Here is a 72089-nt window from a genome sequence, read left to right on the forward strand (position 1 = left end):
TGGTGGTTGCAGATGTTTTGGAATACTCAGCGTGACCCGGGACAGACCACTTGTCTGGTATTGCACATTCTGCTGGTTTGAAGAAGCAGAGTTCACGTGACTCTAGACTAGAGGTGGTACACTGGCAACCAACCTGAGAGCGGGAGGCTGAGATCTCAGGACAAGCAGGAATTGTGTGTGTGTGTGTCTGTGTGTGTGTGTGTCTGTGTGTGTGTGTGTGGTGGCTAAGTGGGTAAAAATGGGTATTAATCCACTTTTTATAACCAGGATGATGTGGGGAGTAAGGGACATCATTTCTCATCACCAGTCAATGGGATTAAATGCTGCTTGAAAGACTTCAAGATGGCTGCGCTACATCAGGGCAGGTAAATATTCATCTGTCTACCTCTTCTGTATCACTTTTGATCAGCTTCTCCTACTGTCAGTATTCAACCCATTTCTATCCTTTCTTCAGATGCTTAGGGCTCCAGGACTGTCATCCATTGTCGGTTTCATTTGGTCTCTCATGTCTTTGTTGTAGACAGTCTGTGTTGAATGTCTATCTATTCTGTCATCTTGTTAGAAATTCTGTTCCTTGGGAATGACAAACTAAAGAGAAATGGATTAGTATTCAATATCAAAAGATCATTTCTTTTTTTTCCTCTTTTATTTAAAACATTTTATTAGGGGCTCATACAACTCTTATCACAATCCATGCATATACATACATCAATTGTATAAAGCACATCTGTACATTCTTTGACAAAAGATCATTTCAATGCTTATTCTGAAGTGATCAAATAATACCCATATACTAAAAGACCAACTAATATGACTATTACTCAGTTTTATGCAGCACTTGCTCAAGATGAAGAATTTAGGATTTTTACCAATTTTTGCAGTATGAGATTGATCAAACATGCAATCAGATGCATTGTAAATTACTGCTCATTATGGGGCCAGAAAAGTAAATTACTGGTGTTTGGAAGATTCACTTCAAAAACTGAACTCATTGCCATTAAGCCAATTCCAAGCCATAGCAAAGGAATGATCAGCAGTTGGGTAATATGACCTTGATGATAGAAACAATACTAAGGATTACTTGATAGTATTTTTCAAGAGAAATGATTTCTTAATTAGAGGCCTTTTAATCAACAACATAAATGCAACTATCCATGTGGACCTCACCATATGGGTACACAGAAATCAAACTATCTACATTTGTTGAAGATAATGGGAAAGCTTAATATCAGCAGACAGAACAAGACCATTGGCTAATGAGTGATGTAACAGACTATAGTTGCTAGTAATTATTCATATGTAAGTTCCAACTGAGGCTGAAGAAATGTAAAACAAATCCATAAGATCCAAATTACAACCTTGACATATCCCACCTGTAATGTTTTGTTGTTGTTTTTTTTTTCATGTGTGCCAATGTAGCACCTGTAGGAAGATATGAGTGGAGCCCAGCCTGTCAATCAGGTCGAAACCTTACTAGGAGTGTGGCCTGGGCATGAGATGACCTTATGGAGGACTGACCGACCCTTCTTTCTTCCCTTCCTGCCTGAACCCTGCCTCGGCTCCACCTTGCATCACCACACCAAGCCACAAGGCCCTGCTATGCGTCACCAGCCTGGCCTTTTTACCCCATGCTTCTTTGGCTCTTGAACCCAGTGGCTGCAGCACATTATTTGTCCCATGAAAGTGAGTGAGACTGGGCTTTCTCTCCCTCTGTGGCTAGGTGGGTTATTTTTTGGGTTACAAATTCCTTTCTCAGTATAAATGTCTCTACTTATATGCTTTTATGTGTCCTTGATTTGCTTCTCCAGAGACCTCAACCTAATAGACCCATCTTTAGAGACCGTCTTAAGAATAGATTTGATATGATGAACATTATGACCAAAGATCAGCTGAATTGGAGGATGACATCAAGAACATCATCAATGAAGAAAGCAAAAGGTCATTACAAAGACAGGAATAAATGAAAGGACCAAAATGAATGTCAGAAGAGACTCTGAGACCTGCTCTAGAACGTCGAGAAGCTAGAGCAACTTGAAGAAACAATGGTGTAAAGGAGATAAATGGATGATTCTGAAAGGCAGCTTGAGAAGACAAAGGAAAGTGTTTGATGAAATGTGCAAAAATACCTCAAGTTAGAGAACCAAAAGGCAAGAACACATTCAGCCTTTCTCAAGCTTAAAGATCTGGAGAAAAATTCAAACTTTGAGCTGCAATATTGAAGTATTCTATGGGCAAACATTAAAGGATTCAGCAAGTATCAAAAAAGATGGAAGGAATAGACAGTCACTGTACCAAAAATAATTGGTTGATATTTAACTATTTCAGGAGTTAGTATATTATCAATAATTGATGTTACTAAAGGCATTGGTTAAAAAGAAGGATTCAGGAATTGATGGAATGCCAACCAAATGTAGAAATGATCAAACAATAACATTGATATCATGTGAAAGTAAAATTTCACTGAAGATAATTAAAAAAACTGTTACAGTAATATTGGTTTCTCCAAGGAAAGAAGATTGATGAAAATCAGGAGACACGTGAAAACTAATCCAATGGACTAGTGGACCACACGGAAAGCCATCCTGAAACCACTCCTCAGTACAACTCTGAGATCAGGATAACTGGATGGTACCAGCTTTGTGTCTTAAAATTAGGACAATTGTATGCCAGGGTTGTATCCTTTCATCATGCTTATTCAGTCTACATATTGAGAAAATAATCCAAGAAGCCAGAAAAAGAATGTGGCACCAAAACAGGATGAACTCATTACCAATCCATGACATGGACACCTTAGGCATAAATACCTTGGGGGAATGAATTGCTGCATCTGCAGTCTTAGAGCCATATTCTTGGGGGACATCAGGATCAATCGGTGTAACGAGTCACAATGACAATGTTCTGCATCCTACTTTGGTGAACAACAAAAAAGGCTTAAAATTTTGTGAGTGGTTGTGTTAGTGCGGGTTGATTAGAGAAATAAATCCAGAGATACTCATATGTGTGTAAGAGAGAACTTTATATCAAGAAGTAAGTATGTTTCAATAAAACATGCCAGCCCAGGCCAGATCAAGTTCATAAATTCGATATTAGCCCATGAAGTCCTCTTCAGACTCATGCAGCACATGCAATGATACTGAATGCAGGCAGATCCCAGACGTATGGGTGGAAAGTCCTGTGGATCCAATGGTAGTGGGCAAATCTCTAGGGCTCTGGCTGCCATCAGCATGGCTCCAGTGGCTTGAGAGAGAGAGAGAGAGAGAGAGAGAGAGAGAGAGAGAGAATCAAGAGAGAGGAAGTTCTCAGAATCTTCATGAGAAGGCCATGTCCATAAAGAGACATCATCAATCAGGCTGTAACCTGAACGACTGGTTAGACTGTACCCCTTTATTCTTTTATTAAGCTGACTTTAAATTGTTTAACTACCACAGTGGCCATCTATGGTGCAATCATTGGTCTTCCTCAACCTGAAACTGATGGCTTCTTGAAATGAAATCATGTTAGAAAGTCCTGGACGTGGAAGCAGCACACCAACATGTGTGATCATGAAGGGCCTAGGGGATCAGGTTTCAAACAACAAAGGCGGTGGGGGTGGGGGGATCATATCACTGTGAATGAGGTGAGTGCGTGATGGGGACCCAATGCCCATCTGTAGACAGCTGGACATCCCTTGCAGAGGGGTAGTGGGGAGGAGATGAGTCACTCAGGGTTCAGGGTAGCAACAATGAAACGCAAAACCTTCCTCTACTTCTTGAACGTTTCTTCCTCCGCCCCCCGCCCCCAATTATCATGATCCCAATTCTACCTTGCGGACCTGGTTAGACCAGAGGATGCACAGCGGTGTAGTAGGGATCTGGAAACACAGGGAATCTAGGACGGCTGAACCCCTCAGGACCAGCGGTGAAAGAAGTGGCACTGGGAGGGAAGGGGGTGTAGAAAGGGGGAACCGATCTCGGGGATCTACATATAACCTCCTCTCTGGGAGATGGGCAACAGGAAAGTGGGTGAGGGGAGACGCCAGGCAGTGTAAGATAGGATAGAGTAATAATTTATAAGTTATTAAGGGTTCATGAGGGAGGGGGGAGTGGGGAGGGAGGGGGAGGGAGAAAAGGAAAATGAGCTGATTGCAGGAACCCAAGTGGAAGGCGAATTTTGAGAATGATGAGGGCAACGAATGTATAAGGGTGCTTTACTCAATTGATGTATGTGTGGATTGTGATAAGAGTTGTATGAGCCCAATAAAAAGATTTATTAAAAAAATAATTTAAAAATTAATTAATTAAAAAAAGAAAGTCCTGGACAGAGTGGGAGGAAAATATGGACAAATACTCAAAATCATTAAAAGAAAAAGAACAGACTTAATGGTTTGGATAGAGACGGGGAGAACCTTGAGACTTGCTTTTCATCACCCTTCAGTCCTGGATCTGAACTCCCTCTCTAGTCTCAACTTTTAGTCAAACAAGAGATAGATGTGTAACACGAACACTAGATTAAGGACAAAGGGGGTTGTCTCCCCAATGCCTGCTAGGGCCCCAACACAGCGGTTGGAAAGAGATCAGGCACACTAGACACAGATGGGAAAGATCCAAACTGAGCATGCTCAGACACAAACCTGAGCCCAGGTGAGAGGTCTAACTGGGCTCACCGACTAGGCCCAGTCACGTGACACCACACAGGTGTGCTTAAAGGCAGCCAGTAAGAACAGCCAATGCCCTTAACCGCGCCTCCCCCAGCCAGGTGGGTGGGAGAGAAGGAGAGGAAGGCACGCGGCTCCGCACTCCCTCGTGGCCTGCAGATGGCGTCTTTTACGCTGCGCTTGCTCAGGTGCGTGCTGCAGGCAGGCAGAGGACGGGAGTCTCGTCCACGTGCACGGTGAGTCTGCTCGCCCGCTTGGCCTCCAGCGACTCCCTCGGTCCGCATGTGTAGGTTTCACGCTCCCCTTCTGGGGTTCTTTCCCCGTGGATCTTTGCCCCTCGGTGCGAACCCTGCGTGGCTTCCGTGCTGCCCAGCACGCGTTCTAGAAATAGCCTGTACCTGTTTGAGCCGGTGATACCTGAAACTTGCCCTTTCCCCCTAACAACTCACTTGGATTACAAACGTGCTTCTGCTGCGTGCACCCTTTCATCGCTGTGAAGCGAAGAACCGAGGTAACCCAATCCAGGGATTTAACACAGCTAGAACAGTTTGTACTCAGAATGATCAGCCGTTGGAGAGGAAAAGGGCAGCGTGTGCCCAGGGCAACGTTCAGAATGCAGGAAGGGCTAGGAGACAAGGAAAAGGAGCAGTGGTCACTGGGGGGATGTGGAGAAGATGTGCTACATCCTGTAGATGGCAACAAAACCGGAAACAAAAGCATATGACATTTGGAATGGTAAGCTCTGTAAACTTTCAGCAATTCCCAATAAAAAGGTAAAGGAAATATTAAGGTCCTTTGCTTGAAGGACTTATAGCACATCTGTTACTCCTCAGCCACTACAAGTTTTGCATAATTCCCAAAATTGTCCGCTTTGTCCATTTCTGTTGGTTCAGATGTCACCTTCTCATATGTCTATTCACTTGTGGAGATTGTTTCTTTTTAGTAACAAAGAGCTTGACATCATTTTTACCCTGCAGGGTAATTTTGTAGCTTTTAATGTCAAATGAACATGATCCATTTCTCTGCTGACAGGGTGTGGGATCATCGGCGAATATGCCTCTTTTACTGACACAGACTGTACTCAGCTTGGCTAAGACAAGCTGCATGCTATTTGCTCATGACAGCTCCAGCTCCCACCTCTGCCTCCAGTTCTTCAGGGTGTTTGTGTTAGGAGTCAGAAACATGTGAGCCGGAGACCTGTGTGCCTGGTTTATGACAAACGACACCGTCTGACTAGGCCTCTGCGTCCTCGTTCATTACAAGATCATTGTCATAGCCCTTCCCAGTCCCTGCATCCTTTGATTCTCTAGTCACGTTGTGGAGATGCAGCCAGGGGTTGTTGTGCATGTAAAGCCTTGGAGTTGTTTTTCCTTGTCCTGGGTTCCGGTGGGGGCCACACACCCCAGGTAGGAGGGAGAGACACGCCTCCCAGGTTGGAGACAATGCGAAGCGGCCAGGTGTTAGAAGGTAGATTAGTGCTTTCTGAAGGTTGCGTCCTGAGGTAATTGACAATCCAAACCCAAACCAGGGAAACTATCAAAGGAACACTACAAAGGGGTGGTTTGGCGGGAAAGGTGGCTGTTGTGTTTGTCCCTATTGTGTGACAGGAATAAATCTTATTTATGAATAAATGATCGTTTTTGAATGCATTGCAGCCTATTATCCCATTAAAATGATAATATTCTCCTCTAGTGGCTGGAGGAGGGTCTTTGGGGCATGTTTCAGATGGCAGTTCCCAGAGGCCTCTGAGAGTGAAAGAAACAATGTCCAGGAAAATATTTCAATACTCTTCAGTGGTGGAATGACCTCTGAAACCAAGGCACCAAGAGCAAGAATCAGTAGCAGGGAGAGAGGGTCGGTTTGACAGGGTAGAAAAGGAAGATTGACTTAACCGTCCGCCCATCTGAGGAAAGGATTGTAAAGGTGGTCTCTATGGAGCCTTGAACGGTGAAGCAGGAAGCAAGAATTTGGCACCATTTACCCGATAGTCTCTAAGAAAGATCTTGAACCTGTGGACTCAAATATGTCTGTTCTACATAAATGACCAAGTATTATAAATAAGGATAGATGATCGTACACTGCCATCAATCTCTCTTATGTCCTTTCTTTTTCCTTCTCTTTCTCCTCTTCTTAACCTTCTTCACAATCTATTCCCTACTTGCATTATTCCTGTTCAGCAAGGGTAAGCTGTGTAATCCGTTTGAAATATAGCCCTGAATTTGTGTGCATCCTTGTAAGTTATCTGACACTTTACAGAATAATATGCTTTCATGTACTAAATAATATTAAATTAGTATTAAATCATATATACTACTATATATGCCTGCATATGTATATACTCTTATGATATAGATCTTATTTTGTTTAACCTTTTCACTCAACACTAACAGATCAATCCACACTTCTGCCAATTAATCCAGATGGTCAGACAGGGCGTCCACTGTTTTTTCACTTCAATGTTTTCAAGAATGACGCTTCAATTATCTTAACTAAGTTAGTAGAATGAACAGTGTTGCCATGAACATTGAAACTCTGGACCTTTATGGACTTGTGGGGGAATAGACTTGGCCATATAACCTAGGCAGCATGCATGATTATGTTATGATGGGTATAAACACCCAATTTAATCAATCCTGTACACGTTTATAAGCCACCAGCATTGCATGAGTTTCCTGTTACACTACATTTTGGTGAAGCTCTGTATTGCCTACATTTCTAATTTTGTTGTCAATGGAGTTTAATAGATAGATTTTATTTTAATTTGTATTTCCTCTAATTATTAATACATTTGAGCATGTCTTCATATTAGATTTTTATGACTAGAGGAAAAAGTCCTCTTGATTATTAACTACTTCTAATAAGTTTCAGTGCCCACCAAATAACATTCTAATTATTTGAACAGTTTTTTGAAGTATCTGGATAACAGGATGTGGGAACCTTGCAAAGCATTTGAAAACAAACAAGCAAACAAACCCCAAACCTCAAGGCAAACCGGTTGCCATTATATTGATTTTAACTCAGTGTAATCTCATTACAAATCAGAATTTTTCAGATTCGTGCATCCGTTTTTTTTGAGCTTTGTTAACATCAATCAGCTCTTGAAATTCTAATTTTCATGGAAACCTTGTTTTCTCAGCACTGTTTTTCTTGGAATTTCCTTTTCCCCATCCATAATTTTAGCATGATTCATGCTTTTCTTTATAATGTATATATACACAGCAATATAGTGTGGTTGTATGTGTGTGTGTGTGTGTGTCCAAGAGAGAGTATGGGGGATACGAAGAGAGATAGAGAGATTCAGAGACCCGAAAGGCAAATCATTAAATCAAGTACTTGGCTTGAAATCTAACTCAAACTAGCTAAGCAAAAAGAGGAACCCTCTGGAAGGCTATTGGAAAATATTCATGAAATTCAAGGACAATGACATATTAAGTTACTCCTTGGGAAAAAGTTGAGGCTGTCTGCTCCCATAAAGAGTTGGCATGGAAATAATAGGCTAAACAGAAATATTGAAGAAAGAAAGGTGAAACCAAAAAGCCTCTTATAGCAAAATAGGAAAGTTATTTCTATCAAGTAAACTGCCTCATTGGCTCCCAACACAGTGTTCTAAAGACAGACTGCAGGCGTCATCAAGGGTCAGATGCTCGCTCACATCCCAACTCCGTTGGCTTCTTTTTTTCTTTCTCTGTGCTGGAGTCATGGCATTGTTGTCAGGCTACGCTCATAGCTCCCTTCTTCCAAGGAACTTCAAGCGACGGTAGAAAAAGGAGGGGGGCAGGTGTCAAGGAGAACAGGTGAGTGGCTGATTGACAGGATGGTATGCCGATGTGTTTCCACTCCAGCTTTTAAAGGTTATTTTAAGAAGCCATGCTGACTCTGGTAAATATTCAAAGCAACCAATCAAACTAACAAAGCCCCAAAGAACCACCACCATCTAGTTAATTCCAACTCATACTGACTCATAGGATTTCTGAAACTGTGAATCTTTACAAGAGCAGAGTACCACATCTTTCTCCCATGGAATCATTGGTGGGTTTGAACTGCTGACCTTGAGGTTAGCAGCCCAGTGCCTAATCCACAGAGCCCCCAGAACTCCTTCTGATGAACATCATACAAACAAACTCACTGCTATTGAGTTAACTCTGCCTCATTATGGCAACTGATAGCTTCACCTTTCTGATACACAGCCCCGTTTTATTCTATATCTACATACTTCTTTAGTAATAATAGGTTTTTGCTTTCTCTGATCACACCTCTGCCTTGCACTTCCATTTTGGTGCATGTCATATTTGAATATCTCTGGGTTGGTAATTGTCCATTAAAAACTCCCTTCCACGCTTACCTCAGTCCATGCACAAGAGTAAACTCAAGGTGTATCACAGACCCTGAGGTAAAACCCCAAACTCTTAGGGCCATCAGTAATGGAACTGGGACAAACTTGAGAACTTTGGTGCAGGGAATACATAGGATATCAGAAATAGGGAAGGATACAAATACAGAGGAGGCACAAATTGCCATGTGGGAAATACTGGACATAAAACCCCTGTGTACATTGAAAGAATTCACCGAGTAATAAGAGAGCCCACCATGGACTGGGAAAACATCTTTAGAAATGACACATCAGACAAAGGCCTTATTATTAAAATCTACAGTACTCTGCTAGCTTCCAAAAAGAAAAAAAACTAATTGCCCACTGAGGAGGTGGGCAAAAGACCTGAATAGAAGTTTCACAAGGGCAGAAATCCGAATGGCCAATAAACATATGAGAAAATGTTCCCGATTATTAGCCATAAGAGAAAAGCAAATTAAAATAACTATGAGATACTACCTAACACCTTCAAAGATGGTCCAATTAAAAAAATCAGAAAGTAACCAGTGTTGGAGGGATTGTGGTGAGCTAGGAACTTTAGACCACAGCTGGTGGACCTGTAGATATGTATAGCCATGATGGAAATTGATTTGGTGATATCTGAAACAGATGGAAATCGAGCTAACATACAACCGAGCAATCCCCCTACTGGGCATAAATCCAGAAGAGGCAAGAAATGAACCATGGCCAGACATCTGTGCTCCAATATTCATTGAGGAATAGTTCACAATCGCAAGGAGTTGGAAACAACCGAAATTTCCATCAACGAGAATTGTGCCCAATCTGAGCCCACCACACCGTGGCAAAACACTAAGGGCATGCAGCAGAGCAGGAAGGGGAGCAAAGCAATGAAGTCCCCAGGGAATACCAACAATAGGGCCAGTGTGTGGAACCCCATCAGACTCTACTGGAAAATACTTCCAAAGGTCAACAAACAGACCTGGAACTATTGATACGCTCTTCTTTTATTTTTGGTCAATTTTTATTGTTGTTGTTTTGTTTTGGGGGGTTTGTTGCTCTGTCTTGTTTCCTTGATTATTATTGTCTCTGCATGTCTACCTAGGTAAGATAGGTGGCATAAACAATTGAGAGGAGAAAACAATGGGACTGACTGTTCCTGGGGTACACAGGAAAGGGGAGGCTGGGGAAAGGAAGTGAATGTTAACAAACCTAGGGAGAAGGGAACAAGTGATCTAAAATCAATGTTGAGAAGGGCATAGGATGCCTGGTAGGGCTTGATTAAGGGCAATGCAGCTGAGAGGAATTACTGAAGCCCAAATGAATGCCAGGCATGGGGTCAAATATTAGGCATAAAAGATTCAGAACAAAAAATCATGCCAATGTGAATGAGAAGGAGTGCGGAGTGACATCCCAAAGCCCGTCTGTAGACAAGTGGACATCCCCTTATAGAAGGGTCACAAGGAAGGGGCGAGCCAGACAGGGTGCAGTAGAGCACTGATGAAACTTATAACTTTCCTCTAGTTCTTTTTTTTTTTAAACATTTTATTAGGGGCTCATACAATTCTTATCACAGTTCATACATATACATACATCAATTGTATAAAGCACATCTGTACATTATTTGCCCTAATCATTTTCTTTTTGTTTCTCCTCTTTTCTTTTTTTACATTCTATTTGGGGCTCATACAACTCTTATCACAATCCATACATATACATACATCAATTTTATAAAGCACATCTGCACATTCCCTGCCCCAGTCATTCTCAAAGCATTTGCTCTCCACTTAAGCCCTTTGCATCTAGTTCTTTAATGCGTCCCACCCCCACAATCATGACCCCCATTCTGCCTTACAAATCCGGCTAGACCAGAGCATGTACACTGGTACAGATAAGAGCTAGAAAGACAGGAATCCAGGACAGATAAACCCCTCAGATCAATAATGAGAGTAGCAATACCAGGATGGTAAGGGTAGGGTTGGGGACAAAATGGGGAACCGATCACAATGATCTACATATAATCCCCTCCCAGGGGGATGGAGCACAGAAAAGTGGGTGAAGGGAGACAGCTGTCAGTGTAAGACAGGGAAAAAATATATAAATTATCAAGAGTTCATGAGGGAGAGCAGGGAGGGAAAAAATGAGAAGCTGGTATGAAGGGCTTAAGTAGAAGGAAAATGTTTTGAAAGTAATGATGTCAACATATGTGAAAATGTGCTCGACACAATGGATGGATATACGGATTGTGATAAGAGCTGTACGAGCCCCCTATGAAATGATTAAAAATAAATAAAATCTCCCTTCCTCTTCTCATAGTCGAGACCTTCATAAGCACTTGTTTGTTCTAGAGCTCACCCCTGACTTCGGCCACCTGTGCCCCATTCCATTCAGCAATAATTGTTATCTGAGACACTTTCCTGCTTTATAAAAGTTTTGTTGTGAGCTTCCAAGTATGACTCTCTCTTAATCTTGAAATCTGTACTCTCCATGCTATGACCAGATGGAATCTATGACGAGGCTCTCAGGTACTACCTTTCTCCTTGGCCAGACGGTGGGTTGATCAACCCTCTCAGAGGCCAGTGTGCGCACTTCTTACCTACTCTGGAATTAGAGTTTCCATCACGGCGAGTCCTCACTCTGTGGCGTAGAGGGGAAATACGTACAGACTCACTTGAACACCTTGCACTCTCAACATCGTTCCCTGGATATCCTTCAATCCACATTCCTGCTGCAAACTAGGAGACTCTACTGTGTGCCATTTGCAGACATTTGAGCTCAGTTCTCTTTATCTCCCCAAATCTTATATCTGCCTCTTCTGAATACATGACTCCAATATTTATAGGGAGGATATCAAGGACAATGATGGAAAGTACCAGCGGCAGAGTCAGGTTGCCTCCGTTTAAATCTTGGTCTGCTGCATTGAAAAATAACTCTGATCAAAAGCCAGCTTCTTCACCTCTCTTTGTTGGCTTTACCATTTGTTATGGGAATCCTAACAGTATAATTATGATAATGAGGTGAATGATGAGGATTCCGGGACTTTGAGAAGTACCTGGTACCAAGCAAGCATTCCAGAACATTAGCCATCATGATAATTGCCATTCTACCTCACGCTGCCATTTAGTCCCTTGGTTACCAGGTGAGGGGAATCAGAATCAACAGTCCAAGAGAAAGCATGGTGTCTGACTTAGCTCAAGGCACACAGCTAACAGAAACAACAAAAGTGTATTCACATCAGCGCAATCCATCTCTCTTTGTGAAACCCAACAGCCTTTATGTCCATGTGGCATGCACTCATCCGTCCCTGCTCATATCCTTCCTCCTCATGTGTCGCGGGAGAGCAGGCACCACGTGACACACATCTCGGGCATCCCTACACTGCTCTGTTTGAGAATAGTCGTTTACACGCAGGGGCATCCGTACCCGTCTGTGAGATGAACAAACTTGTGGAGCAAATAGAAATTGTGCTTTCCCTCTGACAACCAAAGTGAGAAAACCCTGATTTCACCAGATTAGACAATAAGGGGGGTTATTATGTCACGGAAGAGAATTTCTGAAGCAGAGCAACTTGGAAGGCAGACCCGTCAAGTTGATTCCTGCTTATGACAACCTCGTGGGTGTCAAAGAACTGTGCAGGCTCCACAGGGTGTCCAATGGCTGACTTCTCAGAAGTAGACCAGCAAGCCAAGAACGAGTAACCCGAAAGTTACTGGTCAACTTGGGGGTGTTGGCAAGGATGCCGGCTCTTCCCTCTTTCTGCTCTGCAGGTCCACTTTTCTCTTGAGCTGCCGACCGACGTTCCAGGCATTTTGTGCAGACCCAACAGCATCTAGAAAAGAAGATTCTTTTCCTGTGTTTGCCTTTCTAAGGACAAGAACGTTGTCCTCTGAAGTATCTCTTTCCATGTGTCGGCTAGAGTTGCATCAGGAGGTCAGCTTTCGCGAAGTGCCAGCGATGGGAAGGCGGTGACACTGACTGGTTTCTTGAAGCGTGCAAACAAAACAGCGAATGTTTCAGGTTGCGCAAGGGTGCCCAGTGCACTTCAAAGAGATACTCCATTGCACATAGATAAATGTCCCCTGAGATAAAATAAGAGTCTGTAAAAACATTATGTTCTAGTTAATGTATGCTGTTATTAGCTGCATGGAGTTGTCCCTGATTCACGATGCCCCCGAGTGTTTCACAACAATCCTGCTCTTTCTCACTGCCATTGCATTGATTCTAACTCACAGCATCCCAGTAGGGCAGGGCGGAATTGTTCCTGTGAAGTTCTGAGACCTTCACTCTTTTCAGGAATAGACAGCCTTGCCGTGATTCCTCGGAGAGGCTGGTAGTTTCAAACTGCAGACCTTGCAGTTAGCAACTGAACTTGTAACCATTATACCACCAGGACTCCCTGATTCTCCTTAAGGTTTATTTTTTGGGTAGTGATGATTACATAAGCAGATCCCCAGTCAACCTTTAGATTAGCAACAGATTGAAAACCACTTGGTCCACTTGGACTTGGACTTGGAGTTAATGCTACACTGAAGCATTTAGGCACAAGTGCTTAGGTCTGAAATTTACTTTGAAACACATCAAAACAGAATTCAATGGATTGCTGTGTGGCTGTAGGGATAAGCCTGCGGTAAGACTAGAAAGCAAATGTTACTGGTAGAACCTACTGGGTGGGTGTTTGGGTTTCACTGTAAAAAAGCTTCCAGTCTTTCTGTGGATTGAAAACTTTCCTGATAGTCATGTGACAAAAGCGAAGCCGTATTCAGAGTAAATGCTGCTTTGTGGAATTAATTGTTCACACACCCCTGGCAGTTTTGTGTGATGATTAATTTGGTTTTGTGTTTTGTAAAGGGAAGAAGATAATTTTAGAAACATGAAATATGTACTGTGCCATCTTTGTTTTTCCATCCCAGGCCCAGCATCCTCATTTTACTGTGTGTTCTCTCGCCCCATCCAGTCTAGATAAACAGTTCCATGATGAAATATCAATGGCAGCTTTCTCTATCTTTTAATTTACTTTTTTATTTGCATAAAGCTGATGAAAGAGAAGGAAGAGGCCCGAGGGGATGAGAGAAAGACAGAAACAGTTTACAGTTTGAGTTTATGGATTCTATTGTCTTTTGTTATTTCTTACTGCGTTCTGCTTCAATTTTCTAATTATTTGGAAAGGAACACCTGTTGAACTTCGAAAGGAAGATAAATTATATTTATAAATTTTACTTATCAGGGCGGTGATATGAGGGAATTTCAAAACGTTCCTGGAAAAACTGAACAAATAGGAGTTGTACGAGGCCTCAATACAATGATTAAAAAGAAGAAGAGAATAGAAAAATTTTTCCACGAGCTTGTTTGAAGCCCCCTTCATAGAAACACGTTAGGTACGTTGACTTGATGGCGGTAAGTTTGGTTTGGGGTTTGGTTAGTCGTTATCTCTGTGTTTCCATGTCCTCAGAAGTAGACAGGTACTAATCAACAGTAGAGAGAGATTAGAGCCAGACGGCAGGTATGGCAGATAGGGTACCTGCCCTGGGTGCCCTTTGAGGGGGCCACCACTGAGCAGTTTCTTGTTTCCGTTGCTAGCGGCGAGAGATCACTCAGCAATCTGAAACTGTTTGTCATAAGGGCTATTCTTCTTAGACATGCCTCTGGGAGAGATAGAGCGTGCCTTTCACAAATTGCTGATGGTCTCTTACTTTCCCCAGAACACTGAGGTTTCCTGCCCCAGCCCCACCTGCCAGGATCAGAGAGATTTTCGGCCACAAAAGAGATTCCTATAAAAGAGAGCGAGAATGTATAAGAGAAGCAAGTTGAAAGCCCTGCATCGTCGTGTGTGTGTGACTCCTCTTGTGGGGACCGGTCAATGCCTTAACAGCTCCTGGTGCAAACAGTCTGCACTTGCCTTCAAACCCAAGTATGCTGTTCAAACACGGCCAGTGGGATCAAACTGGATTTGGGACTGAGAATGGGGTGCTGTTCTAACACATTCCTTAAATGTGGAAGGCACTGTTAAAATTCTGGAATAGATTCCGACTGGAAGACTTTTTAAAGTTCCCAACAGTAAATGCCTAGATGGCATTGAGGAGGCTCTTGGTGGAATTAGGCAAGAGGCACTTCTGGTGAGGACTCAGAGGAAACGAAGAGGTTTAACACTGCAGAAGGCACCGATGGAGGGAAGACGCTGCAGAGAAACCGCAACAACTGAAGCAGGAGATTAGTGTGAGAAGTTGGAGCTGACACCTGGGCAAGAGTCCTGAGCGCCTCCAAATTCCACCCCCAGTCCAAGTAGGAAGGCTTAGAAACCTGCTTCTGTAAAGATTAAAGCCAAGGAAAACCCAACAGAGTAGTTAGTTCTCGTTGGAAACACATGAGTTAACTGGGAGTCAGACTAGACTTGAAGCCAATGGGATTTCTTTGGTTTAGAAAGTATACACAAAAGAGAGAGGAGCCCAGAAAAATTGTAGACTTTCCTGCCTGAAAGCGTATTGAAGGGACTTCTAATGCCCACAACCTGGATGTGCAACAGGAACAAGAAGTCTTCTGTACTCAGCTCCTCGATATGTACCTTTTACCCCTTCCCCTTAAAGCTAGCCCCCGCCCCCCACCCCAAGCCCACAGCCTACTAACCTCAGAGACCAAGTGCTAATTAAATAATAGGTACAGATTTGGACAAACTGATGTGAATTATGAATAATCTGGATCAGGTGAAGAATAGATCATCCAAATTCTTCTCCATAAAAGATTGGGAATGATGGTGGGACTCCTGAAACTGATCTCATCAGAAAGACTATCATCAAGTGTGAATCCGATGGTCTGGCGTGACACGAATCAGGGAGTGTGATTATACAACTTGAATCTTCGATCAGGAGCTGGCCACTCCCAAAGATATGATCTGAAATGATGCAGTCCAAGTGGAAACTCTGGCAGGATATGTATGTTACAGTCTTGAGGCAGAATTCTTCCTTGGGAAAAACCTCAGATTCTGCTCTTGATGAAGCCTAAATATATTATGGAGAGTGAGCTGCTTTATTTATGATGAACTGATGGTGAATTGTAACCACATGTAGACACTTTTATAGCAGCATCTAAACTAATGTTCAGGGCACAGTGGTGGGTCAGTGGTACCAACTTCACCTTCCGTGTGGGATACTCATGTTCTCCAAGCCCATGCATCTCAAGTTTAGCTACCTCCCATCTGTCTTCGGAGGCTTGTGTGTTACTACGAAGTTGAACAAGTTTCACTCGAGTTTGCAAACTGAGATGAACCAGGGGAAAAGGCCTGGTGACCAAACAGCCAGTGAACACGACAGTAGTTTGATTCTGTTGAGCTTGTGATCTTCATGAGCTGAAGGCCAGCTCATCAGAAATGAACAAGAACAGACTAGGGTTTGCCATAGACTAGCCAAGTTGAGTTGAGAAGCTAGAATGAATTATCCTACCTTTTTAACGGAAAGATTTTTGAGGGTAAAGATTATAATCTGTTTATCTTTTTATCCTCCAAGATGCCCTTGACTTTGCATACCATGACCCTTTGCAATATGCTTTCCAAAAAACCTTTGCAAGATTAGTAGTGAAGGAGGTGATGAGTGTTAAGAAAAGTAAGCTCTGATTGTGTATATAGTTGTGGGGACATAGTGGTGCAGAAAAATGATGTGGGTTTCTATTCTGACTTGCAAACATTCCCCTTTTAAGAGATCCAAATTCTGAAACAATTTGCTTCCACGAGGTTTAATTACTAACCTGATGTTACATACCAAACCCAAACCAAATGCACTGCTCTCTAGTCTATGCCAACTCATAGTGACACTGTAGGACAGAGAACTGACTCTGTGAGTTTCTAAGACTGTAGCTCTTTATGGGAGTAGAAAGCCTCATCTTTATCCTGAGGAGCAGCTGGTGGTTTTGAACTGCTGACTTTTCCATTACCAGTCCAGTGCATAACCACTATACCCCATTACGTAAGTATATTTAAATTAAAAATTTTGTGTTTTTATTGTTATCATGATTTAGAACTCATTCTTTGTGTATAGTAACTCTGACTCTATAGTGGGCAGAGCTCCGCAACATTTTTCATGCTGAATGACAGTCGATAGCATCCTGTCTCAAAGTCGCTTCCACCTCTGCACCCTAGCATTAAGGGCGAGTGAATGATGCAAAGAAACTGTTAATACACACCTAGCACTATCTCCGTGTTTATCGCTATTTTTGCGTGTGTCTATGTGTCTATATTTTTCTTGGCATTTCACTTTAAAATGAGGATGCTAATTCCAAGCCAGTGGTTGGTTGGGTTATGGGGCTTGACTGAAATGATCATGATACAGAGCTTCATCTACTGCAACACATTTTCCATATTTATGTCATCCCTGTCTCACGGTGACTGCTTGTTTCTTCCCTGCCTGTCCTCAGTTGTCTATTTGAGTCTGTGTGTGTATGTAGTGTGTCTGTGTCGGGGGGGCACACAGCCTTACACTTGTTTTTCTGAGCTGGTATCCTGGCCTGCTGGCTGTCTCTCGTCCTCCATAAACTTGTGCCTTTCTTTCAATCCCATGCCTTTCTGGTTTGCATTCATCTCCCCCCCACCTTTTGAGATCTTTCAATGTGTTATCTCTTTGAATCAGCCATAGTCAAAATATGTAATTTGTGGCATCTGTTATATTTTCAGTAGAGTTTTGTGTTTCCTGTTTTCAGTGTCAAAAGACAGTAAAAAAGAAAATGAAAATAATTATGTCAAAGAGACCAAAGAGACCAAAGAGACCAAAGAGACCAAAGAGACCAAAGAGACCAAAGAGACCAAAGAGATAAGCGGTGGTGGTGGCTGCTAGGTGCCGATGTGAGATCTGTTCTGATTTATGGTTTCAACAAGTCCTTCATGTTGATTTCTATCATGTATGTTCATGATTTGCTTTTTGAGTTTGCCTTGCAGAAAAGTAAATATTTATCGGTTCTCTAATATGTGCCTTTAGTCTCATCCCTGAATACAATTCTTTTCCATCAATATTATCTTATGCCAATGGCTGTGTTTCAGTTGCCATACCTTGCAGGGCACATTATGGTGATTATAACAGGGCACATGGTGATGTTCTGTTCTTCACGTTGAGTAACCACCACCACTATCCTTTTCCAAATTATTCCACAACCACAAAGAGAACTCAGTGTCCCCAAAGCAGAGACTTCGCTTTCCTCCTCCCGTCTCATCCCATTGTTGTTGAATGAATGCTCTGGAACTGATTCCGATTCACTGAAATCGCACTGTGTCAGAGGGCACTGTCCCCTATGGCTTTCGTGGTTGTAATCAGGGCAGCAGATTGCCAGTGACTCCAACAGAGAATCCACTGTTTGGGTTCCAACTGTCAGCCTTGAGGTTAGCAGTCCTTCTCCCCTCTAGTAACCACTAATAAATATGGGTCTCTCTCTAATTTGCTGATTTCATGGAAGTGATAGCATATACTATTTTTCCTTTCGGTGTTTGACTTGTTTCACTTAGCATATTTTCATCCATAGTCTAGCATGTTTCAGCATTTCATTTTTCTTTAGGGCTGAGTAACAGTCCATTGTATGTATATATGCCCCACATTTTATTTATCCATTCATCTGTCCATGGGCATTTAGGTTGTTTCTACTTTCGAGCTATTGTGAATGGTCTGGCAATGGGCTCTGGTTTACAGTTTTCTGTTTTTCTTCCTGTTTCCAGTCCTTTGGGGGATATACTAGGTGTCTCACGAGCACCTTTTCCTTCCCCCCCCTTTTTTTTCTTTCAATTTCAGTCATTCTGATGGGCGAAAAGTAGTAGCTCAGCGTGGTTTGATTTGCCTCTCCCCAAGGGCAGTTACTACCAGTTTGTCACTGAGGGTTACATGTTGCTGTGTTGGTGAATATGTTGAGTGGAGCTTCCAGACTAAGGCTGAGGACTAGTGACTACTTCTGAAAATTATCCAGTGAGACGCCGCGGTGATAATGACCTTCCTCCATTGGGACTGGGCTAGGAGCTGATTAAAGCACCAGCAGCACTGATTGCTCTCATTGGACATATTTTCATATGCTCGTTGGCCATTTGTGTATCTTCTGTCATGAGATATTCAAGACCTTTGTCCAATATTTGAATGGATTAAACAGTCCACAACAAACTCTCTTTGTTGTTAAGTTGCAGAATTCTTGATATATTTTGGATTTTTAACCCATAGAATCTTTTTCTCTGTTGATAAAGTCCTGTGATGAGTAAAACATTTTAATTCTGATGAATTCAATTTATCTAGTCTTTTGGTGTTTGTACTTTGGGTGCATATGCAAAATATTTTCAACTCAGAGCTGATTTGGAGTAATTGTGAATTGAATTGTGTCCTTCCTTCCCAAATACTGAGATCCTGGTTCCTATACCCACGGGTGATCCTGTTTGGTAATAGAGCTTTCTTCTGTTATTTTAATGAGGTTATATTTGAGGAAGGTAGGTCATAAGCCTGATCAATTCTGTGCTATAAGAAGATCAGAGCAGACACACACAGGAGACAGACACCATGAAATTTGAAGGATTTCTGGCAGCTCATAGATGCTGAAATAGAAAAAGAGATACTGTGGACATCTAGCTTTCAGCACTGTGAGAAAAGAATTTCTGTTTATTTTTTAATAATTTTTATTGGGGGCCCTTACAGCTCTTATCACAATCCATACATCAGTTGAATCAGGCATGTTTGTACATGTGCTTCCCTCGTTCTCTTCTAGACATTTACTTTCTGTTGAGCCCTTGGGATCAGCTCTTCACCCCACACAGCCCCCTGATCAATTGACATTGTTATTATTTTCATCTCTCACACCGACCGCTGTCTCCCTTCCCCCATGTTTACTGTTGTTCTTCCCCCTGTAGAGGGTTATGTGTTGATCATTGTGATCTATTCTCCCTTCCTCTTCTGTTCCCCCTACCCTTCTGGTCTCACTATTCTCACTCCTGTGCCTGGATTCTGTGTGTCATGAGTTTCCATCCCTTTATATATCTGTGTACATGTTCCGGTCCAGTCTGAATTGAGAAGCAGCACTAGGGTCATGGTAGTGGGGGGTGAAGAAGCCTCAAGGAACCAGAGGGATATAGTGTGTTTCATCAATGCTTTACTGCACCCTGGTGACTCATCCCTTCCCTGTGGCCCCTCTGTGGGGAGATTGTTCCACTGTCTACAGATGGGCTTTGGATCCCTGCTCCAGCCCCCCTCATTATCAACAATATATTTTTGTCTGTTATGTGCATGCTGATGCCTATTACCTAATCCTTATGACTCCTCATGATCGCACCAGTGGTGTGCTTCTTCCATGCGGACTTGTTGCTTCACTGCTGAGCAGTGACTTGTGTAACTTCAAGCCTTTAAGACCCCAGACACTATATCTCTTAATAGCCGGGCACCATCCACCTTCTTCACCACATTTGCTTATGCCCCTGTGTTGTCTTCAGTGATTGTGTTGGGAGGGTGAACATCTCAGATTGCCGATTGGTTAGAACAAAGTGTTCTTATATTGAGGGAGCGTATGAGCAGAGGCCCAAAGTCCATCCCCTGCCTCAGTGTATTGCCATAGAAATATATGTACATGGGCCAATGCCTCTATTTTTGTGGATTCATGTATTTACATATGTACACTGCTATGTTTATACTTCTATCCATTGCTTTACTTCCTAGTCCTTCCTCTGGTTCCTTTTACATTCCTCCTGCCCAACTGTCACTTTCCACTTATTTCCACCTATGATACCTCCTCTTAGCTAGTATGCTGTTGCCCCTGCATGCCCGCCTCGCCTTGGATCTCTATTTCCTCCTTGTTATTGACCCCAACACCCCAGTTCTTCCCCTGTCCATGGCCCAGCCTGCTCACCACCCCCTCCCCCCACTGCCCCGACCTCCCAGGTCTCCCTGGGACCGTTGGTCCCACTGCTCTCTCCTTGGGCATGCCTCCTGTGCCTATTTTATATAGGTAGGCACACAGATTATGACATAGCCAAACTGATTTTAAAAATATACAAAAATCCCGGGTCTCTTCGCTGGCCTTCATGACTGTCTAGGAGCTGCCCCTCCCGGCCTGGAGCGCCCCTTGGGGGCTCTTCAGGGGCTTCATAGCTCTGCCTCACTCCAGCTGCTGGTCTGGTATGCTCCCTTCTTGGTTAGCTCCATTCTGGGGGGTTTAGACCACCCTGCCTCCCCACCATGTGACCCCAGAAATGTCCTCTGTCACAGTCTGCTCCAGTAAGGGGACAGTGTGACATGTGCTGCTGTGCATGTTTCCCAGTCCCCTCTGTGTCCCATTAACTCCCCGCAGGGACGGGACGTCATCCTCTGAGCCTGGTGTGCCAGCGTGGGGTCCAGTCCGGCTCTCCCTCCTGCCGCTGCCGTGTGGGTGTGGCATGCTGGCCCCTCTCCCAAACCTGTAAGGTTCAGTTCCGCTCTCTGCCACACCCACCTCCAGGGAGGAGGTTGGTGTGGCTCTGGTTGGGGACAGCCCTATAGCTCTCTCTTTTCATGCATCCTTCCATGTGGCCACGCTGTCCTCATAGTTTGGTCCGCATGCCCACTCCCGATTCTGTAGAGACCAGACCAGTGCTCTCCCCCTGGTGGATTAGTGCCCTGCTCCCTCCATCATCATTTCTGTTTTTTAAAAGTTCTCCATTTGAAAAAAGTTACCCATTTGTGGTATTTTTTTTAAATGACAGTACTGTGTAAGACAGCCATTGTAGCTGATTCTTTTGTTCCCTAAGTTCCCCCCTTTCCTCCTTTTAATTTAATCTACTTTTTGGCATTCCTATCTTCAGAGAATTCCAAGACCTTGGCTGACTCCCAAGGATTCTGATTTAGGAAGTCTGGAACGAGGCCCCTAGGAATTTGCATTTCAAAGTTGAGATCTATTGATCTACTGTAATACAAATGCTTTTCTAGGTCAAGAAACAGAGCTATAGACAACATAGCTCTGTCCCTAAGGATATCGTGTGTGTGTGTGTGTGTGTGTGTGTGTGTGTGTGTGTGTGTGTGTAGACTTTGACATCTAGGTTGAGTGTTTGATGGTCTTTAATGCTTATGGGTTTTGTGATACTGTTTAGTTTGAACTATTTTGATCAAGTAGTGTTTTTATTGCTTTAGAAATACATACTTGACCATTCTTAATAAACCTTGCTGTCAGAGGTGTTGATAGCAACTTATCTAGTATCTAGATTCATTCTTTGAGGGTAAATTAATTGTTGTGTGTGGTACTAGTATTTTCAAACTGGTAAAATGAGTATTCCTCCTACTTCTCAGTGGTTATAAATATATAAGTAAATACTCCTCCCCTCTGCATGTAGCTAGTATATATTTTAATTCTTGCAGAGGATAAAGGAATCTAGTGTTGTTTTATGCCTACTAAAGTCATGAATTGACTACCATGCGAATATAGTGAACAGACACCACCAGAACTGTTGGCCCATGAAATTAGGGGAGTCCTTGACTTCCAAGCGATGACTTTGTGTATGGCAGAGCAGGAGGCTGGAAACCCATTTACTAAAAATGTAGATGAGGAAGATGTTCGGAGTCGTTTTCTTGCCAAAGAGATAATTATAGACCGGAGCATAAATGCTGCAAGCCACCAGAGAAGCCAAACAACAAAGGGAAAAGATGATGGCAGTCGGGACGGAAGAGAAGGAAGTCTGTGAAGTGATTAGGATTCAATTTTATATGCAAGACTGACAGATGAACCTTCAGCAACTGGGAATGGTCAGCGAGGAGCAAATCACAAAAGCCTCACTTTGTCAAACTCCGAGTTATAACCAAGTCTTCTATTGTCTGTGTCTCAACACGTGCATCTCCTTCTGATGCAAAGTAAATTTGCTTTCAAGTAAATTTGCTATTAAATGCAAATTCACTAACATGGGTTCCTTTTCTAATCTAAACTCGGCAGTAGAGGTTTCCAAACTTTTTCATTTCATATCAAATATTTTGTGAGTTTGTGTACGTCCTTCACTTTTTTGCATAGAACATAATAGAAAAAATAACTTGTGTGTTTCCTGGGCATTCCAAAGGCAAAAGCAAAGTCCCTGCCGCCGATCGAGTCGATGGTGACTCACAGTGACTCCCCAGGACAGGGTAGATAGAACTGCCACGGTGCCTTTCTGAGATTGCAATTCTTCACAGGAGTAGAAAACCCTATCTTGCTCTCTTCCTGGGTACGAAGAAGGGAAAAAGACATTGCTATTAATGAAGAAACACAAGTACAGCGAGAAGAGCAAATGGAAGATCCCTTAGAACGAGGACAAGGTATGTGATCTATCTCTGATGCAAGGGCGGAAACAACATCCGTGCATCTATCATCATTATCTCAAGAATTATGAGCTACTTAGCAACCCAGCGCTTGGTGCTTTACATCCGCCACAGCGTTAGTCTCATGCTCATTGGTCTGTGGATTGGTTCCAGTTCAGGGTACATACTGGAATCTTGACTTTGGCACAGATCGAGGCTGAGGCTGCTCCAACTGTCTTTCATCCTCTTTGGCCCAGTGATCAGGGTCATGGAAATGACGGGAGTGTAAGAGAGTGAGCAGAAAGTCATATAGGTCTTGATTCAGAAATGGTAGGTTCTTTGCTCATAGCCCCTGAGGAAATAAGTCATGTGCCTAAGTTCTAATATTAAAGGGCAGAAAATATACTCTGACGCCAAAATAACATTACTTCATGTTTGGTTCTAAGAGTTTGATAGTTCTAGTTCTTATATTGAGGTTGTCCTAATTGGAGTTAATCTGTATGTGGTGTGAGGTAGTGTCCAATTTCACTTTCTGCATAGGGAGATTCAGTGACAGAAACAATTTCTTGAAGAGAATACTCTGTCTCCAATTAATGTTCTGTATCTTACTTGCTAAGATATGCTGCTGAACTCTTCCAGTGAATTATCATTTTAATTATTGTGCTTTTAAAGGCTTTAGGATTGCTCTGCTTGGTTCCTTTATATAATCTCTATCTCTTTGTTGATAGTCTCATTTTGTTGACATATTGTTTTCTGATTTCCCTTGTTACTTTTTTCCTTCTTTCCCCTTTGTTTCTGAACAAATGTAGTCCCATTGTTCTAAAGTCTTTGTCCAAGGATCCCACTTTCTAGATTTCCACAGGGATGGTTTGCGTTGCTTAGTTTGTTTTTTTCAAAGGCTTATCCTTCCCTGGGTCTTTGTAAGCCTTCCATTTTTGCTGTTGTTCTTAAAAGCAGGAGATTTGAAATTTCTAATATAGTAATTCTGATAATCTAGTATTCATTGTGTGTGTTTGATTATTGAAGGCTGCAGTTATGCATTTATTTAATGACTTCCCCTCTGTTGTTGTTGTAGAAAACTTCTTCCTGACCCTATGTGGCTAAGGAAGTCTTTCTTTCTTAGTTTGAATTCAGCTAGCATTTCAGTAGAGTTGTTTGTTTGTTTTTAGCATTCTGGAGAGAGTATATGTATGTGTGTGGGGGTGGGGGAGGGTCAGGGGAAAGGAGGAGAGGGGTGTGGCATATCTCCCAGTCTTGTGTCAGGACACTCAATCAACACTTAGCCAGGTTTGTACTGAGCCTAGAAATAATCCAAGGAGAACGTGTTGGAGAAGTGTTGTCAGCCTTAGGGGAAAAAACATTTTCGTGAGCACCTCTTCTGCCTGGATATTCACAGGACTTTCTCAATTCTACCAATATGCAACGCATATGAATGCCCTAAAGTCCTAAAGAAACGACCTTCGGGGCATTGTCTGCTGCTTTCCATCCCACATGAGCTCTGAGATGGCTAAACAGAGATGAGAACTTTGCTTCAGTTCTTCAGTTCCCTAGATTAGTTAGAACAAACACAAAGAATAATTGCCTTTAAAGTTTCCTCCGCTACCTTTGTAGTCCCAGACCAGAACACCTCCCTAAATGCGGCCCTCGCAGCTCTAAGATGAAAGGGGGTGGGCATGGGCGTGCAGAAAACCAAAGCTTTCCTATTATTTTGACATCACCTTTTTCTTGTTCACGTTCACTTGGATGTTATAGTCCTCTGACGGTTTTCTAGAGTTTTGACAAAATTGGCTTTACCAGTTCCTTTTTTGGGGGGGTGGGTGTGGGTGGTGATTCTGTGAGTGTAGAATTGCTTACACAATCAGTTTCCACTAGAATCTTCAGTAACATGCTTTTTTGTTGATTTGTAGCAAAATAATCATTGTTCAGCTTTTAGAATTTTTTCTTAAAATTCACATACACGCAAATATATTTTTAAAAGAAAAATAACCATTTTACTTCAATAACATTAAAGGGAAAGAGATTTAACTTTGATTAATAATACAGTGTAAGTCCTCTTCTTTCCTAACCCTCTTGTTTACTAAGCATGATGTCCTGGAGGGACTGGCCTTTTCCGACTACATGGCCTGAGTATGTGATGTGAGACAGTCTCACCATCCTTGCTTCTAAGGAGTGTTCTCACTGGACAGATTTCAAGACAGATTTATTTGTTCTTCTGGCCGTCCATGGAGCTTTAAATATCCTTCACCAACACTGGACTTCGAGTGCGTCACTTCTTTTCTGGTCTTCCTTATTCGTCCAGCTTTATCACACATCTGGTGCAATTGAAAATACCAGGGCTTGCGTCAGACACCTTACTTTTCTTTTTGAATCATTTCATTGGAGGCGCAAACAGCTCTTATCACAATCCATACACACATCCATTGTGTCAAGTACTTTTGTACATTTGTTGCCCTCATCATTTTCAAAACATTTTCTTTCTACTTGAGCCCTTGGTATCAGCTCCTCGTTTCCCCCCTCCCTTCTCCACTGTCCCTCTGTCACAAACTCTTGATAATTTATAAATTGTTATTAGTTTTTTCATGTCTTATACTGACCAATATCTCCTTTCACCCACTTTTCTGTAGTCTGTCCCCCATAAGGGGAGTTATATGTAGATCATTGTGATCAGTTTCCTCTTTCTATCCCCCACCTTCCCCTTATCTTCCTGGTATCACTACTCTCATTATTGGTCTGAGGGGTTTATCTGTCCTGGATTCCCTGTGTTTCCAGCTCTTATCTGTCCCCATGTACATCCTCTGAACTAGCAAGATTTGTAAGGTAGAATTGGGATCATAATAGTGGGTGGGAGGAAGCATTAAAGAACTAGAGGAAAGTTGTATGTTTCATTGGTGCCAAACTGCACCCTGACTGGCTCATTTCTATCTTCTGTAAGGGGATGTCCCATTGTCTACAGATGGGCTTTGTGTCTCCATTCTGCACTCTCCCTCATTCACATTGATATGATTTTTTTTGTTGTTCTGGGTCTTCGATGCCCGATACTTGCTCCCATTGACACATCATGATCACATAGGCTGGTGTGCTTCTTCCATGGGGACTTTGTTGCTTCTCAGCGAGAATGCTGCTTGTTTATCTTCAAGCCTTTAAGACCTCAGAAACTAAATCTTTTGATAGTTGGGCACCATCAGTTTTCTTCACCACATTTGCTTATGCACCCATTTTGTCTTCAGCGATCGTGTCAGGGAGGGTGAACATTATATAATGTTGAATTACTAGAACAAAGTGTTCTTGTATTGAGGGAGGACTTTAAGTGAGGCCCAATGTCTGTCAGCTACTTTGATACTTAATGTATAAATATAAGAACATAGATCTATTTCCCTATCTTTATATATAAATATATTTACATATGGGCATGCCTGTATTTAGACCTCTGTAAATGCCCGTTGCTTCCTAGTTCTTTCCTCTATTTCCTTTTACTTTCCTCTTGTCTCGCTATCATGTTTGGCTCATTGAGATTTCAGTAATTCCTCTCAGTTATATTGTCCCTTATCAATCCCTACCAGGCATCTTATGCCCTCCTCACCACCAATTTTTGATAATTTGTTATTTCCTTGTCCCTGGGTTTGTTAACACCCACTTCCTTTCCCTGGGTCCCCTCTCCCATGTTTCCCCCTCAATCTTTGGTCACATTGTTTTCTCCTCCAGATTGTTTATCCTGCCTATGGTATCTAGATAGATATGCAGAGACAATAAAAAGCACAAAAGCAAAACAAAGCAACCAAAGAAAACAAAAAAACAAACGACACAAAAAAGAAAAGCCAAAAATAGTTCCACGTCTGTTGACTTTTAGGAGTGTTTTCTGGTTGAGTCTGATGGGGTGCCATGTCCTGGCCCCAAAGTCAATTTTGGTGTTCCTTGGGGACTTCATTGCTCTGCTCCCCTTGCTGCTTTGTTGCACACCCTTAGCGTCTGCCCCCTCCCCCCAGGCCTTACTTTTCAAGGTGACATCTTGGCTCCTCACTACTTTAAAGAGGTCTTGTGAGGCAGATGTGCCCTGGACATTATTTGATTTCTTGACTGCTGCATCCACGCGTGTTGATTGTGGATTTTACTTGGAATGAAAAACGAAATCCTTGATAAGGTCAATCTTTTCTCTGCTTATCATGATCCTATCTATTGGTCCAATTGTGAGGACTTCCGTTTCCTTGAGTTTCATTGAGTACACTGTACTGAAGGTTTCATTCAGTATATTCTTTGGTCTCCACCAGTAAGTATTTCAAGTCCTCCTTATTTTCATCAACCAAGTATTAGGGTCCCTTTGTTTGTCTTATTATTTTGTTGATGATATTCTTTAGTTCCGGCTTTTTGTTTCTGTCTATGATACATCTAGAGTTAGTTTTATATGTATGGTGGGAGATATGGATCATGTTTCATTTTCTGGAAAGTAATGATTCTGTTTTGGCAGCACCATTTGTTAAAGAGCCAATCTCTTTCCCCGTTTAGTGCATTTCAGCCCTTTGTCAATGATCAACTGTCCACAGGGGATGGATTTACTTTTGGGTTCTCAATTCTGTTTTATGAGTCTGTTTGTCTGTTGTTGTACCAATACTAGGGTCTTTTGCGCAAGGGGCTGTATGGTAGGTTTTGAGAATGGGGACAGTGAGGCTTCCTCCTTTGTTCTTTAATTGTGTTTTGGTTATCAGAGACCTCTTTACTTTCCTTTAAAGACAGAGATCTTGCTGCCACTGTAGTGCTCAGTGTTCGCAGCACAACAGTGCAACTCAGTTCAGAGCGTACTTTGCCAGCTTGTAATGTGAGAATCAGGGCTTTGGAAACATAAGGCTTTAATATTAAAGTCTTGTCGTTTTAGGACAAATATTCTTTTTCTTTCCTTTAAAGAAAGATGCTGGGACCTGGATCCAAATTGCATTATATTTGTAGATCACTTTGAGGAGTACGGACATTTTCACAATGGAAATCTTCCTATCCGTGAGTATGGTATATTCATCCATTTATGGAGGTGTTACAAAGCCAGCTACTTGACTGCACCAGTGGCTCCGCAGGAGAAAGATGAGACTTCTCCTGAAATCCCAAGGGGGCATTTCTACCCTGTCTTACAATTTCTCTATGAGGTGGAATGGACTTCCTGTCAGTGAAAGTGAGGGTGCTTTTTGTTTGTATTTTGTAGTTTCCTTTTGACTTGTGACACTTTTCTTCAGTTTTGTGATACAGTGTCATGTAAATCGATCGTCACGTTAGATGCTGTCAAAATACTGTCTTTGATTACCTCCACTGTCCCGGGATTACCATGCCCAAGCCGAATACTTCACCAGAGGGAACATGTAGACAAGATCTCTGTTCCAAATTGCAGCAAAAGCTAACAAACAGGGATATTTAGAAAATCCACAGCAGAATCAAACAGACTGACCCGTGAGGACATACTGTCCAAGGTCAGGTCGAGCTGCGCTGGCAGTGATGGGGACAATCAATGGCAACTTTCCACTAGGGTTGGGGGGGGGGTGCTTCGTGACAAGTCTGGAAACCAGTGTGGCCACAGCTGGTGGTTCCAACATCAGAAGCCACAGAAGACCTTTAAAGACAAATCTTGCTACCACTTTAGTACTCAGTGTTCGCAGCACAACATTGCAACTCAGTTCAGAGGGTACTTTGGCATCTTGTAATGTGAGAATCAGGGCTTTGGAAACATAAGGTTTTAATATTAAAGGCTTGTCATTTTAGGGCAAAAATTTATTTATTTATTAAAATCATTTTACTGGGGGCTCTTACAGCTCTTATAACATTCCATCCATCAGTTGTATCAAGCACATTTGATCACACGTAGCCATCATCATTTCCAAATCATTTTCTACTTGAGTAGGGTAAATTTATAAAAACTTTCAGACTCAACCAAATCGAGAAATGACTGATTGGGCTGACATGGTCTTATGGAAAAACCATTCCGTAACAAACACTGGGCACGGAGTGTGAAGGCTTCACCATTTTGTTTTTGAGCAAAGTGTCCAAAGGGTGGGGGTTGGGGGGGTGGGGCGGCCGGGCGGAGTGACGACGAGGGGCACCAGCGTTAGCAACAGCAGGCATCTTCTCTTCCTGTTCTTGACGGGGTGGCCCGAGGATGGCTCTTGTCTCCTCATCCCCGGCTGGTGGCCTGGCTACGTCAGCGTGGAGCGCTCTAGCTCAGCGCAGCTCTCGGCCATCGCCAGGCCCTGGAGACAGGTGATGGGCCTGAGTCTTCCTCAGCTTCTTGATGGTGTCCTGGTCATCCCTTCGCGCCCAAGCTTGGTTCCCGTGAGGATGATGGGAGTGTTGGGACCATGGGGTCAAACCTCTGGGTACCGCTTTGCCCGGACATTTTCAAATGATGCAGGACTTGCCAGGGAAAAGCGAATTCAAATAAAGAACACATCTTAATTTGACATGGATGGGAGAGCAGAGCCTACTAGGTCGTCCTCTTCCTGACCGGCTGAATCCCACAGGCCCAGATTCACCAGTTTCCCATCTGCCACAACCTTGGCAGAGTCATCAAGAATGATGGGGATGCATTCTTACGGAAACACTCTGGAGGTGGAGGTGATCCATGAGCAAGTTTTACGTGCGGCTCTGTCTCCCATCCCCCATACTTGGCTTGCACCTGGGTCGCTCGCGTGGAAGGTGACAGAGCCCGCACTGAGGGAAGAAGTGGTGGTCCCAGGTGGGCGCGCGCGCGATTGCACCGGGTCCCGGGCTGCTGTCCACAGCATCGGTAGACTGCGAGCTGGAGCCCAGCGACGGGCCACCACCCAAACCCTGTAGGAAAACGCCGTTTCCTTTGTATAGAACTTTTGTGTCTCTGGTTAGATATGTTCCGACGAACATCTTATTCTCTATGGTTCTCGTAAATCGCATGGCTTTCTTTGTCACCATTCTCTCTGTGGATGTACGGGACTTCAATTAATTTTTGTATGTTGCTCTTGTACACTCAGGAGCTTTGCTGAATCTGTTAGTTTCTCGTTATGTCTCTGGAATGTTCTATGCATCGAAGCAGATCATCTGCAGATAGAATTTTCCTTCTCTATCAATTTGTTTTTAATTTCTTTTTCTCGCCTTATTGCTCGGGCCAGGACTTCCAATACAATAAACAATATTGAATGGGGGCGGGGTGGGGGACGGCGGAGAAAGAGCATTCTTGCCTGGCGTCCCTTTCACAAAAGGAACATTTTCACACACTCTCCGCTGAGAAGAATGAAGACTGCTAGATATGCGTAATGCCCTTAAACATGTTGTCATTTCCTTCTCTCGCTTTTCTGTCTTAAATATTTTATTGAATTCACCAGCAGATAATCATCTGGGCACACAATTTCCTTTATGGGGTGATTTTATGCTAATAAATTTGATTTTTTTAAAAGAAAGATAACTATTTGAACGTTTCATTAAAAAATATTTTATGGGGGGCTTGTATAACTCTTATCACAATCCATACATCGATTGTATCAGGCATGTTTGTACATATGTTGCCATCATTCTTTTCTAGACATTTACTTTCTATTGAGCTCTTGGTATCAGATCCTCTCCCCCCACCCTTTTTTTTCTCTTTTGCTGAGCATTTTTATCAAGAGTGAGTGTCGAGTTTTGTCAAATTTGTTTTCTAGATTGGTATGGTTATGTGGTGTTTTCTTCTTTTGTGGTTCTTGTATTATTTTCGTGGTGGGCTACATTGATTCCCCCCCCCTCCTAATGTTGAGTCATCTTTGCATACTTGGTAAAAATTTAACTTAGTCATATATATATAAAGTTATATAGATAGCTACATTGTAGAATTCCATTGGCTAGAATTTGTTGAGAATTTTTATGTCTGGGATCATGAAGGTTAATTTTCCTTTTCTGTACTCCCTAGTTCAGTTATACTTGGGTTGTCCAACAGCTCCATGCTGGTATTTTCCACTTCTTGAATAGCAAAAGTTTGAAAAAATATCTGCTTGATATTGGTAACTTTGATTGACGGTCCAACCTAAAATCCAACTTGAAAAACACCCTCTATTGGATAAGAGTGAGTCACGCATTTTGTCACGGCACAAAGGGGTGATATTTGAGTCTAAGCTCCTCTCTCTCTCTCTCTCTCTCTCTCTCTCTCTCTCTCTCTCTCAGACAACATATAGTGTTTTGTGTTGATGCGTTAAAACTTTTGTCACTGTGCGTTTTTGTCCCCAACTTTATTTGAGTAAATTGTCCTAACCATGGCTCCGAGGAAGTTAGTGATATGGGCAGTAAGGCTAAGAGGGAACCATGAGAACCCCAGCATTGCGCATTTGCCTAATTTGGTGGCTGAATGTAACATGACTAAGTTGATATTATTAGGATTTGGGGGAAAGAAATTTCACTAAATCAGGTAATTTAGCAAAAGGTGTGAAACCATTAACTGTGTTACAAAGAACTCAAACCATCAAAGAGGTTGAAAAGCTACTGTGAATTTGAATAAATCACAAATAACTTGATGGCGAAGACTAAAAGCACCCATAGTGACTAAAAGTACTGGAAAATTGAATTGATAAATATAATTTTTGTTATACTTAGAACCAATTATTTGTTTTTCCATTATTCTTTTGGAAACCTATGTTGAGTTCTCAAATGCTTTGTTGTTTGAACACAGATTATGAATGACTTGAGTTCAACAACTGAGGTATCCTTGTAGTTGGAGTAAAAGTGATGTACCCTCTATTTTGAACGTTTGGTAACATTTGCCAGGGAGATTACCTGGGCTAGGGCTGTTGTTGTTGTTGTGAGTTTGTTTCATGACCTATTTAAATTTTCCTCTTGCGATCGTCTGTTCAAATTTTCTGCCTCGCACGTGTTAGTTTGGGTGGGTCATAGGCCTCTTGAAATCCTTCTAGGATTTCAGATTGGATCAGAGTGCAAAGCTCTTTGTAATATTCAAAATGGCCATGCTGTGCAGTTTGGCAGCATGTCATTCCTTATTCCTCCCTTTTCACTGTTTATGCTGTCTATACCTCTTATCAGCATTGGAGCTACTACCTCGTTATCCTCTCTTTTGCACCGTTCCGTCTGAGTGCCAGGACTGCCATCCGTGTTTGGTTTCAGGCTTTGTAGCAGAGGCTCTCGATAGTGTATCTATGTAGCCTGTCATCTTGGTTTCATATCCTCTCTCTGTACTTCTTGCCCAATTTTAATGAAAACCTGAACTCATTCTAAAAACAATCTTTTAAAGTAACAAAATGTAGACTAGGGGAGACTTCCTTCCAAAGCACTCTGCTCTTTGATCCATTGTCGCATTTTGTTATGAGGTGAGAAATCTTACCATACTTCTGCAAATAATTAGCTTAGTTGTAAGGATAACATTAGAGAGAGCCAAAATCCCATGTGGCCTAGTACCGTACTCGAGGCAGACTTTCAGGTACTTGAAACAATTTGAGAAGGGAAATAAAACAAAGCTATAGATACCTATCCAATTTACCAACAGAAAAATGGACAAAGGAGAGAAATCATCTGAATGACGAGCAAAAGTGTGAAGAGATATGTAATGGCAGAATACAAAGAAAACAAGAAGCTCTCAATATGCCCCCACTATAAATGCCAATATTTAGAAAAGTATACACTTAAGCCTAGATTCCCCAGAAAACAACCTTTATTTGTATGCCCGTACTTTACTCGTGATTGCGATATAAGGGAAGACGAGGAAGGAGAAGGAGAAAGAGACAAAGTGGAAGGTAGAGCTACTGAAAAGGTGTGTTAGCAGGTTGGCCACTGCTTAATGTCAAGAGAATGGCTTGGGTGAGTTTTGACATTTGCCTGGGAGACTATGTAAACTCTACATCTCAGAGACAGAATTTTGTGTGTAGGTCCCCTTAGTCCTGGTTCTGCTGGTCAAAGTTTTACCCCAAATTGAAAAGATTGGGGTAAGAGGAAGAATAAAAAGAAAAACTAGGACAGGGGAAGAAGGAAGAACTAAAAGGGGGAAAAAAGGGAGGAGATAGAGAGAAGACCAGCTCAGTAGTGGTGCAAGCAGTAGCCATGAAACACAGCTGTTTCCGAGTTGCTTGTACGTGGGCACTCAATGGACCTCTCATACCTCAGTGGGAACAAGAAAGCCCAGGAGTAAAGGCAGGTGGCATAGACACAAGGTGAGATGCGGACCTTGTTAGCTGGGAGAATCAAGTAGCCAAGGCCTAGAGAGATGGCTCTTGCTTGTAGAACTAAAAGAATCCCTGGTGGTGTAGTGGTGACACATTGGGTTACGATGCCCATGGTAGTCAGTTCGAAACCAGCAGCAGCCCTGTGGCAGAAAGACAGGGCTTTCTACTTGCAAACAGCTGCTGTCTTGGAAACCCATAGGGAGGTCATTATGAGTCAGCATTGATTCAATAATTAAGAGAACCATAAGAGATATTTGACATAGCGGATATGAGTTGACAAGGGTGAATGAGGGGGCATAGGAACTGTGGAGCACTGTGAGGAGATGTAAATAGGTGCAGCTATTCTGGAAATGGATCTGCCAGTATGGAGTAAAATGAAATATTATTTCCCAGCACTCTGTGGCCCCATTCTTAAGAACCCGACCGTGTGCAGGGCGGTTCAAAGCATGTGGAAGAACATTCATTGCACTGTTGTATTCCCCCCCCCCGCCCCAGGTGGTTGGAGGCAGCCAGTGTTCGTTCATAGGAATTTCAGTATGTAAAGGTGTAGGCTACATAGTAGTATGTATCAAGAAGAAGCAATATGTCAAATGTTCAGCCACTCTGAGACCAGACGAACTAGAATACCCAGATGCCACTGCTGAAAGGAGGGAGCTTGAGACAGAGTGGGAGAACAATTTGGAACAAAATGAAAAGTAATAAAATGGACCACATTTACTGATCTGCTGGAGACCGATAGAACCCCTGAGACTACAGACTGAGATTCCTTCCTTTGAAGCTTAGAATTAGATGCAGGCTGTGACTCAATTTGGGCCAATTGATAGATCTATAAAGTACGCAATACCACCGTAGAGGTATGTGCTCACTGAAACGTCATACGAAAGGCAGCATAGGCCAAGGGATAAGCTCAGGAAGCAGAAATGGATAGTGAAGACGGACAAAGAGACATGGAAAACACAGGAGGAAGTATAAAGTGTTCTGTTAAAATGTGGGGATTGTGATCAGTCTCAAATTTGTGGGTTTGCATTATAAATTTTCACTCAAATTTCAATAAAAAACAAATAAAGTAAAAAAAAAAAAGAGGACCTGATGCAGAGGGCTTAAGTGGAGAGCAAATGCTTTGAAAATGATTAGGGCAAAGAATGTACGGATGTGCTTTATACAATTGATGTATGTATATGTATGGATTGTGATAAGAGTTGTATGAGCCCCTAATAAAATGTAAAAAAAACAAAAGCAAAAACAAATAAAATATAGTAAGAAACATGTAAAAAGGTGATGAGAGGAGGAAATCTGAAAGCATAGCACACAAGTAGGTGACAGAAAATTTTGTAAATTAAAGATCATACATATAAACAAAACTACAATAATACAAACATTTAAGGACAATTAATACTATAAAATGGATACTTTTGATTCAGGAAGAAATGAGAATGCTGTTGGGGAGGGTGAAACAGATAGCTATGATAAATATGATATGAAGGGAAATAGCAGCTACTAAAGAAAACGTATTTTAGAAAATCCTCATTTGGTTTAGAAAACCACAGGATACATTTTTTAAGAAATGATCATTGAGACCCAAATAATAAGGACAATGGAAAATCTTTTGAGCAGAGTAGTAAGACTACCCATGAAATCTGACTTAACAACATGACTATGAGGAATACAAGAGGTGAGGGTGGTGAACATTGTGTCTGATTCCCCATATTGTTTCACCCCAATTGCTTTATTTGGGCCAATCATGGTAACTGCATGTAGCCTTTATGACTGGTTCAGGAAAGTGCGTATGACCAATTTCTGGCCTAGGAGACCTGAATGGATGGTTTAGAGAAATGTTTCCATACACCAAGGATCAAGCCAAAGACGGCGATCTCTCTCCTCCCTCTAGATATGGAGGTGTCTGGGTGTGATGCCTATCATTATACCAGTCACATTGTTACCTGCTTCAGGACCTAGAAAAGATGGAGCGAGCTGAAGGAACCTTAGTACTTATGGAAATCAACTGACTCTGCAGCCATCTTTACCATCAAACCTTCTGTTGTGTGAGATAATAAATATCTTCATTGAATCGGTTTGAGTTGTGACTTCAATGGAGCTGATAACATCCTATATAAAGATAAAGGCAGCCTTTTATTTTAAAAAATGCAAAAAGCTTCCATCTTTTCTCTAGAGATAATACTCCTTCCCTTGTGAGTATATGAATCCAGGCACATAGTCCATTAGCACACCGAGTTATTGGTGTGGTCACATAAATTGGCATTGCAAAGTAAAGCTAGAAAATGTAGGTACAATTTACTTAACTATGCTGATCCACGGATCTGGAAAGAATAGACACAGGCAAGTTGGTTTCTTTTACCTATCTTGGTCAAAATTGATCGGTAAGCAATCGATTAGTCTTTGTGAACTGTGTGGAGTGGAGGACTGAATAATTTGAGGACATAGACTCTCTTCTTCATTGTTACTTCCTTGGTAAGCTGCCTCTGGTCTTCCACCCTTCTATCAGTTTGGTGGTTACCAATGATGCCTTGCATGTTGCTGCGATACTGGAACCTCTGCCACTAGTATTTCAAAGACCGGAAAGGTCATTCAGAGTGGACAGGTTTTAACAGCGCTTTCGGATGAAGCCAAGGTCTAGCAACCTACTTCCAAAAAATTAGCCAACAGTCTGGTTTACTTTCTTTGAGTATATCATCAGAAGAGATCAAATATGAGAGGAAGAAATTGTGCTTGGTGAAGTGGAGGGCCAACAAGAGAGGGAGAGCGTCCATGGGATGGGTTGGCACTATAGATCCAACAATGGACCCCAAAATGTCCATGATCATAACAATTATGCCAATTTGTTCTGTTGCACATAAGGTCATCGTGAGCTGAAGCCTACTTGATAGCCTCTATCTCTCTAACCATTTCTCTTGCCAAGGGTAGAGGTTCAACAAATGGCTGGTGAACAGTCCGTCGCCGTCAAATATTGCCTATTTGTAATTATTGGATAGTAGTACTGAGGCAAGCCCCGGCCTTCGTGCTGACTCCTAGGGATGGGTTGTTGCATACTGTTGAGTCAGTGCTAAGCCTGTTTGCAGAGTAGAACTGCCTCCGAGGCGCTCCCAGTAGGTAATTTTCACGGAGCACAATGCCAAGTCTTTTTCCTGTAGAATTCATAGGTGAGGTCAAACTACTGATGTTTAGGTTAGCAGGTAAGAGCCTGACCATTCAGCTACCTGGAATGAGTAAGAAAGGAAGAATGTCCAAACGACTGTCCCTCTCCAAAGAGCTAGATGTCAGGCCTCCGAGCCCAGCTAGAAGCACAGAGACCTGGCTGGGGTCACGGAGACATAGACTGACGTAAAGTCGCTCCGGAATATAGGAGATCAGAACAAGCTTTGCTAAACACCAGAATTATGTTTATATTACTAGATTAAGGCTATTAGAACTTTTCTGTAGAGCACCAGAGTCAAATAATGATCATAATAATTTAGACTTTGTGGAACAGGCTGTCTCTGTCACAGCTACTCAACTCTGCAATTTTTGTAGCACAAAAGTTAAATGAAAGCAAATGGGTGTGGCAATATTCCAACATCTCTTTCTTTATCAAGCAGGCAGTTGGATTTGTCCTGCATTCCATAGCTTGTTGACTTCTGACTTAGATTGACAGCCAACATCAGGAAAGGACTAAGTGATATCAGCCACATCTGTGGGAAAACAGATGAATAGCACACAAAATAATTTACCAGTAAGCATGGGTGAAGAGAGACCAGTACCTGGACATCATGCTTGGTAAAGTAGAGGGGCAGGGAAAAGGGAATGCCCACAAGGAGGGAATTGGCACACTGGCTGCAACAATGGGCCAAACATAGAAACAATTGTGAGGATGGCGCAGGACTGGGCCACATTTTTTGCATAGAGTCACTATGAGTCAGAACCGACTCAATGGTACTTAACACTCAGTTAAAATATTTCATACAGTTTTTAGTTCCAGAATGAGAGTTATGATTCAGTAACTCTTTCTTTCAGACCTATGTTCCTTTCAAGTAGCCTCTCCCAAAGATATGCCTCCCTTTTTCTCAATACATGTCTTATTCTGTCAAAGGAATTCTAGACAAAAGGATTTTTATTTTTAATTTGTTTTATCTTTGAGCCTGCAATGAACCACCTATTTAAAATGCAATTATAGACGTGATAGTTTCCTATTTTGGGAAATTCAAAGTAGTGATGAATATTAAATTTTAATCATTCCATTTGTTTCCCTTTAAATTCATTTCAAGATTGTCTGCATTTTGGGGTCTCAAAGGTCATGGAAATTAAGCTATGTTGTGTCCAAGTTGTTCAAGAATGATCATGAAACACACACTCAGGGCAGCTGGGCATTCTTGCCAGAGTCCAGCGTGGGTTTTCTGTGGTCTCCACCTCTAAGTTTCCCCTTCCCATGATGTTCATATTATGGAGATTCCTTCCCCTTTCTTCTATCTCTGCTGCTGCAGTTCGGACTCAGTGTCTTCATTTACAAAGCTTTTCTGTTGTTTTTTTTTAGCCCATTGGCTATGGATTGAGTTGTGTCCTTCCCAAATATAAGTTGAATTCCTGGTCATTGTACCTGTGGTTGTGATATTGTTTGGAAGTGGGGATTTCTTTTGTTATTTTAATACTGCCTGTGAAATCTGGACAAGGAATAAGCAAGACCAGAGAAGAATCAATGACTTTGAAGTATGGTGTTGGCAAAGAATATTAAATATATCATGGACTTCCAGAAGAATGAACAAATCTGTCTTGGAAGAAGTCTCTCCGGAATGCTCCTAATAAGTGCGGCTGGCCAGATGGCATTTCAAGCTCTGTGGAGACCAGGTCATGGAGAACATCATACATGGTAACGTACAGGGTCAGCCAACGGGAGGAAGACTTTCAATGAGATTAAATGGCGCCATGGCTGAAACAATGGGCATCAACCAGGATTGTGATGATGGTGCATGAGCAGGCAATGTTGTGTCTTGTTGTACATAGAGTCTCAATGAGAGGACACTTACCCCATGGCACTTAACAATACCTGTGGCATTTGTGTTAAACAGAACTGGGTACCCAAGACACTATTTTCTGGTTGCTGCGGTTCCTCTATATCTCCTTATATTACAGCTTTCCTCTATAGCTGTCCTTACCTACCTCAGAATGACTACTATTGAGTATATCTTTCTGCTTTAGTAAAACATAGGTGAATAACAAGAGTGAAGAGAATTGTCAATGACATTTATTTGAATGATCTCCATTTCCTACCTTTCTTCTTGAAGTCTGCTCCAGGCAATCTCACCACTCTAACACACCTGCAGTGATGGACAAGCCTACAAGCCCTATTGAGTCAGGGCACTACCTGGGGAAATGGTACTGGAGAGATGCCTCCTCACCATGCAGGCCTATGAGTTGAAAGACACATTCTACTCTTGTTGCAATGCTATTTGCTGTGTGATTCTATTTGCTATGTACAATACCATTTGCTGTGCTTATAGCGGATCAAGGAGTCCTGGTGGTGCAGTGGTTATGCTTTGGGCTGCAACCTGCTAGGTTGGCAGTTTGAAACCACCAGCTGCTTTGCGAGAGAAACACTCGACTTTCTGCTCCTATACATAAGTACAGTCTTGAAAACCCACAGGGGCAGTTCTACTCTGTCCTATAGGATCACTGGGGTCATCATTGACTCGATGCTCATGAGATACTGGTGTTTGGAACACAGTTTAAAGAAATCAATTTGACTTGAATCCCAAAGCATGTTAAATTGCTAAAAATCTGGAAGGCCTCGAGTCTAGAGAGTAATTTTGTAACGAGTTAGTAATGTTTACTTTTGCAGACCCAGTATTTTGGAAGATACATCTGTTATTAAAAATCTGATTATTGCCTCTGCATACTTCTATTGTCAAAGGTTCTTGGTATGACTGTTGGGCACTCTCAGTTGGAAAGCAATGGCAAAGCTTGCAAATCTTCAGATGATTATATTTTTCATCCATTCAGTAATTGATCTTTTCTTATGGTCTTAAAAGCATGACCTTATCTAGCTAGATGATTTCATATCTCAAGTATGTCCCACATCTGTGATATGTTTGTGTGTGTGTATAAACTTCCCAAGTCTAAAATGATGATAGTTAGTAACACCTACCATGAGTCAGAATTGACCCAACGGCAGTGAGATGCTAGCAGGAGCATTAGTGTTTCAGTGTTGGAACTCTTACCTGGCGTATTGGAGCTCCAGGTTCAAATCACAGGTGATATACCTCATGCGGAGACTTCTGTGTTGGTACGACACAGTGTTCAGTGTAGCTTACAGGCTAACATGGATTAGGAAGAAAAAGTACTGGCATTCTAGCTCTACAAATCTGCCAGGGAAAACCGGATCAGAATGATCCAATCTGTTACTGATTCTGAGGACAGCACAGGACTGGTGCTTCCTTCCTTTGTGCATGGGGTCACCACCTTGAGTTGAGGGGCAACAGGATGACTTAACTATAACCACCACCAATTTACTCTTCTTAGTTCTGGATTTCTCTCAATTGACTCAAACTGCTTCCTCCTGCACAATCTATTGTATCCTCGAGAGTGTCGGGTATACTGCTTGCATAGCAAGATTCTTTCTGGGGAACAAGAGGGTGAAGGCGTGGTAGTTAGTGCAACTGAAAACTAAAACAAAACACCAACAGTTGGTCATTGTGCTAAGGCCAGATTGTCTAGTGAAACAAATCCAGTGACACTGACCTGTGTCTAAGAAAGAGCTGGAAATCAAGACATATTGATATATCCAGAAAGCATCCCTGCTCAGTCCAACTACAATCCATCAGCTGATGCTGGTCCATAAGTCCCTCTTCAGACCCCTGCAGCAGCAGGTAGGTGATGCGGAAAGGTGAACTGGGAAGCAGGAAGACCACAGGCCACTAGGTGCAGCGTCACATGGATCCAAGGTCAGGGGCACATGGCAGGGTGCCAGAGTTCCAGCAGGCAGGAAGACGGAGGGGCAGAGAGAGAGGAAAGTTTCCAGTTTCTTCTTATTAGAAGGCCACACCCCCAAGGAGACATCATCAATCTTGGACATGACTGATCGTTTGACCTGCCCCCCTATACTTTCCTAAAAATTCATGCTGACCTCAAATCATCTAACTACCACAGTGGGAAAATTCAAACCCACCAAGCCCATTCACTGTTTCAGGGAAGCAGCAGGGAAAGTCTCTGCTGCTGGTCTAGTGTCCTCTGAGCAGACTCTCCTGTTCTTCGCAGCGCAGAGGAATAAACAACCATACTTTGAAAAGCACACAGATGCATATCCAGTTCCTAAATGACCAGCAAATACTAAAAGCATATTTAGAGTTTAGATGTGTTTATGGTTTTGTTTCTTCTACACATTTTCAAATCCTTCACAAGGTGGCACCGCGAACACGTGTGTACGTGTATGCTCACTGAGATTTCCGTTGTGAGGAACATGTTTAGGCTTCAAGAGCATTCTTTGTATAGTTGGTGTGAGCTCAGTTCTGAGGCGGAGGAACTGCTCCCGCTGCTTTCACCCTCTATTTCTCTTACCAGCTGATTGCTTCTGAGTCGTCTTTGCTAATGACAGACTACACCAGGGTACTACTCATCCGGACGCCACCCACTAAGGACACTGAGAGTCCCAGATTTCCTTATCCTCCTCTCTCTCTCATCAAAATGGAAAATCCTGAATTCCGTTTCTTCTTTACTGGGCCTGACCTGGGGAGCTTCCCTGTTTTGAAGCACATGTCCCATTTACCCAGAGAGATGATTAATAGAGCATTGTAGGAGAGAGGCTGTTGGAAGGGGGGCCGACTTGAATCTCAGGTGCTGCCTCATTTCTTTTTGTAGAGTAGCGTTCCTTCTTGTTTAAGGCTTTCTAGTGTTGCAGAATTGGAAAGTAGAATAAATCCACTAAAATTGCTAAATTGTAAACTTCTTGAGGAAAGAAACAATTTCATCTGTTCCCACAGTGTCCAGCAAAGCATTTTGTCTTTGGTGGGAAATTAATAAACAGATTTTTTAGAAGAGTGATTATCATTATCTGGATATAGTTATGCTCAATCATTGCATAACACTTAGAAGCATTTAGTAAGTCATTTGTTCATGCACTGTCTGTTTACAATGATTTTGGAGAGTGAAAACTGGGATTTCATTTCCAAATGCTAACATCTGCGACTAATCTGCCTCGGTGTGCATAAATTTCCCATGGCTCTTTCCAGTGCTGCAGTGAATCACTGACTACATGGCCTGAGTAAGTCCACTTTGGTGGTAGTTGTGGGCCTTCATGGTTATAGTGACATTGTGTGTGTGTGTGTGTGTGTGTGATCAAAATACGATTTTATGTAAACTCAACTGCTCTGTTTTGTGCAAACAAATATTTCTTTAAAACTATTTTGAGTTTGAAATGCATTGTTGCTAGCTGCCTTTGCATTGGCTTCTGACTCCCAGGAATCCCATGTACAACGGAATGCTGGCCCTGGACTACATCCATGATTGGTTGTGGATCAAACTCTTGTGATCCATAGGATTTCTTTTCTTTCTTTTTAAAATGTATTAAATCATTTTATTGGGGACTCATACAGCTCTTTTCACAATCCATACATACATCCATTGTGTCGAGCACATTTGTACATATGTTGCCATCATCATTCTCAAAATATTTTCTTTCTACTTGAGCCCTTGGTATCAGCTCATTTCCTCCCCTCTTCAACCCTCCTTCCCTCATGAACCTTTGATAATTTATAAATTATTTTTTTATGTCTTACACCGATCGCTGTCTTCCTTCATTTTCCTGTTGTCCATGCCCCTGGAAGAGGGTTATTAGGTTATCATTGTGATTGGTTCCCCTTTGATTCTCCCATCTTCTCCTTATACTCCTGGAATCTCTACTCTCATTATTGATTCCAAGGGGGTTATCTGTTCTGGATCCCCTGAGTTGCGAGCTCTTATCTGTTCTAGTGTATAAAGGCAGCAGATGGACATTGGGTCTCTACTCAAGTACTCCCTCAAGGCAAGAACACTTTGTTTTAATAACCCAAAATTCTGTGATGCTCACCTTCCCTACATGAACACTGAATACAAAGTGGGTGCATAAGCAAATGTGGAGAAGAAAACTGATGATGCCCGGCTATCAAAAGATATAGCATCTGGAGTCTTAAAGGCTTAAAGATAAACAAGCAGCCATCTAGCTGAGCAGTAACAAAGCCCACATGGAAGAATCACACCAGCCTGTGTAATCATGAGGCGTCGAAAGGATCATGCACCAAAGACCCAGAACAAAAAACATATTGATGTGAATGAGGGGGAGGGTGGAGTAGTGACCCAAAGCCCATTTGTAGACAATTGGACATCTTTCAGAAGGGTAACAAGGAAGAGATGAGCCAGTCAGGGTGCAGTATAGCACCAAAGAAGCATACAACGTTCCTCTAGTTCTTTAATGCTTCTTCCCTCCCACTATCATGACCCCAATTCTACCTTACAGATCCATAAGATTTTCATTGGTCAATTTTCAAGTGTTTTACCAGCCCGTCTTCTGAGTCCATAGTAAGCTGGAAGCGTCGCAAAGACTTGTTCGGCCTCCCCTGACTGATTGATAGAGGCTGTGCATGAGGTACATTGGTTTAGAATTGAATTGTATCTCCTGCATGGAAAGGAGGATTCTATCAATGGACCACCAATGTTCTCATACTTCCACACATACACAAAACAATGCAAAGAGAATAAATGGAGCATATATATTTATATGTGTACATGTGTTTATATAAAAATAATCATCATTTACTATAAAAATATATGTCAAAATAAAATTCTTCCTGTGTCTACAATGGGTAGAAAGGAGAATTAAATTATGAGTAAGGCATTTTCTCATTTGAGGTAGTTAGTTTATTGTGCCAACCTGGCCAATAAACACATGTGGGGTTAATTGAAGGATGGAGAGAAAAATGGCTTGGTGAGCCTGGCCTATAGACTTCTCAGGTCCCTTGCTTTGTGATGATCAGACCAGGGTGCAACTGCCTTAGCCAGTTCCCTGCTTCATCTGGCAAGGCTCATCTCCTGCAAGACATCCCCAAAGAGAAGCCGCGTGGACCTACCTTGATGCAGCCCTGGGTGCTGAAGCAGCCGTGTGGAGACCCCTGCCAATGTAGAGATGCTTGCACACTCACTGATTCAGCTTTCCTCCTGCAGTCGGCATCATTGCTCATGCTTTGTGAGATGGAGGAGGACTTTGTGGATTTGTGTTGGGCATATGGGTTAATGTTGGACTTGTGGGTTTGGGCAGCAGTCGGTTGAGATGTTTTCTTGATGTGCACTTAACCTTTATATGAAATGTTCTCTTATACATCAGTTTCTGTAGATTTGGTTCTCTAGAGTACCCAGACTAATACATCACTCCAAGGTTCCATCCTTAATTTATAATAGTGGATACTTTGAATAATACACTAAATTGTAATAATCAAGAATTTCATTTGCATATTTTATGTATTATTTATTCAAAAACTGAAACAATACAAAGATAACTAATTCTATATTTTAACAGGATTCAATCTCAGACATAGTTGAGGTATGATTGTTTGTTCTTTGATGCTTCAGAATTCAGAAATCTGTGCTTCAAATTCTTTATAGGAAGATGTGCAAAGATGAACATGTTAGAGGTGGTTTCTCTAGACCAGCCTTTAGTGTAAGCTGCCTTTTCATATTCAGTAGACAAACCACTTTATCTGCTGGTTTTCTATATGTCTGGTTGGGTTACTCCCCACCCTTGTCTATTCTGCTTTCTGGGGGTGGGACTGAGCTTTATGGATTCCATCAAGAACTGCTTTACCTTCTGGCTTCTGATGGGGTTAGGTCAGTGGGAGTCCGCAATGTGCGATGAGAGGAAGAAAGGAGGGTTGGTGGGGTATTATTTACCGAGGGAGGCTGTGATTCTCCATAAAGACCACATTCTGGTCAGGGCGCCTTCTCTCACAGTTACAGCCACAGTCGCTGCCCGATTAGGTCTAGACTCAGAGGGTGAAAGGGCTCCCTGCTGTACTCTCTCTGGAGTTCTTCCTCTGCCTATTCGGGCTCTCTTATACCTGTCAACACAAGTGTCATTGCCATGGACAACCTTTCCCTTTCTAATCTTAACTCGTTTGCCATTTTCTGACAGCCATAGCTTTTAAGAAGGAAAAACCTGTGCTCTGCTTGCTTTACTAATTCTTCTCTGGAAGAAAAAGTTGGTGAATGTTGCAAAAGAGATGTATTTTTTCAAATCTAAATCAAACTACTTTTTTAATCATAAACATAGATACCCTGCTCTCTCAGCCAGAGGGAAACTGAGAACAGGGAACCCCCTTGAATAAGAACTAAGTCTTATCAAGTCCGAATTGCTCTTTCTGGAACGAGAGAAATGCCTCCAGGGCAGTGTGGCTTTTTCTTATTCTAGTCATTTCTGGAGGAGAGGAGGACAATCTGGCAGTAAGACCCAAACTAAGTTGCGGTCTGCATAATGTGTCTTGTTGGTCTCATGGAACAGAGCAATGACTTGCAAATTGCATTGCAGTGAGGAAAATATGTTCTTCTTCATAATGATCTTAGATTGTATTGCCTCTGGGAGATGTGTGATGGACTTGATCCAACTGATCCCAGAGTTGAATAAGTCAGCCTGCTTTTGGCTCACAGTAGTGGGGAGAAAACGTGGAAGGCCTGGGGCACGGAGTGCCTCTTGGAGCGCGCTCTGGGACTTGGTGCCCCATCTGGCCTCGCTGATTGTCTCACGAAGCCTCCATCACTAAATATCTCATCACGGCGAATGGCCTCAAGAAGAAAGGGGGCATGAATCCGAGAGGAATTTAATTCCAACTTTACACCATGGTCCCCCTCCTTTTGCAAAAGTGGAAGGAGGAATGTCCTGAGAGATGGAAAGATTATGCTTCGTGAGATGAGTGTTGCCTTTCCTAGGGAACCAGGGTAGGAACTGGGAGGCTTTTACATTCAGTGGGACACTTTTTTTTTTTTAGAATACTTTTAGATTTACTGAAAAACTGTACAAGTGGTACAGAACATTTTCATATGCCCTCTGTGCACAGTTTACCCCAGAATTAACATCTTAGCCCTGGTAGTACAGTAGGTTACATGTTGGGCTGCTAACCACAAGGGTCAGCAGTTCAAATCCAGCAGAATCTCAATAGGAGAAATATGAGGCTGTCTACTCTCACAAAGAATTGTTCTCAGAAACCCCCAGGGGATGTTCTCTCCTGCCCTACAGGGTCACTGTGAGTCGGAATGGACTCAATAGCAGTGGGGGGTTTTCGGGTTTGTTAGATTAATATGGTATGTTTGTTATGTTTACTGAACCAATGTAGATCATAGTTCATTCTTATTTCCTGTTTTCACTTAATGTTCTTTATCTGTTCCAGTATCCTATCCATGACACCACCTGACATTTTGTAAGACTTTCCTTTTCTTGATGACTGAAGAATATTTTGGAGACAGTCTCACACTTTGTCTGATGTCTCTCCTTAGGTTTAGTCTGGGGTTCTGCATTTGGGGGAGTGAGATGACAGGGGTAGAATGTTATTCTTTATCCCATCGTATGAAAGGTACATGTGGTTTATGACTAGAGATGTTGACCGTGGTCACCTGGCTGAGGCAGGTTTCTTCATTGTACACTTGCCTGTCCCCCTCCCCTTCCATACTGTACTCTTGGGAAGGAAGTCGCTATGCGTGAACTACAGCTAGGAGTGGGACTTACAGTTCATCTTCTTGAGGGGAAGTAGCCATCATCCCTGGGCCACATCTATCCATTCATTCAATGAAATTGTTATCCGGTGTGGACTCCTGGATATGCTGCACTTTGGGTGATAATCTAATACGACTTCATTATTTGTTGCTCGGATTGTTCCAGCTTTGACCACTGGGAGCACTGGAGCAGTTGGCTCCAAAGTCGCCTGGACAGCCCACCTTTGACCTGTGTGTGCTTTAGCATTCTCTTACTGTCTTCCGTGTGTGTGTGCTTTAGCATGTTCTTACTGTCTTCCGTGTGTGTGTGCTTTAGCATTCTCTTGCTGTCTTCCGTGTGTGTGTGATTTAGCATGTTCTTACTGTCTTCCATGTGTGTGTGCTTTAGCATTCTCTTACTGTCGGGTTTGCTGAACTTTTAGGTCGTGAAATAATATTTAACAAACTACTTTAACTCCTTCCCTCACATCCGCTCTCTAGACAACAATTAGCACAACACTGTAAGAAAGAAAATCGAACGCATTTCTGCACATTGCTGTGAGGGTGTTAAAAGAGAGCAAAAGGGCTCAGTCGTAGGGGCGGGGGTTGACTTGTTTTCCTTTAACTTTGTGTTGATGCTGGTGACCAGGGCTCAGAGGCTGTAGAGAAGCCTCTTAATAGGCCTATGTTATTGAGTCCGGAGGGTGACAATAGTCTAGTTGTCAATAGTATGTATAACTAAAATATATGTTATATACTTATATATCTCTTAAAATACAGTTGAAACATTAAGTCCTCAAGTCGAACCTAACTGAGACATTAAGACCTCAAGTTTCTGCTTTCAAACTATATGCCAGAGCAGGAGGAACAAAGTCAAATGCAAATAAATAATCAGGCAGTGAAACGGGCTTCCCTAAAACAAGACAGAGTGGTTGGTGAGACTTGAGCTCTGGAGAATGGCTCCACTGAAGGGCGTGGCGACAGCTCAGGGCAGCCAATTTTTATCTCATAGAAATGTAGGTCTAGAATTATCATAACTTCACATTTTTCAAAGTCAGTTAAAAACTCAGATTTCATATCAGGGATTCTAATTTTTAAACCACCCACCTGCCTGCCAGTTAGCCATGCTTTTGTGATGCTATGATGCTAAAAGCAATGCCACCACTATTTCAAATACCATCTGGGTCACATGTGGTACACAGATTTCAGGGGAGCTTTTAGACTCAGACAGACTAGAAAGAAAGGCCTGGCACTCCACTTCTGAAAATGAGCGAGCAGAAATTCTTTGTATCACAATAGAATGTTGTTCCATATAGTAATGGAAGATAAATCTCCTGGGTTAGAAGACTCTTAAAAACACAGTGGTTTTCAGACCAGACGTGAACATGTCAACAATCATAAAGATGGCTCAGGAATGGGCAGCATTTCATTCTATTGTGTAAGATGTCACCATAAGGTGGAGTCAACTCAATGGACACTAACACAACAGTGTTTAAATATTGGCACCTAATTCAAATTTTGATGATGCATGGGATAAGCACAGCACATCTTTAGTGATGAGTAGCTTATGGACCTTTGGATTTTGAACTCTTGCTGGAAGAAATTTACTTCAAATGAGCAGAATTCAGATGCAGACCTATACATATATTGGACCCAATGATAGTCAGAGCCTATGTTATTGTGAAGTGCTGGCAAGCAGGTTCTGGCTCATAGCAGCCCTAAGTACAGTTGAACAGAGCACGGGCCAGCCCCACACCATCCTCACAACCTTTGAGCTCAGCATTGCCGCCACTGTGTCTATTTATCAAGGGTCTACATGAGCATCTACTGGACTTGAACAAAGACATCTTACAGTCTATGAGACCAGAAGTCCAGGACTGATTTTAATAATAGAGCTGGAATGAACAATTCTGTTCTTTGACAGCTCGGACGTCATTATCACCTCCTTGCCATTAAAGGAGATGAGTCCTTTCTGTTATCTACTTAAACAGAAACTTCAGCCAAATCAAATAGCCTTGGGTGGTGCTGAGGGAAATGAAATCCACAGCTATTTAAGATCAAAGTTCATTTGAGCTATTAATAGAAATAGCCTATAACTGTGGTCCTTCGGGTCAATGGCGGGGGGGGGGGCGGGAATAGACTTTCAATAGAGTGATGGGATATGTGAATGTCCTTATAATAACATTAACTTGACCCTTAACCTCACACACCATATTCTTACAAATTCTAGTTGAATCCTAGGCCTAAGTGTGAAAATGGAAGCAATAAAGCTTTTAGATAATAACAGAGAGGAATATCTTCACAACTTCAAGGTAGGGAATGATTTCTTTTAAAAGCACAAAAAACAGTAGTCAAAAAGGAAACATGGAAGCATCGGCTACTTTTAAATTGAAAACTTCAGTTATACAAAATACTCAAGTAAGAGAGTGCCAAGTCAAAGGACAAAATATGGAAAATAACTGGAACGTACACAAACACAACCAACAACGGACTTATAATAACATTTTATTGACATACCATATACCATATATACTCAAATATAATCCGACCCGAGTATAAGCCGAGGTACCTGATTATTACCTGGGAAACCAGAAAAACTGATTGACTCGAGTATAAGCCTGGGGTGGAAAATGCAGAAGCTATTGGTGAGTTTCAATAATAAAATCAAATGAAAATAAAATTACTAAAAATTGAGACATCAGTGGGGTTATGTATTTAAATATTTATTTTAAATAAAAAACATAAATAAAAGGACAACAGTCATTTAACATTAGTAAACCAGCACAGTAAGTGGAAAATAGGTTCAACAAAAACAATAAGGTGTCAACAATGATACCTTAAGAGTACTATTCCCTGAGCTCAATCAGCAACCAAGCTAAAATGCCAAGAGTTAAAATCGTTCAAAACTGGATTCCTCATCATCATCCGTATCCCAATGCAGAGCTTCAGCTGGTTTGAGATCATCATAGACGCTGTCCTCACTGAGATCGCCGTCATCGCCATCACTGCTGTCATTTTCATACAAAGCACAATCTTCACTGCCATCCATAGCATTACTAATACTACATTTCTGGAAGGCATGTCGCACCATGTCTTCTGGAATGTCTTCCCATGCATCTCGAACCCACTTTCTATTAACTCTATGTCAGGCTTCATGAGATTTCCTCCTCTTGTTACTCGGGCTTGACCAGATGACATCATTCATGCCACTGACCTGTGTATAAGCCGAACTCATTTTCAGCTTATACACGAGTAAATATGGTAAATCAGTCATTTAATCACCGTAAGAAGAGCTGTGCAATCATCACCACAAGCAATTTTAGAGCATTTTCTTCTTTCTCGTACTCGTTGTTGTTAGCTTCCCTTGTCCCTTCAATCCCCCTGTCACCTCCCCCCCCCCCGGGGACTATTAATCCTGTTACGGTGCCTGTAGACTTACCTATGCTGGATTTCATCTACAGAAAACATAGAAAGGAAAAACAAAAAGCAAAAGAATCCCTAATAATGACTGAGTAACACAGAGGAACAGCCTCAATTGAAAAGAAAGCAGAACATATTTTAAATGAGCCAAAAGGGAATTCAAATGATAAAGTGTTAAACTTTACCCTAATTACACCTGCAGCCATCCACTTTATAATGCACTCTGTCTGAAAGCAAGCCTACTCACCTCCATGGTCGACGGCCAGAGGCTTCATGCACCTGGGGATTCTGCACATGGATTTTGGGCTTTCCCTGTCACCCATAGCCTTCTGCAAATCAGGTGTTCAGAATTTAGCCTCAAGTGCCATTCCCTCCTCCAGCTTCGGACCAATAAAGGACTTTTAAACAAAAGATAAAACGTATGTTTTGAAACAGTAATGGAAAGAGCAAAAACAATAAAAACCCTCAAACTCATTCCTCGTGGGTTGATTCCAACGTATGGTGAACCCACGTGTCACATAGTAGGACCGAGCTCTATAGTGGGATCTTGCCTGTAATCTTCACAGAAGCACATCATCGGGCCTTTAGTCCACAGCACCAGTGCGTTTATTTGACTTGCCCACCTTTCAGCTAGTCACCCAGTACACTGTTTGCACCACTCGGCCACCTTGACCAACAGCCAAACAGGAAAATGAGCAGAAGATCTAAGCAAGCACTTTGAAAAACAGAAAATCCAAATGATCAATAAGCATATCAAACTTCCTAAAGAAGAAAGAGAATTAAAACCCAAACTATCAAAATGTGGCCACAAAATTGACCCAAATCAGAATTTGGCAAAACCAAATGTGAAGCATTGGAATTCCCAAACTCTGCTGGTGGGAGTAGAAATGTACCTTAAAATGCCGGTGGCATCTAACAAGGCTGAAATGAATTGAATATATGCTACAAACCAGCAATTCCCATTATATGTCCAAATTTACAGAAATGTGTGCTGAAATGTATCAGGAACCATGTACAGAAGTATTATTAGTGGTATTGTCTATAATAGCTCCCAATTGGAGAAAAAAACCAAATGTTCATCAACATGAGAATTATTTTATAAATTTTAGTAGACTCATTCTGAACAATGTGGTAAATTAATATTACATAGAGATGAAAAAGAATAGATAGACCCTTACATGAAGCAAGCTGGATGAATCTTAAGGACACATGCAATGGATTCAATGACATGTAACTTGGAATCTCTCTTTAGGACCTAGGCACTCATTCCCCCTAGATGCCAGCAGTATTGGCTACCAACAGCTCATTTTGGTGTTGGTGTTAGTTCAGGTCTGCCAAGACAGGATTAAATATTCAAAGATTTTCAAAAGGGAAAATAAATGCCTATATGAAAATAGGGAGGAAATTGGAGAAGGTTGTTAGTGTTGTCAGCCTGCAATGGAGTTCTGGCTCTGAGTTAAGGAGACGTGGGGGGTGGTTAAGGGGGAGCATTTTAGAGGGGTGTGGAGTCTAAGAGTCTAAGAAAGGTTCAAGTGAAATTTGGGGAAGTCCTTTCGCCAAAGTCAGCAGCAGTGAGGAAGCCATGGGTCTACCTTAGCTTCTCTGCTGTGCTCTAAAGAGATGAACTTTAGAACCCAGGAGTTGGGCCATTGCCCGTTTGTACTCCTCAAATTTGGTAAGTCGTGAACTCATGCCTGCCTCAGCCAACCCCTGAAGTTGTGCACAGGTTGGGGGTGGGAGGCTGTTATTTCTAGCCCCATTGGCCTTTTTTTCCTGAGGAGGAACTCAGAAAAGGAAGGTGAATGAGATGCTATCCAGCTTTCATCACTACCAGGGATCTTCTACTTATTGATCACTTCCCCCAGTAACCATCCTAAATTCCCCTCGCTCTCAGCTAGCACCTTGGCAGGTCTTGGTGGCTTATATGCTGGTGTCACCAAAATACATATTCTAGGACAATTCGAAGATTGGATAAGGATGACCTTCTTAGTTCATAACTACAGTGGAGCAAAACAGCACAAGGAGGCCCAGAGGGGTCACTTCTTCCTGCTAAGCAGAGTCAATTATACTTGTCAGTACTGTGGTAAGTCACACCATACGGCTACCAGGGCTTCAGTTCATACACGCACAGGCTTCTTCCAACCAAAACTTAGTTAAACCCGTCTCTGTTATCAGTAGACGGTGCAATTTCTCTCAGTAATACACTTGCCTTAATCTCATTATTGTACCTTAAAAAATGGCCAATTAAAACAGGTTTCCAGGGGGAACCTGCTACACAAGTTAAATTCAAGGCAAAGGTCATTCAGGAGGCTGTAATGGCTTCTTTGGGGGGGCATCACGAAGATACCCTTCATAGGTTTTCTTAGAGAACACAGGGCAGTCTTAAGAGATTTTAATGAAAAAGGTTTTAGAAAATGGAAAATTGCAATGGTGAAAAAAGGCTAACCAAATTGCCCTGAGGAGTTGTCCTGTGGGACAAGAACCTACTAACTTCCAGAGCCTAGAACTGCAGGATTGGAAAGTTGTTTTTTCCCCTAGCCTATAACTTCCCTCCTCAATTAAAAAAAAATCATTTTATTGGGGCTTTTACAATTCTTATCACAATCTTTACATACATCAGTTGTGTCAAGCACATATGTACATTTGTTGCCATCACCATTCTCAAAACATTAACCTTCTACTTGAGCCCTTAATATCGGCTGCTCATTTTTCCCCCTCCCTCCTTACCCACCCCTCCTCAATTTTATAGCATCTTTTGTAGAGAAAAAAGTTCCTAAATTTGATGAAGTTCAATATATTGATATTTGAACACTTAACACATTTTCTGCAGTTAATATTTTCAAACCCAAGGTCATTCAGAATTTTAAATATAGTTTTCTTGTCTATGTTTTATAGTTTATCTCTTATATTAGATTGATAATGTTTGGAATATTTTTGCATTTGGTATGCATTAAAGGACAAAATTCATTTTTGTAGCTTTATTGTAATAGTTGTATGTTTATAATTGAAACTAATTAATAAAATTGACTTGTCAATTCTCAGTAAATAAAAAATATTTATGAATCTGAATAAAACATTCCCTGATAACTTCAACATTTTCTTCGTTTCAAGATTAAAGTTGAGTAACAGTCTTGTTTAAGCCTTCTATATCCTTACAAATATTCTTTTAAATCATCTGTTAATTTTCAAGAAAGGGTGATTAAAATTTTAAACCACAGTTGCAAATTGACCTGTTCATTTTTTCTGTCACCTATCTTGAAAGTCTTATGTTTATTATTGTTGTGTACCATCGACTCTATTCTGACTCAAAGTCATCCTATATATGAGGGAGTAGAACCACTCCCAAAGGTTTCCTAGACTCTAGCCCTAGTGGCAGAGTGGTTATGTGTTGGGCTGCAATCTGCAAGGTCCACGGTTTGAAACCACTCCATGGGAGAAAAGTCAGGTTTTCTATTCCCATAAAGCGCTAAGGTCTCAGAAACCCCGTCCTATAAGGTTGCGATGAGCTGCCTGCAAGCTTGTTTTGTTTGGGAGTCTTTACAGGTCTTGTCTCCCACAGAGAGGCTAGGGAGTAGAATGATCCACTTTTTGGCTAGAGGACAAGTATCCAGTCATTCTGTCATCAGGGCTCCTTAGCTCAATGGCTACCAACCTGAATTAGTCTGGGTACTTCAGAGAAACAAATCCACAGAAACTCATGTACAAGAGAGAGTTTTATATAAAGGTTAAGTGTGCATCAAGAAAACATCCCAACCCAGTGCTGCCCAAGCCCACAAGTCCAACATTAACCCATATATCCTACACCAATCCACAAAGTCCTCCTCCATCTCTCAAAACACATGCAGTGATGCTCACTGGAGGAGGAAAGACAAATCAGTGAACGTGTAAGCATCTCAGTGCTGGCAGGGGTCTCCACAAGGCTGCTTCAGCACCCAGGGCTGCATCAAGGTAGGTCCATGTGGCTTCTCCTGGGGGATGTCTTCCAGGAAATGAAGCCTTGCAAGCTGGAGCAGGGAACTGGCTAAGGCAGCTGCATCCTGCTCTGACCATCACAAAGCGAGAGACCCAGAACTAGAAAGGCGAGGCTCACTGAACCATTTATCCCTCCACTCTTCAGTTAACTCCACGTGTGTTTATCGGCCAGGTTGGCACAATAAAAATCACAACCCAAACCAAATCCACTGCCATTGAGTTGATTATGACTCATAGGGACCCTCTATGGGAGAGCCTGTGATTTTAAACCCACACCGATGCAGTTCCCAGCTTATCCCACAGCCACCAGAGCTTCTGAACTCTGCAGCTAGGCTTGTATAGTTCTACAAATTCTCTGTCTTCTGGATGATTTAGCATCTTTATAATGGTAAATAATGTTTTATAATATGCTTTGTTCTGAAATCAGCTTTGTCGGATATGAACCTGGTGACTTTAGTTTTCTTTTGATTATCATTTGCGTGATATAACCTTCTCCAATATATTTGATTTTAACTTATCTCTATTGTTATACTTAAGAAAGGTTTTTGTAGATGACATAAAGTCTCAACTTGTTTTCTCATCTAATTGGATAATTTTTGCCTCTTAATTGGAATGTTTAGACCATTTTCCTTTAATGGAGTTATGGAAATAGTTGGGTTTAAATCTCCGAATCTAGTATTTGTTATGGGTTTGTTGCATCTGTCATTTGTTACCTTTTCCTTCCTCTAATTTATACATCTCTATATAGAGAGAGACATATAAACTTTTATGGTGATTTGAGTGCAAGTGTACAGGGCAAATTGAGTTTCCATTCAGTAATATGCATGCATTTTGTTCTGTAACACTGATTGCAGTCCGCTAGATATAACAGCCTGTTCCCATTTCCTTCTTGAATTTATTATTTCCATTGATCGCTCTGTTTTGGCCCAACCACTGCTGCCTTTTGGCTTTATCGCTGGGCAAATACTGCCTTTTTTTAATCTTATTTGGTTGTTTGTGCTGGGGAGTGTACCGTCTTTGTGTTCTTTTCACCCTGTAAGCCTATCATTTGGTTGAAAGCTGAACCATGGATGAGTGGAATTTCAGGCCCAAAGGGCTATAGTCTCAGAAGTCTCAATCAGACCAGGAAGTCTGTGTTTTAAATAGTTTAAAGTTTTGTTCTGCATTTTTCACCAACATCATCCGAGTCCTCTACTGTGGTCAGCAGTGGCAGGCAGGCACCATCTCATTTTTTCTGAACATAGGGTCATCGCAACGGAGGTTCACATGCCCCATTAGTCCTTTGAACTAATTGTTTCCATGCATCTTTGATTTTTATTACTCGCCCTTGCTCATGACACGAGGAGATTAATAGCTGCCCTTTAGATGACTGCTCGTAAACTTTTCAGACCCCAGTTACTGCTTTCCAAACTAAGACATTGAACATTATCTTTGTAGACTATCTAATACGAAATGACAGTGTCTCTTAGTGACCTGTTTCTTCAGGTGTTTGGTTATAGTACAGAAGTTTACGTACTTCTGTCCCCTATTTATTTTTGCATACATAGATGTATTTATGTCACATACAAGTATTCATGGAGAGATATTGTCTGCCAAACCTGCACAAAGTCATGAGTATAGTCCCTTTTACCTTTTCATCCCTGCTCATCTGCTTGGATAACTTTAATCTACTTATAGATTAATTTTTGTTATTACTGATCATTCAGAATTATACATTTATTGCTGTTGTCTGTAGCAGTTGTGCACCTCTTTGTAGTTTACGGTTTCTTTGTGACTTTAGGTTGACCACTCCCTCCCTTATTACATACTGCCCTTCCCTCCCCCTCCCCGAACACTTGTGTCTATTCTAGAGATTTTCCTTTCTCATTCCTTAGCCCCTGAGAGCAAAAACAAGGATGCTTCTCCAGCCCCAACCCCCCTGTATAAATCTTTCTTCGACTTTTATTAATAGTAGCCTCATACCGTATGAAGGAGCATCAGAAAGTTTGTGGAGAAATTCAACTTTTTCACCAATGATTTAAAACCCTCTTTTATTTACCTTTTGTGATTAACTTATTTCACTCAGCATAAGTGCCCTGGGTTCATCTGTACTATGTAGTGCTTCTCAGAGTCTTGCTTATTCTTTAATGCTGCTTGGCATTCTGTTGTGTTCCCTAGTATTCCATAGTACCATCATTTATTGTTTCCATTCATCTGTTGGTGAGAACTTAGGTTGTTTCCATCCCTGTGTTTTTGTGAATCATGCTAAAATGAACATGGGTGTGTGCATGCATCTGTCCATGCCCCAGTTTTATTTCTTTAGGATATATACCTAGTAGTGAACATTTCTGGTTCCCACTTTTCATTTAATGGAGTAACATTTTCCACAGTGGTTGCATTATTTTTTTAAATTATTTTATTGGGAATCTTACAGCTCTTATCACAATCCAGACATATATCCATTTTTTCAAACACATCTGTACATATGTTGTCATCACCTTTTTCAAAACATTTCCTTTCTGCTTGAGCCCCTGGCATCAGCTCCTCATTCCTTCCCCTCTCCCTCTCACCCCGCCTCCACCCCCTTGATAATTTATAAATTATTATTATTTTATCATGTCTTACATTGACTGCTGTCTAATTTCACCCACTTTTTTGCTGTCCATCCCCCTGGGATGGAGGCCATCCATCAATCACTGTGATCAGTTCTCCCTTACTTCCCCCCAAACCCCCCCTACCGCCCCACCTATCATTACCTTCCTAGTATTGCTGCCCCCCTTATTGGTTCTGAGGGATTTATCTGTTCTGGATTCCCTGTGTTGCGAGCCCTTATCTGTACTAGCATACAATGTCTTGTCTAGTCAGATTTGTAAGATAGAATTGGGGTCATGGTATGTGGTGGGGTGTGGGGTTGGAAGCCTTAAAGAACTAGATGAAGGTTGTGTGTTTCATTGGTGCTATACGGTACCCTGACTGCCTCTTCTCTTCCTTGTGGCCATTCTGACAGGGGGTGTCCAATTGACTACTAATGGATTTTGGGTTTCCATTCTGCCCCCCCCCGCCCATTCCCAATGATATGTTTTTTGTTTCTTTGGTTGGGCTCTTTGATGCCTAATGCCTGTTCCCATCGACACCTTGTGATCACACAGGCTGGTGTGCTTCTTCCATGGTACTTCTCAGCTAGATGGCCGCTTGTTTACCTTCAAGACTTTAAGACCCCAGACACTATATTTTTTGATTGACGGGCACCATCAGCTTTCTTTGCCACATTTGCTTATGCACTCATTTTGTCTTCAGCGATGAATTGTGTCAGAGAAGGTGAGCATCACAAAATGCTGTGTTAGTAGAACAACTTGTTCTTGCATTGAGGGAGTACTTTAGTGGAGGCCCAATGTAGTGGTTGCACTATTTATCACCCTGACAGCAATGTAGGAGAGTTCCAGTCATGCTATACCCTTGACCATAATTTTTGTTTTCTGTTTTAATGAACTTTGCTGTTGTTGCTGGGGTGAGATGATAGCTCATTATTATTTTAATATGTATTTTTCTCTCTCAAGGGTAGTGCTAACAAGTATTTCTTCATCTATTTATTAAATGCCTGAATGTTTTCTTTGGTGAAGTATCTATTATATTTCCTACTCACCTTTCAATTGAATTGAGTGTATTTTTGATGTTGATGTATTGAAGTTTTCTATAAAATTTGAAATTGGGTCCTTGCTGTATATGCTCTTATCAAATATATTGTCTCCAATCTGTAAATTCTCATTTCAGTCAGTTGGAGAAATCTTTGATTGGCATACGTATCTAATTTTTAAAAGATCTCTGATGTCTACTTTACATTCTGTGACTTTCCCATTTTTGTTATGTTAGGTAGTCTTTAACATAATTTAGGACCCCTAGGTCTACCTCTGTTTTTCTTTGATGATTTGTATCATTTTAGGATTGACATTTAGGTTTTTGATACACCTTGAGTTAGTTTTTGTATATGGTTTGAGATGTCTATATTGTTTCATTTTTTTTCCACAAATGGATATCCAGTTTTGCCAGCACCATTTTTTAAAGGCTGTCTTCCCTCCAGTTAAAGTATGTTTGCCCTTTGCTGAAAATCAGGGGTCCGAGGTGGATGGGTTTACTCCGGGCTTCTAACTTTTCTTCTCTTGGTCTGTGTGATGTCATTGCCCAGACTCATACAAGTACACGGCTATTGGGCTTCCATGGGGCATAACAGGTTTTGAAATTGTGAAGTGTGATATCTCTCTATATATTTGTGATTTTATTATATATATAAAGTTTATTTGGTTTTCCATATACTAAAAGAATATTGATGGAGTCAGGTTCAGGATTGCATTTTATCTAGATAACTTTGGCTAGGATTGACCTTTTTACAAAGTCTTCTTATCTAGCAGAAGAAACAACAATGAACTGAACAGAAAATTCAAAGAACAGTTTCAGTAGATGAAGTAAAATACTATAAGAAAGGTGAAGAGATCTGGAGATAGATGGCCAAAAATGTAGAACATGTTCAGCATACCTCAAGCTGAAGGCAACATTTAAACCTCAAGTTGAAATACTGGAGGATTCTAAGGGTGAGACATTGGATGATGCGGGAAACATTAAAAGAAGGTAAAAGAAATACATAGAAGCACTCTGCCAAAAACTCTTAGTCAATATTTCACTATTTAAAGAACATTTCACTATTGATAAAGAATGAATGCATCGAAAGAACTCCAAGCTGAACTGAAGGCATTCACTGAAAACGAGACTACAGGAATTGACAAACCCCAACTGAAATGTGGCCGCAAACGAACGAAGCACTGGAAGCTCTAACTCTTATGCCAGGAAATCTGAAAGGCAGCTACCTGTCCAACTGTCTGAAAGAGATCCATATCTGTGCCCTTTCAAAAAAAGGGAGACCCAACAGAATGCAGACATTACCGAGCAAAACCATAATATCACATACTAGTAAATTTTTGTTGAAGACAATTTTTAAAAGGTGGCGGCAGTAAACCAACAGGAAGCTGCCAGAGATTCAAGCTGGATTCAGAGGAGAATGTGAAAGGAGGCATGGCATCGATGATATCCGGTGGCTCTTGGCTGAAAGCAGAGAATACTGATCTTTTATTTACTATGCAAAGGCATCCCTGTGTGGCGTGCATGATGACAAACTACGGATAACACTGGGGAGAATGGAACCCTTAATTATGCTTAAATGGAACCTGCACATAGACCACGAGGCAGTTGTGCAAACAGAACAAAGAAGTTATGCATGGAAAAAGACTTTTCTGGTCACAGTCACTGAAATAGGCCTGGGGAGACTTTTGGTTAACTACAGCGAGTTAGCCAGTTCCTGAGCTCACTGTCTCTATCTTGCAAAGGATTCCATGTAGGTGGCTTCTCCCTGGGACCTGTGTGTGTTGTCTTCCGGGCCTAGAAATGACAGGATGTAGTATGAAGTCCCACGACATCCCTTTCTCCCGCTGTTTTCCTACTGTGTCCACTTCGCATTGATACTTAATCCAATTCTCTGTCTTCTCATTGGATGCTCAGAGTTCCAAGATGATCATTTACGTACATGTGCTTCACTCATTCAGAATTGTGGGTCTCTGTTGTGAAAAGATTGAATGAAGTGTGTCACCAGGACAACATCGTGTCGCTGACTCCCATGCTGTGCGTTTCTCAAGCTGAAAGATTTGAGAGGTCCCAATCTTGGGGGTGGGGGTGGGCATGCTGGGATGGCTGGTGGTCTATCCCTTCACCCCCTAGAGTGCACTTTGCAGTAGATACAGTAGCTCTATCCTACTTTGCCAGCAGGATTGGCAGAGTCTTGCCAATTTATATTTTTATAATTCTATTTTAAAAATTATGCTAAGTGAAGCAAGCCAAGTACAAAAGGACAAGTGCACCATGAGTCCACTGAGATAAACAAAAAGCACAAGGGGCATAGAAGAAAAGCCACTAAATGCATAAATTCCTGGGCAAGGCCCAGGCACCCTGGCAGGGGTCAGAACCAGCCCAGGGATTCATATAGCAGCCAGCTAAAAAGGGCGGGGGGAGGGGCAATAGGACATGGATAGTGAGGGAACAGGGCATTGTTTATGTCTCCACTGGATAGGGAGAGAGGGACCAGACTTCAACCTGGTGCTCCAAGCCTTGAGGGCAAAACAAGTGCACGAAGCAGCAAAGGAACAGAGGTGGGCAGGGGTCCCGGCCCCAATCCCAGCTAAGTCGGCCCCCCAGGAAGATGGCCCTACAGAAGGCAGCACTGAAGATACAGCCTGGGGAGCGTAGTGGGTTGGCCCAGATCACACGGGAGTAAACCAAGAGGGAGAGAGGGAGAGGGAGAAAGAGAATTGCATTCTGGCCCACCCAGCCCCAAGGATGACATTTCTGTTCGTCCCCTCACTGACCCACAGCTGAAGGGAGCGCAACAGAGCAGCAAGGTGAGCAAAGCAACAAAGTCCCTAAGGAATCCTGAAAACAGACTTCAGAGGTCAGGACTTAGCATCTCATCAGACTTGACCAGTAAGATACATAAGAGTCAGCAGACAGACCTGGAACTATTTATAGCTGCTGTTGATGCTTCTGCTTCTGCTTCTGCTGCTGCTTCTGCTCCTTCTTCTTCTTCTTCTTCTTCTTCTTCTTCTTCTTCTTCTTCTTCTTCTTCTTCTTCTTCTTCTTCTTCTTCTTCTTCTTCTTCCTCTCCTCCTCCTCCTCCTCCTCCTCCTTTTTCTTCTTCGTGTCTATCTATATAAGACAGGCAAGATTAACAACCCAGAGGAGAAAAAAAATGGGACCAACAGTTCCAGGACTACAGGGGAGAAGGGGAGGTAGGGGAAAGAGAGGGTGAGCCAATAGACTGATAGACAAGAGAACAACAAGAGATCTCAAATTGATGTTGAGGAAGGTGTAGGACACCTGATGGGTTTGATCAAGTGCAAGGTAGCCGACAGGAATCACTGAAAGTCTAATGAAGGTTGAACATCATAGTGGGGCAGGAGGAAAGTAAAAGGAAATAGAGGAAAGAACCAGGAGGCAAAAGAAATGTTAGAGGTATAAATATAGGAATGTAAATATATTAATATATAATGATAGGGATATAGATCTATGCACATATATTTATATATTACATATCAAGGTAGCAGACAGTTATTGGGCCTCCCTCAATGAAAGAACACTTTGTTTTAATAACCTGGCATTCTGTGATGCTCATCTTCCTGACACGATTGCTGAAGACAAAATGAGTATACCAGCAAATGTGGTGAAGAAAGCTGATGGTGCCAAGGCATTAGAAGATACAGGATCTGTGGTCTTAAAGGCTTGAAGTTAAACAAGTGGCCATCTAACTGGGAAACCCAAAATCCCACATGGAAGAAGCATACCAGCCTGTGTGATTACAAGGTATTGATGGGAGGGATCAGGTATTAGGCATCCGAAGACCCCAAACAGTCTCATAATTCTATTTTATCCCTACTTTAAGTTAAGTACCATTCTGAGTTGTGTTTTTAGTATTTTCAGTATGCACCATTAATTTTTATAGTTGATTTAAAAATACTGTTATTCCATTTTATAGATAATGTAAGCTGGCAGCTCTGTGGTAGTTTTCATGCATTTTATTTCTGTCTGCCCATGTGACAAACACTAACATGCATTATTGTTTTTTCTTTAAGGAGGCAATTGTTTTTTTAAGAGATTAAAACTGAGAAAAACATTTCTTACACCTACCCACATTCTCCCATTGCTGCTCATCCTTATTTCTCTGTGTAGATCCAGATTGCACCGTTACCACTTGGTTTTCTGCTTAGAAAATGTTCTGTAGTATATTTTAGTGCATTTATGATAGAAACAAATCATGCCAGTTTATAATTATAGTTATTGTGGAAACCATTCTGCGGAGTGAAGTTCGTCAACCACAAAGGGACAAACACTTTGAGTCCACTGTGGTAGGGATAAGCACCAGGAAGGCAGCAGACTCAGGCCGTCACCTCTGCTGACCAGGTCTGCCGAGCAGCGTGGTAGAAGGCCTGACTGGTGCCCATGAACCATGCACCATCCTCATTGTGGGTGAATCTTCATGGACCCTACGGTGGAGAGGTCCCCATGTCAGCTGGGATCAGATTTTCAAGTGAGAGGGAGGAGAGGCTGGCCACTTAATGGCGGCCACTCCTCTGAACTGTCAGACATTGCTCCCAGAGCGATGAAGAATACCGATGGGGAAATCAAGGCAGGAGGGGAGAAAGGAAGCATACACGTCTTGGAGAAGACAAGTGCATGTCTGTTGGTAGAAACATGGGGAGAACCAACTTCATAGTGGGGAAAATGACGAGACTTTTAAAGACACTAAGTGGGGAGTCTGCCTGGCAATATACACCTAAAAACCTACAACGGGGGGAGTTTGTATACACCCCCTGGGGACTCAGGACATGTGCTATAGAACACTGGGACATTGAACTCTGGATCTTCAAGATCCACAACATGTGCCAAGTGCCATACCAGAGGGATATGATGTGGAAACTCCACTCAGGGATCTAGGCTCCACCTCGAACACACCTGTGACGTCAGGACTTAATGAAACTGCATGGCATGTGGAGCAGCAGCCGACAGCTATAAGGAGAGTATTGAGCTGCCAGTAGGCAGACTAACATTACTGACTACTTCAGTGCCCTACTTGCTGTATGAAGATAGATATGATTCTGGCATGTGTCTGACAGTGTCAGTGACTATTACTGTAAATTTTACCTAATCACCAACTCCCATTGTTTGTGCAAAGTGTCTAGTGAGGTAATGTTTTGGTCTATGTAATTGAATAATCAATGTTTTGCCTTATGTAGTTAGCCTAGACTTGTTCAATCTCCCTCTCTCAATAGCGTTTTAAAATTGGCACCATGGGCTAATCAATGATATTATAAATAGAAGGTCTTTATGCTCCAAAGGGATTATCAATAAGATCCGCTACCATAAACTAACAAGGATGTCTCTAAGGTGGACCAGAGGTGGAGACAAAACATAGATTCAACAATGGATCTGGACTAGCTCCAATCTTACAATATGGCCCTGCTCAGTACTCGCCCTTGTAAAGGAAACAGAAGATATGGATTCCATCGCAAAGTGTGGTGAAGAAATTAGACGGTGCCCAGCTATCAGAAAGAATATACTCTGGAGTCTTAAAGGTTTGTTTTCAAACAAGCAGCCATCAAATTGAGACATCAACTAAACCCACATAGAAGAAGCACACCAACATCCATGATCCAAGGATTGTAAATTATGTATTCCAAATCCTGAGGAGGGTAGAGCATCAGAGGTAAATAGTGAGATTCTGGTTTGCAGAAGGCATGGAGGACAGCGGAAACCCTAAATCCATTTGCAGGATCTACACAGGGAATACACTTCCGCAATTTCCCTCTAACCTTAATTGAGGAATGGGAATAAACTGACTATCAATTAGAACATATTGGGGAGATGACTCCAGTAGACTAAAATGATAAATAGGGCTTGACTGAAACCAACACAATCAGCAATAATTCACCATAGCCAGAAGATGAATTCCTCATTTATTAAAAGTGTATTCATCTTTTTTCCCTTTATTTCTTGATTTTCTGTTTGCTTGAGAAGAAATTTTTAAATGATTGAGGTAGTTAGTTTATTGTGCCAACCTGGCCAATAAACACATGTGGGGTTAGTTGAAGGACGGAGGGATAAATGGCTCAGTGAGCCCCACCTTTCTAGTTCTGGGTCTTTTGCTTTGTGATAGTCGGACCAGGGTGCAGCTGCCTTAGCCATTTCCCTGCTTTAGCTGGCAAAGTTCACTTCCTGCAAGACATCCCTGAGGAGAAGCCACATGGACCTACCCTGATGCAGCCCTGGGTGCTGGAACAGCCGTGGGGAGACCCCTGCCAGCACTGAGAAGCTTACACATTCACTGATTCAGCTTTCTTTTTCCTCCTGCAGTCGGCATCATAGTGTGTGTTTTGTGAGATGGAGGAGGACTTTGTGGATTGGTGTTGGACATATGGGTTAATGTTGGACTTGTGGACACGGGCAGCACTGGGTTGGGATGTTTTCTTGATGCGCACTTACCCTTTATATAAAACTCTCTCTTATACATGAGTTTCTGTGGATTTGTTTCTCTAAAGTACCCAGACTAATACAATGATAAAAAACCAACTCTTCTGCTTATTTACCAAGAACCCTGGTGGTGTAGTGGTTAGGTGTTGGGCTGCTAATCAAAGGTCAGCAGTTCGAAACCGTCAGTCCCTCTGTGGGAGAAAGATGAAAGAGTTACAGTTTCAGAAGACCTAGAGGGGCCATTCTATGCTGACTTGCATGGTCTCTCTGAGGTGGAGTCCACTCCAAGGCCATGAGTTTAATTTGCATTTTGTTCTCTTCTGACAGCATGTCCAAAGTACATGAGGCCTGTGATACTATCAAGTATTGCATCGAGAGTGGATTATTATGTGGTAATTAGAGACCATGAGTTCCTACATTGCTGATTTGTTCCCTAAAGAAAGTGAGTTATTCGGTGGCCATCTGGAAAACCTCCCAGTCAACAGAATGACCATTCCTCTCAAGATCCTGGGCTTATACCACACGTTCCAATTCAGTCTTTATTTCATTTTCCTTTTAAAAAATTATTTTTGGGTGGGTGGCCTTATAAAACAAATAGATCCCAACTTTATTGTACAACCAAGATAGCTTTTAAAATTGATCTAATAGGTAAGATGCAGTAATGTTTATTTATATAACAAGCATTTCTTGACTTTATTTAGTCATATTTTTATAAATCAACAATTTTTTTCATTGTAGAAATGTGTTGAGGTTTTTCTTTCTTTTTTTTAAATGCGATCAGCACTCTCTACAAGTTAGAGGAATACAAATATGAAAAGTAGAACTTGGTAGCAACCAACATAGAAATGGCTGTGGTTAGAATAGTGGTTTTTCTTCCTTTCCTAAGTAGCACAAGTCTTAAATTGCTCTCCTGGAGCAGACAGTACATGCCAAAGTAACTCAGAATTGATCTTGTTTGTGTATGTGTCTCTTGGGATGAGCAGTATAAATTTATAATAAAAGTTTCCAGGATTTCTCAGCAGAACCTGAAACCAAGCTTATAAATTGATCACGTAAACTGTTACGTACCATCTCTAGGCAGCAATGAAGGGAGATGAAACACACCTTGGCTCAGAACCAGATCATGTTGGGTACTTGAGCACCACCTGTTCTCCCACTCACTTCAACGCCTTGTGTGGCTATCATGTTTCCCTAATGAGTTCCAACCAAGTGTGGCCAACTGGGTTTCAGCCACTTGCTTTTCAGACACAATTTATTTGCATTTGCTTTGACTGAATTTTGAAGAAGAAGAAGAAGAAGAAGCGGACAAACACCAAGAATTCCAAACACATACTGAGAAAGAGAGATAGAGAATGAAAAGAGGACGACAAGTTCATACCCACTTTCTATAAACAAACCAGAGCGATTACCTTAGGGAACGGAGAGACATAACATTCCAGCTGGATGACGTTGGAGACAAAAATAATTTCACTTTGTAAATCCACCTTCAGAATCTCTGAGTATGCGTCTTTTTGTCAGGCTGATGCTTTATCTCTTTTCAAATAAAATCTGTCACCAGAACTTTATAAATTGAGTCTTTTGGACGAATCTTGGTAATAATTGAGTTAAGTTAGAAGAGGGCTCAACTTGTTTCAGGCTAAATATCAAGAAGACAGTACTTCTTTCTTGTGACTGTGATGGTTAGATTTTATGTCAACTTGAAGCACCTTTGTGAAGGTGGGGGTAGAGTCCAATCTATTAATCAGGTCACAGTCTCATGGCATCTCCTGGGGGCATGGCCTTTTAAGAGAGGCAACTGCATAGAATCTCTCTCTCTTCTTTGCTGTCCTTCCTGCTCAACTGGATCCTGTCTCAAGTCTGGGGTCAGTGGTCCATCTGACCTGGTGACACTGGAAGCTGTCAACACCCTGCCATGTTCCTGTAGACTATGGATCCTTGGGACTCTGCACCTACTGGCCCCTGATCTTCCAGCTTCCTACTTTGCCCTCTTGCTTTACCCTCCAGCAGCTGTGAGAGTCTGGGGGGCCTGCAGCTAGCATCTGACCCGTGGACTTGAATTGGACTGGGCTGGGCCACTTTCTTGATATAAAGTATCTCTCTCATATATATGTCAGTGACTTTGTTTATCTAGAACTCAGCTGAACACATCACTCTAAGCCATTTTTCTTCTGCATAGATGCATTTTGAATTAAAAATTATTTTAATATTGATAGCATTGGTATATATTCAGTTTCTTTAATAGAATTAACATTTAAATTTATGTAAATTTCTATTGAATTGATATATTGGTATATGTTATTATTGCTATTAAGTATTAAAAAATAATCAGAATGTCTTCAAGTTATTTCTAACTATATTTTGGTCTATTTTTATGTACTTGCTATATAATTTTGAAAAGCCATTGATTTTCTTCAGCTCTCAAATCAACTAGAATATTGCCTTTATGTCAGAAATATGACTTTTTCCTAAATAAATAAAATATTAAAAATCTGACGGAACACTAGAAAACATCTACTTTGTTCCATAGAAAAGACAATTTAAGTCCAAAGAGATTAAAAGTTTTCCACAAGGTTAACAAGCTTTTGAAGGTGGAACATAGTTTACTAGCGTATAGGGTGATACATTGAGGAGCAATGTAATTAGGACCCCTAGTGGTTTAGGGGGTTGCTCATTGGGTTGATAACCACAAGGTTGCAGTTTCAAAGCCATCAGCCACTCTGGGAGAATGATGAGGTTTTCTACCCCCATAAAGATTTATAGCCCTGTCAGCATACAGGGGTAGTAATGCTATCTTATCTGTCACAGAGGGGTAATTCTATCTGTCCTCTTCATGATGGTAAATTTTGTTCTTTGAGCTTAAATTAGGTTATTCATCTCACTGTTTGCATAACTTCCATAATATTTTAACCCTTTCCCCATCTATAAAGGGTAATGATTTCTCCTTGCACGAGGACTCTGAGAACTGCAACTATGTTAGTATATTTTCCGTAATGCAAGTAGTCATTAGTGTCACACTATCAGTGTGTCATAGTTGGTCATTCTGAGTGTGGTTAAGCATTGGACTGCTAACCCCAAGGTCGGCGGTTTAAACCCGCCAGCTGCTCCATGGGAGAAAAATAAAGTTGAATGTTCTTGTAAAGATTTACAGTCTTGGAAACCCTAAGGAACATTTAGACTCTGTCTTCCCAGGCCAATATGAATAGGACTTGGCTTGATGGTGGTGGGGTTAGGGTTGGAGTAGGGAAGACAGCATGCAGTGTTGGAGGTCTAGGAGAGAGCATGGTGAGTCTCAAAACCAGGGAAGAGCTCATGTACCAGGGGGCTTCAAAAGTTCATGGAAACATGGAATGGAAAGATAATGGAAGTTTTCTACAAACCCTTTGAAGCTCTCTCATATAGTTTCTCATGAGAGGGTTAGAATGAGAGAAAGGATTTGGATTTATTCTTAAAGATAATGAAGAAACTTTCAGTTATGCCAGACTTTTATTTTTGATACAGTTTTGGGGGCCAAAGTTGTAGAGGATAGATAAGACAGTACAAGCGTAGAGGGACAGAGCCAATTAGGGAATATGATTCAAGGCATAGAATACGAGCTTCTTTATTATAAAAGTGGTGGTGAGGAGAGAAAAGAAGGGAAGGTGAACAAATATATAGAAATTAAGCTTCAGGATCTGGTAATCAATTCATCTCAGGGCAGAGACAGAGAGGTCAAATGGCCCAATGGCATTTGGAATATTTGCTCGGGGGAGCAAGATAGGAATCTAATATAAAAATCAGATTTATTTGTGAGATTATGAGTTTTACTTTGGAATATGTTATGTTTAAAAGACTTGTGGGAAGTGTGGTAGGAATTATGGGTCTAAAGCTCAGGGCAGGAGGGGTGTGTATTTGAGAGCCATCAATGGCATGACAGTTATAGAAATCTCTAGTGCAACATGAAGACCGAAGAGCATGAATATGAAGATCTATAAATGTCAACACTTAATGGGTGACAGAGGACAAGATACTTCTGAGAGCAGCTGGAGGATGGCGACTCAGGAAAGGGTAGTGACATTGAAACCTAGGGTGAGGAGTTAAATGACAGAGGAGTTAGGCAAAATTTAGAAATACATGTTGGATTTATCTTTTGATGACCTTTCCAAGAGCTGGTTGAGTTGAACGGTTAGGATACGGCTATGATCTCAGTGGAATAAGTAATATCCTTGGCCTACATAAGTTGCTCAATGAATAGTTACTGAATGAATAAATGGAGGAAGAAGTAAAAAAAATAAATGTAGCCCCTTTTAGATAGTTGTGTATAAAGTTAATGTGTAGGATTGGGTTGTTTAGAGGTTATCTGGAATTGAATTACATTTATTTACTTTGTAGACTTTTTGAAAATGAGATAGCATGATGGTATTTATAGATCAATGGGAAAGTGTGAATTGGGAAGAAACGTGTGCTTATCCATGGGAGAGGGAATGGAATCCAGAAGGAGAAAAATTAATTTAGTGTGAGCTTGTGGGGATTGGGGAAGTGCATAGAGAAAGATCATCAGCTTTTGAAATGAGAAATGAATGAGGGAGGGAGGTGGATTGAGGTAAGTTTGTGAGGAAGGGCAGGACCAAAAGAAAACCTTTGTTTTTCTTTGTAGAGTGAGCTGTGTCTTCATTTAGCTTCGTTTCTTTAAAAAATGTTATTCCTATTTTTTTCACCTAAACTGATACTGTAATCTGAGAGTAGTCTTTTCTCAGAATCTGTTAGTGACTTGCAGGTCTTTGCTGACACATTTGTCAGGCCTGAGCTCTGAACATGCTCAGGATCGTCAGCCTGACCTGGCTTTCTTTTTACAAGCCGTAGTTTCTCAAGACTTAAATGATTTCTATTAATAGCTCCTGCTCCCCAACTAATCCTGAAAATCCAGAATGCTTTTAAATACTATTAGTCATTTTATCCAGCAGGGTCACTCATGGTGAACAGATTTCAGTGGAATTTCTAGATGAAAAGATAAGGGGGAAAAAATTCAGCATTCTGCTTCAAAAATTAGTGAAAACACCACAGATCACAAGAGAATATTGTCCCATATCCTGTGGATCCCTGGATGGTGTGCATGCTTAAGTGCTTCACTACTAACCAAAAGGTTTGTGGTTCAAAGCCACTTGGAGGATCCTTAGAAGTCAGGCCTGGCAAGGTACTTCTGAAAGAGCACACACCGAGAACTCCAAGGAGCACACAGTTCTGCTCTGACTCACATGGGGTCAACACGAGTCAGAATCGATTCAATAGCGACTGGTCTATCTTACAGGCGATGAGCCTTCTAGGTTACAAGTCACTGAGAATTCAGTGGCCACAACCATGGGTGTGAGCACACTGATGATTGTGAAGATTGCACAGGACAAGTAACGTCTCTTTTAGTTGTACACGATATTGCTGTGAGTCAGAGTCAACTAGATTGGTAACTAACAACCAAACAGGTAATTCTGTAAGCATTGTGATACTTGGCAAGTGAGATATTTACCCAATGGAAATTATGTAAGGGGCTTTGATAGAGTTGCATTTGTCCAAAGTTCTATGTTAGATTTTAAATGCTTTTAATTGGACCACATCGAAATCACTCTTAGTCTGAATCTGGTTTAGATTGATTCAGAGGAGAGGAAATGAAAAGTGTAGTTTAAGATTCAAGTCCTCCGTGAAGACTCTGCTCATTAACCCCATTCCCCACTGGCTTTCATGATGTGGGCTTTCTGCTGCCTTTGTATCACTGTCATACGATCGTATGCCTATTTCAGTTAGCTCTTTCCACAGTGATGATGCTGAAACGTCAACCTGGAGATCTCAGTGGCTTCCAACCACAGATTTAGATTCTCATTTATGGATTTGCTGCATTAATGGTGAGTTTGCTTGTCTGGACTTGGCACATTTGGTCTTGGCTTTGGGCTTCTCTCCATGCCTTTTTCTGGAGCTCGGGCTGACTGGGCTCAGGATACCAAGGTTTTTCATCTCACAGTGATGACAGAGTCAACGAAGGCAAGTGCACCCACCAAACACATGCCAAGTCTCTACTGATAGCGCATATACTAATATTTCTTTGGCCAAACCAAGCCACCTGGTCAAGGTCAAGTCACGGAGTAAGGAAATAAATCACAGTGATCGTGTGGGTGTATAACACAATCATGACGGAATGGCAAACGGGGCCCAATAATTCAATCTGCCACACGTGGCTTGTTAGTTGTCTAGTCGCAGAACCTGTTTGCTACCTGCTTCATTGAAGCACAACTAGCAGTGATTGACGGCCCTCCTTCTCCCAACACATGGAACCTATGGTAGTTTGTGTTGTCTAGAGAAAACAAAATCATGATGCTCATATGTATAAGAAAGACCTTTAGATCAAGAAATAATGTAATATCAAGAAGGCATCCCAGCCCGGTCCAACTCAAGTCCCTAACCCTGATGCAAGCCCCCTTCAGATTCAACTGCAGGCTAATGATCCAGAAAGGAGAGGCTGGAGACAGGAAAATCACAGGCAGGTGGGCACATCATCGTTTGGATCCGAGATTGGTAGCTTGCAGGGTTGGCTGCTCCTGGAAGCTGAAACTGAGTTCCTGCAAGCAGGAAGGTGCAGGGGCAGAGAGAGAAGATAGTTCCCAGGTTCTTCCTTATAGGAAGGCCACACCCCCAAGGAGGCAGCATCGGCTGTAACCTGGCTGACAGATTGGACTCAACCCCTACACTTTCACACAAAGTCAGGTTGACATAAAATCATCCAAATTCAATGTGCCTAAAGCAGACTCAGATCGGAGTGGCCCTTGGGTCAGAGATTAGTTCTCGCATTGAGATAAGCCAGGAGGTCAGACAGGAAGTGAGATTGCTCACTTCCTCTTCTGACAAATAGGGAATCAAAGTACTTTTTATAGATCTCATAGAAGATGTATAAAAACCAAAGTCTAAAAACTCAACCTAAACAAACATTCAATACATACTATATAAACATGGGTCAGAGGAATGTGTATGGAGGCGAACAAGAGAATATTCTAACAACTTACTGAAACTTAGGGTTTGTGACCATATCTTATTTCAAACTAGGCTAAGCATTTAATCTTGATGGCTAAGAACATCTGCAAACTAAACCAGGCGAGAGAGCGAGAAGGGAAAAAACCCAGTGAATTATGGTCTCCTTATAACCATGCTTTGTGAGTTTTCTTCAAGGGCAAGAAAAGGCTCAAAGGTGATGTCAGTGCTTTGGCATAAGCACGGATCTTGAGAAGCGCCTGTTTTCTGCTCAGACCGCGTGACTGACCTCACCACTTTAGGGAGAAACTCCGCGCTCTAGCGTCTTCCAGGGTGCATGCGCTCTAGAAGAAACAAAGGTCTGACCCCAGTGACCCAGCAGCTGTTGTTTGATTGTTTTCATGGAAGACACCGTCATGTTCAAAGGAGAGTACTGGCTGCTGAGTTTTCAAACAGTTTCTCTAAGTTCAAATACCGAACTAACTCCAGAATCTGACATTTAATTGGGGCTGGCAAATATGTATTGATCTGGTCCATATTTTAAAAATATTTTTTATTGAAATTAATTATCTAAAATATTTTGCAACAGCTTTCTTTTGTAAACGTTTATAGGGGGGCTTCAAAACATTCATGGGAAAATAGCATAAAATGATTATAGAACTATTCTACAAATGTTTGAAGCCTCTTTGTACATAGCACAGCATCTGCTAAGTCAACAGTTTTATGGTATTCAGTTGAATGCTATCAATTACATTCATCACAGAGTGCAACCATCACCCGTACTGCTAAATTTTCCATCACCTTAAATCGGAACTCCCTGCTTGCTAAACAGAAACGCCCTGTTTCCCAGCTCCCTTCCCCCTCTGGTAACCGCTAGTAAACTTTGGTCTCGGTACATTTGCCTGTTCTTGTTTCATGAGTGAGATCAGACAATATCTGTCCTTTCGTGATTGATGTATTTCACTCAGCACAATGTCTTCAAACCCCATCGATATTGAAGCATGGATCAAGACTTCATTTTCTCCCATTGTTTGAGTGGCATTCTGTTGTATGTATGTACGTTCCGTGGCTTGTTTATTCATTCGTCCCTTAGTGGGCATTTCGCTTGTTTCCACTTTTTGACTATTGTGAATAGAGCTGCCATTCACATTGGTACACTTGCATCTCTCTGCATCACTGCCTGTGAGTGCCGTGAGCATATACGTAGTAGTGGAATTGCTGGGCAATGTGATGGTTATTGTTATCAGCAGTGGAATTGCTGGGCGATGTGGTGGTTATTGTTGTTAGTTCCTGTCCAGTCTATTTCAACTGATGGCAACCCCATGGGTGCAGAGTGGAATTGTACGGTTTCTAAGGCTGTGATAGCAGAAGTGGATCTCCAGGACTGTTGTCTGATGCACTCTGGTTGGGTTCAAACTACCAACGTTCCTGCTGGTGGTAGTGACCTTAAGAGTCTACGCCATAGGCTTCTGAGTTCTGTGGCAGTTCTCTGTTAACCTTCTGCGGAACCCCCAAACAGTTTGCCGCAGTGAGCTTTCCATTGTATATTCCAACCAGCCATGTTAAATCTGCTCGAGTTTCTCAGTCCCCTAAATACTTGCACTTACTTCTCTTGCCTTTCTGAGACAGAGAAGGATAGCTTATGC

The sequence above is a fragment of the Tenrec ecaudatus genome, chromosome 5 (genome assembly GCF_050624435.1).
Source record: "Tenrec ecaudatus isolate mTenEca1 chromosome 5, mTenEca1.hap1, whole genome shotgun sequence".
Classification (NCBI taxonomy): Eukaryota; Metazoa; Chordata; class Mammalia; order Afrosoricida; family Tenrecidae; genus Tenrec; species Tenrec ecaudatus.